Here is a 72,089-nt window from a genome sequence, read left to right on the forward strand (position 1 = left end):
TGGGACTAGTTCAGTTCAGGATTAGGTTCGGCATGGACTGGTTGGACCGAAGGGTTTGTTTTTGTGCTGTGTGACTCTGACGCTATAACTGAATGCAACGGAGTTTAGGACCATTGTAACTTTTCAGCAACAAGCAATACAATGCCAGTTTAGACAGTGGGTTGCAGTCCTTAACCCAGATTGCTGATGGTGTGAAGAAATGCAACGTTCTCCACAGATTCTCTTAAAAATTGCATCAGTACACTCTGTTGGGAGAACGAGAATGTCATGGGGTACTAGACAATATCCCTTCCATGCATTTATTATTTTTTGTAAATTAGAAATAATATAAAGTAGTATTTGTTGATCATGTGCTTTAGTAAAGGTAGATAGTTAATTTGAAGCCATTTCTCATTTCTTTTTGAACATCCTGGGCACTGAAACATTGTACATTGCCTAAAGTGTGGTCATCCACTAAAATTATAAACTCAGCAAGTAGCCCTTCGCAATGCAGTGTGGTCAAGATGTTCACAAAGTTGCTTTGACAAAATAAATGTAAACGTCATCCTTAATAGTAGAGTATTAAGTCCCTAGAACTTTTTCAACTGGAATTGTCGCACAAATAATGTCAACTCTCGCATGCCATCAGGGACACATGCTTAAAAGTTAGCCTTCGCTTAATTCACACAGTTTTGTTGCAAGTAAAACCTGGGTAACATAGAAACAAAGGAGATGCAATCCAGGTCTTAATTGCTATTACTGAGTAGCTAACAGGATGCTGAGAAAAAGGCCACAGTCTGAATCAATGTCCTGTTGCTCTAGAACAACCTTTTCAATTATAATCTCGGTCTTTTTTTTTGTTTTCACTTTCATGTACCAGCTCAGAGAGTCTCTGCTTAAGTAAATCACAGTGTGTTTTGGGGGAGGTAGCATTTGGTTACAAAAGAGAACAATAAATCTGGCTGATGAAGTGGTGAAGGACGTGCCACCTTCCCACTGCTGATCGAAGAGAGATTTTGTTTCAAAGTCTATGACTAGAGACTTACCTTGCAGCTGCCTTGCTTTTGTACCAAATGAAAGAAATTCTATCAATTCCTCTAAAAATGGAGGGGGGGTAGTGGTGAGAGGAAAGAGAGTCAGTTATCTGACACAATGTGTATGTACTCAATCTTGGATGATTTGACCACTTGAATGAGCCTGAAACACGGAAATTGGGTGTGGACATTAGTGTTCTAAGTGATTTGGGCAGATACTTTTAGCAGAAGGTGAAATTGCCTGTGTTTGTACCACAAAAGAGATTCTGTTAAATCATTAACTTTTTAGTTATCTCACTTGATCTCTCTCCCACTGGAGGTCACAGTTTTGGAGATCACTTCCTGGTTTCAGTGTCACTTTTATTTGATTTTTCAAATAAAACATGACTATTCTGCCAATATGATCTATGTAAAATAAGCAGTGAAAATGTGGCAGCCAATTCACTTAAATCTGTTTTGTGCTATTGCGTAGGCCAATCTCATTCCAAAATTTGTCCCCTCCACCCCAATTTCGTTTTACGATGGTTGGTTGCAAAATCTCTGTTTCAATTTCTATTTTTATTTCATTTTGAACATGCTTTTCTCTTGCAAAGCTGTTCACAGAGAGTAAAATATAATCTGTGGCAGTAAATTGATTAGGGTTAGTTAACATCTGAAAGAGTGCATAATTTTCAAATGCTGTGTTACCTTACCCCTTTGTATGGTATAAACAATGGAATGCCCATTGAAAAATCAAGCTATTATTGTGGAGTGGAGTGAACACAAAACTGTCATCAATTCTTTCAGGCTATCTGCTGTTCTGAAGCAAGGCCAGCTCATAAAAATTCCTGATGAGAAATAGCTTTGTCCTTTGTCGATTATAAAGATAACAGGTTCTATTCTGTAGCACACTTGTGGGATGAATGCAAAATTTGTAATTCACAATTGTCAGGTTGTGGCATTATCTGATTACCTTGATTAAATTACACACTGGCCATAGATTTTTAATTCAACTTGTACTCTATATGAAAAGCTTATTAAGATTGCATCACATACCATGCTCAAGAATAACATGTTTGTCAATCGCTTTAATGGTATTAGTTTTGTATTGTACCCATTCAATATTATTAACCTTTTCTTGGCAGGTTGGGTGGAATTATTAGAAGTTACTATGAGTAGCAAGAGTGTGCAGGTTGCCAGAGGTGAAACAGCCGAACTACCATGTACCTTCATTACAAGTGCTGCTTTAACTCAACTGAATATCATCTGGACTGTGACACCTCTCTCAAATGTCAATCAGCCAGAACAGGTTGGTCCTTAAGATTGTTGTTTTTATAAATTGATGTGTTCATGCTTGCTTGCCATCAGGTTTGCACAGTGGGCAAAAATGTCATGGGCCCGTTTATGAGAATGTTGCATTGACCAATCTTGTAACTTGGGAAACTATAGGAATCTGTGTGTATATTAACCATTGAAGATGGGATTGTTGTAGATAGTACAAGATTAGTAGACTCCTCAAGTAGAATGTCAAGGCAAATGACGGACTTGTTTGATAGCTTCATCTCTTCATATTAGAATATGAGATTCAGACAATGGCTAGTCATCTAGATTGCCATGATGTACTCTGTGGTGCAGCTGTTAATGGCTTCATTGTATATTAGTGAAAAGGCTAGCAATACCAAAAGATCTAATGGGCACAGCATGGCTATCACTATACATGCCCTGTATGATCTTTACGAAGAAGGAGGAATCCTGTACTGTAGATGCGGAAAACTTGGAAGCTTGTGATTTTTAAACCTGTTGGACTATAACCGGTGTCGTGTGATTTTTTTTTTGACTTTATCCACCCAAGTCCAACACCGGCACCTCAACAACGTTGCTCAGAACTGGTTATGGTAACTTGCTAAGCCAGTTGGCCACTTTGTGTTGTGCAGAACCAGACATAAATAAAATGTGCATCATCTTAAAGGGGCATCAGTTTTGTGGATTTTGGGAACTCCAGGCACACATGAACACAGTGCACCATGAGGACAAACTCTGTTGTCATTGAAGTCTTTGAATGCTGATTTGGTCCACACAATGCATGATCTGATTGTTAACTGTCTAGATGGTGCATACACAGTGCATTAACAGGTCATGGTCAGTCTTGGGTTGGCTAGGTAGTGTCTGACTTTTTCCTTGGTTTCTTTAAAAGTAATGGGCACCTTTTGTGATATCACTTTCCACTTAGATTCATTCTTTCACTTGTTGATCACCTTATAAGTTCGACCCTTTTTAATTACAGCTTGTTCCAATCCCCTACCAAGATAGAGTGACACCAGTTTGTATGTCTGCTTAATGTACATGATCTTGCCTTCCAGTGCTTAACTATCATCCCCAATTTTCTAATTCATGCATCCAGAATGTTCACAACTGCTGCATGAACTCGTGACTGACCCTAATTCTAATGTTTTTAATATAAGCACATATGCATGTCTGTGTCCATTCCTTATTACAAACTTTGTTATAACCTAAACCATATTGCATTTTGAAACATATGTTTTGGGGAAGAGACATGTTATGCTCATTAGAAAAGGTTTTTTCATTAGCCTGAGCCATAAAGCAATAAAACCATCAACCTTTGATCTGGACCAAATGGTTTCTGTCAGGAGAAAGTCATTTAACAATTAACCACACTCAAACCGAATATAAGCTAATTGCACGTTTGATCAATCACTTCTGTATCATCAATTATTGAAAAATTGCTCATCCTACAAATTAGATTGTGATCATTTTTCAATGATCTTGGCTGGACCTGATGGAAATTTCTCTGGGCCTGGACTTTGCACCAGTAACAATTATGAACCTGTCTAATGCACCATCATTATTCTTCGAAAATTGTTAGCAATTCTGAAGTCTGTATTCTGTTGATGATTTTACACTTCCTATAGACCATAAGGCAGAAGCACAGAAGTCAGGCCACTCTGTCATTCAGTGACTTCATGGCTGATCTCGTTCCCTCAAAATCACTAATGGTCTGACAGTCACAATATCAGACAAAAGTTTCATCGTAATTTTCCGCTAACACTTGATTGCTTTACTGATTTAAAAATCCCTCCATCTCCACCTTCAATATACTTAACAACACAACTTCTCCAGCCCTCTGTGATTAAAGAATAAGCAGATTCACTGTCCTCTGATAGAAGAGATTCCTCCTTATCTCTGTTGTAAAAGGTGACCCCTAATTCTGAGATTACACTGTCTGTTCCTCGACTCTCCCATGAGAGCAAACCACCTTTCCACATCTACCTTGTCAAATCCCCTAAGAATCTCATATATTTCAATTAGGTAAGCAGTAGATGTACCCCACAGACTCAAAGTAGTCGCCACTTAAAATTTACCCTTTAGTGCTAGTTTTCTTGCTGTATTAACCATTGGAAAAAAAATGCACTCATTGATTGAGATATTATTATTTTTAGTAACACCAAATTTGTAATTACTGCTGAGCAACCTCACTGGTGGCTAAAAATAAAATCTAATTTTATATTTTTGGAATGCCAAATTTTACCATTATAACCAAATAATGACACATTTACTTTTGTGAACATTCCAATCATGTGTCTGTTTCTTTCTATAAATCATAATTCAAAGTGAATTCTGTGTGGCTTGTTACCTGGTTTGCTGACTGAGAGAATACTTCAGTATGACTGGTTATTTTTCTTGTTTGACGTTTAGTACTGGATATTTTGAGATCCAGGTTTAAACTGACATTAGACAAAGGAAATCCATGACTCAGAGGTCTCTAGGTTGCATTTTCTTCAAGGTCAATGCCTCTATTTTTGTTTTTCAGTTGAACAGATAAGCATTTAGCTTGTCCTTTGATTCTGTTGACAAGTTGTCGTTGAGAATCATACATGCTGGTAAAGTCTAGGCGTTTTAAAGGAACATCGCGCAAGGGCTGTTTGTGAAACAAATGGAGTCACAAGATCAAGTTGGCAAAATAGATCCAAATGACTGAGAGCTTATTAGCCATTGTACTACACTGCAGGTTGAAGGTTCATAAACCTACAAAGAAAGATATAATGTTGAATTGTGAGGTGTCAACAAAGTAAATTTGAAAGTTATTGGCTAATGATTGGAGAACGAACTGGCATAACTGCTCTTCAGGAATGAGAGCTACCAACTGACCTTGTGCTGTTTCTTCCAACACTGCATTATTGAATTGTAATGCCCTCGTGAACTATAAATACTGCTTTCTTTGGTTTCCACATCCCAAGAACGTATAAATAAAACAAACTTTGAAAAGCCAGGTGAATCATTGCAAATGATCCCAGATTTCCTTTTGGTCTTGTAATCTGCAGGTGAACAAATTAAACTGGTCAACCTTTTGTAACAAAGTGAAATCATAGAATCCCTACAATGTGGAAACAGGCCCCTCAGCCCAACGAGTCCACACCGACCCTCAGAGCATCCCACCCAGACCCATCGTCCTTCACTATTCCTGTAACAATGCATTTCCTGTCACTAATACACCTAACCTACACATCCCTGAACACCTACAGGCAATTTAGCATGGCCAATCCACCTGGCTTGCACATCTTTGGACTGTGGGAGGAAACTGGAGCACCCAGAGGAAACGCACGCAGACACTGGGAGAACGTGCAACCTCCACATAGACTGTCGCCCGAGGCTGGAATCGAACCCGGGTCCCTGCTGCTGTGAGGCAGCAGTGCTAACCACTGAACCACTTTGCCACCCTCAATGAATACGTTACAAGAATGTATTTTGCGATTCTGCTTTCTTTGCAAATGGGCCTTGAGTAGTGCTCCTTCATGCAATGTGTCCCATATGACACAGCTTGACTCCAACATAAGTTTATTTAACTGGGAGTTCTATTATTACTTTATTCCCTTTTGAATTCCTTTCAACCTTGAAAATGTATGCCTTGCCAACCACAAATGAAGGCAGTTTCAGTTTAAAGAATTTCTTCAAAGTACTTTAGTATGACCAAAGCTTTGTGCATCTGGCCAAAGCAATATAAAACAGTGCTGTGTGATAGTGGCCAGAATGTGCATCAACCTTTTTAATTTAAGATTTTGGCAGCCTTAAAAAGTGTTCTGGTCAGGTCATGGGTGAGACTTTCTTTTAATTCCCATCTGTTTGAAGAAGGTATGTTACTTCTGCCTGGAGAGAGTTTGAGAAAGTAGACATTCAAAATATTTGCTCCTTTGTGATGATCTTGAGTTTCAATCATGTTTATAAATTTATGGCTTACAAGTCTTTTTGGACTATTAATCTTTACGATACTGAAATATTCTCTAGCTAAATAGCAGCTTTGCATTTTCAAAGTTACACTTTACATCTTGTTGCCACACACAAAAAAGCTAGACCTCCAACACCTTACCAAATGATTTTTTTAGCCAGTATGGCTCTAAATCTCAATCTTTGAACATATTCATGCTTTACTTCCATTCATTGTTGCAAAATATGTCAAATATTACACATACTCTGGATGTAACTTTCTACCATCATGTTAAAATTTATGATGCAATAATCACGGTCCTCTGCACTTTTTACTTGATCTTCTTGGCTCACTTCATTCCCTGGAACCAGATCTAGCAATAATTCCTTTCTTGTTGGCTTAGACACTCAGCACCCTCCTGAACACAATCTAGAAATGCTTGCTCCTTGCCCTTTATGCTACCACTTTCCAGTCTTTACTAAGGTGACTGAAGCCCCCGTTACCGCTACTCCATGATGTAGCTTCTGTAATTTCCTGGCAGATTTGTTCTTGTACCTCCTTTCTGCTCGTAAGTGGTTTGTAGACAGCACCGAAGCAACGCACCCTTCTTATTCCTTAGTTCTTGCTGAATCAAATTTGTCCTTGAACTTGCTGAAGCATTCTTTCTTTATAGAACTGCAGTGCTCTCCTTAGACAATAATACCACTTTTCTGTTTTATCCTTTTCCTATCTTTTCTGAATACCTTGTCACTTGGAATATTTAATACTTACACCTGCTCTTCCTTCAGACAGATCTCCATTATCTCGATAGCATTATAATCCAACACGCCAATCTTAAGAACGATGGTCTGTGCATTCACATACATGCAGTGTTTGAACATCACTGACTAGGCTTACATTCATTGCCCATCCTTAATTGCTGTTGAGAAGGTGGTGGTGAGCTGCCTTCTTGAACTACTGCTCATTGGGTGGAGGAATACCCACAGTGCCGTTAGGGAGGAGGTTCCAGGATTTTGACTGACACTGAAGTATCGATTATATTTCCAAGTCAGGGTAATGAGTGGCTTGGAGGGGAGCTTGCAGGTCCTGTTGTTCCCATATATCTTGCACTCTTACCCTTCTTGATGGAAGTTGTTGTTGGTGTAACCCTGATTTTATGCCAATTCCAATGATTAGCTTACTATTCTCTGTTCCAGGGCTGTCTGTGTATCCCTGCATTTCATGCACCCTGGTATTACTTTCAAAAATTGTCTCCTGGGTCCCAAACTCCTGCTGATTAAGTTCTTTTGGAAAAGGTTTAAACTATCAAAATGCCCCATAAGGCACTTGGACTCTTTTTCAGTTGGTATGCAATGCAACTGATGTATACAGATGCTGTTTCCCCCAGAGGTAGTCGCAGCCTCGCAGGAATGTAACGCCCTTCCTTCTGCACCACCTTTCAAGACCTGCATTCACCTGTCTTATTCTCCTGTTTCATGCACTCACTGACATACCTAAGTGAGGTAATCCAGAGATTGTTACTGTTTACAAATTTTCTACCTAGCTCCCCAAATTCTGATTGTAGGATCACATCCTCCTTCCCATCTGTGTCATCAATAACAATGTGGACCATGACCTCCAGCTGTTTGTCCTTCCCAGAAGAATTTCCTGGTTTTTGAAATCATAAATGTGTTTTCCAATGCACTCAACCATTCAAGATGGCTGTCAAGAGCCATCTATGCATGTGCAAGAAGAGCCTCATGGTATCAACAGGAATATGGTTGTGCTGTTAACTCACTGCCCATTTGTGGCTTGGTCCAGAGTGCTGTGTGTGTATGTAACTGAGTGAATGAGTTGATGCAGCAGTGGATCAGGGATTTTAAAGTTCATAACACTCTTTGATTTAAGGGATCCTAACAGCTCAGAAAAGTAAACCGAAGTCTCTTGGCTCTACATGTCAAAAACAGGAGGCAACTCGAGGAAGCATAAATGCTGGAATGAACTGGTTGGGCCAAATGGCCTGTTTGTACGGTATCCCCTGTATAAGTGGCATACTGAACCTGAAGGCATTTCTGCTGACAGCCACTTGTGACCTGGAAGAATCAATCAACCAGCTCTATTCAATAAGTTGTTATTGTAGCTGCCTGTTCAAAACAAATTATTAATTTGTGAGAGGCCAGAATTGGGAGCAGCACAAGAGATTTTGGAGGGAAAAAATTTGGAGGTTCTGGAAGGGGGTTAATGTTTGGGTGGACTTGACATATGCTGTGAGAGAACTCCACAGTTATTTTTATTAAGTTATTGAAATATTGCATTATGGCTGTCAAACTGGTCTCCCAGTGTTGAAAAAAGGGACCCTGTTGTAGATTTGAATCCAAAGTGTTCATTTCACAGACACAGCATTCATTCAAAAAACACAAAGAAACTTCAATGTGGATTGTCGATCACAGGGGTTCTTGGGAGGCTACTTCCTGTTACTAGTTCTCCCATGCTACTAAATGTCACTGCACAGTTGAATGTTATGGCCTCCATAATATCTTCCAGAGTTCTAATGATCTTGGAACATGCACAGATCATTAAATGAAGTGATAGCACTCAGACATTAACAGGCCCAGATGAGGTCCCATTGCTGAACTGTGCAGTCCACTGAAATGGGCAGCATGCCTTCGATTACTACTTTTTCATTGCCACTTGCAACACTGAATTCATCATGCCAAATAGCAGTACAAGTGCTTGGAATTTGTTGTAATTTAGTGAAGCAGGAAGTGAGATGGACAGTACACTTTTTCTTCATCGCCTCGTATGTCCGTAGATCAGAAGCAAACCTTACATTGGACAGTGAATAATAAGCCTTGCCTTTCAACAAAAGCTACATGGCAAGATTTTGAGTGGAATATTGAGTCACTGTTTCATTGGCAGGGATTCACATGTTGCTGCCAGCTTATTGGAAAATTGTGGGTGTATTGGCTTCAATTTTCCCTTCATCACCATAGAGTGAAAATTGTTGCAATTCGTTCATGATTGTTTCATTGAATCCTCAATTCAAATGTTGGTCATCCCAATCACTAAGGTATTCCCTGGTGTTTATCAGAAATGAATTAGCTAGTGGAAGAAAACAAAGTTTGGTCTTTTTCCTGTGGACGGGGGAGGAGTCTTAAAATCTCTTTCCCCATCTGCTGTATGGTCTCTGTTTGATTTGTTTTTTAATCAACCTGTTTGGAGGTGTAATTGTACACCTCCAGAGCAGGTGGGACTTGAACCTGGGCCTCCTGGCTCAGAGGTAGGGACACTCAGTGTCACAAGAGCCGATATGCACTGAGTTTGAAGATCATTTCCCACATTGAAAGCAACTGGTGCTACTTAATGGGGCCCCTTTTCAGTTCACATTTTTTCTAGCTGGCTTGTTTTGGCTTTTCTTAAAGCCAGATTGTTTCAATTGGATGAGGGATGTCAAATGGCTCCCTCTAGGTATGTGTACCTTGAAGAATGTGTATCTTAAACTATTACCTCATAATTTCTACCTCAACTGGATGTGATGTATTAGTCTAATGACTTATGTTCAGTCTGCAGGTAGCTGGAATAGATATCAGATATACTGTACTTAATCTCCCAGTTAACTTTACTTGAAGGTATGCTATAAACAAAGAATTTACATCAATATAAGAGTCAAATACTATGGAAGCTGGAAGCCTGAGACAAAAACAAAATGTGGGAGAAACTCAGCAGGTCTGGCAGCATCTGTGGAGAAAGAAACAGTTAATATTTAAGTTTGATATGAGTTTTCTTCAGAATGCAAAAGAAACTACATTATTGTTTGAATGATCCTTGTCATATGTTTGGTACGTTTATGCTTTTCTGAAGAAGGCGTCCTGACCCGAAACGTCAGCTGTCCTGCTCCTCTGATGCTGCCTGTCCTCTTGTGTTCCTCCATCTCCACACTGTGTTATCTCAGACTCCAGCATCGGCAGTTCTTACTATCTATCACACGGTAACATCTTGTGTAATGAGTAGAATCTCCAAACAAGCATATCACCTGGTTACTTTGTATGACTATACTGAGCCATTCTTGGAAAGACTTAAAATCTAACATCAAGTTCTTCACTGTCCGGGAGAAGCAGTCATTTAGGAGCTTTGGTAACTGAATAGACGCAAAGCTTATGTAGCATCTATTGTTTCCTCCATGTCAGCTAACTTGTGCAGTGGATCTGTGGAATTGCGTGCACAGAGTTCTCTCCACACTGAAAAGAAAGTCAAAAAAAGCCTTGATGAGAGAACATCACCCTGAAATTTTATCTCTGGTTCTGTCTGTGGTCCTGTCTGACCAGCTGAGTTTTTCTTTCCAGCCCTTTTGCTCTTTTTTAAGGTATCCCATATCCACAGTATTTTGCTTTTTGTCTTTATGATTGAGCACCATGCCTGCAATTAAGCGCCACCAAACAAAGACACTTCCTATATTTTTCTCGCCCTTTATGGGACCAAACATCATAAGAACTAAGGTAAGACGTAGGTCACTTGGCCATTTTCAGCTTCCATGGCCATTCTCGACTTCCTTGGCCATTCATGCCTAATCTCGACCTCACCTCCATCCTCTTGCAATATCCCCATAACCCTTCATTCCCCCAGGACCCAAAAAAAAATCACATGACCTCCTTTCTAAATATATAAAAAACCCTATCTGAATAGGATAGAGAATTTAGAAGAGTCACAACCCTTTCAGTGGAGACATTTCTCCTTATTTCTATCCTAAATGGTCGATTCCTGTTCCTGAAGCTGTGACCCTGTGTTCCAGGTTCCCTAGGAATCATTGTTTCAGCAATTACCCTGCTATGTCTGCATGATATCGGTGTTTAACATCAGGTCACAGTTAGTTGAGAGTTGACAGTTGAAAAATGATTTATGGTTCAAACCGAATGTGAATTCAGACTAGTTCAAGTTAATGATGCATTTATCTTTAATTCTAGAGCATTATTTAACTAATGGGATGTGTGTCAGTACTTCTAGCAACAAGGTAAAGCCTGAACTCTTGACAAATATTTGTTGTTTTGCACTGACCATTGTGAGGCTTAATTACCATAAGATTTTGAAGTCTAAGCAAGGCTTAACAGCCCAATGTTTGCCCTTAATGTGTGAGAATATTTGTGTTTTTTTTAATAAACATCCTTTTCTTCATAGGGTCATCCAGAGGCAATAAAATGTCCTGGAGTCCTTATGTGTCCTACCTTACTTAAGTTGAAGAACGCAAAGGTGAAAATAAATGATCATATTGGGGCGAGAGTTAAGGAATGTGCAAATCAAACCATCAGTAGTTAATTGGGATTGAAACCCATTTCCTGTCATTAATAAACATATTGTTCTTGCATACTGATGCATTCTCAGTGTTATCCACATGTTATTTGATCAGAAAAATAACTAATATAGAGTCATGTCATTCAAAAAATTATCTTGTTCTTGAAGCAGCCTGGTATAATATGGTCTGCTGAATTTTAGTCACTCCCTTTGTGCACAAACTTTACATTTTTTCTATTCAGTCAGTGAGTGCTGTGGTTGAGCTATCATTTATTGACCATCTCTATTGCCCTTGAGAAGGTGGTGGTGAGCTGCCTCAGAGTCATAGAGTTATACAGCAAAGAAACAGACCCTTTGGTCCAACTCGTCCACGCCAATCAGACCTCCCAATCTGACCTAGTCCCATTTGCCAGCATTTGGCCCATTATCCCTCCTAAGCTCTTCCTATTCATATACCCATTCATGTGCCTTTGAAATGTTGTAATTGTACTTGTCTCTACTACTTCCTGTAGCAGCTTGTTCCATACGCACACCACCCTCTGTGTGGAAAAAGTTACCCCTCAGGTCTTTTTTAATTCTTTCCCCTCTTACTTTAAACCTATTCCCTGTAGTTTTTGACACTCCAACCCTAGGAAAAAGACTTTGGCTGGTCACCCTATCCATGCCCCTAGTGATTGTATAAACCTCTACAAAGTCACCCCAAGCCTCTGACACTCCAGGGAGAATAGCCCCAGCCTATTCAGCTTTTCCCTACAGCTTGAGCTTTTTTCCTGGCCTTCTTGTACTATTGCAGTTACTCTGTGGGGATACTCGCAATGCTGTTAAGGAGGGAATTCCAGGATATTGACCCAGTGACCGTGGTGGTAGCTTGGGAAACTTGCGGGTGGCGGTGTTCCCTTGTATCTGCTGCCTTTGTCCTTCTAGATGGAAGTGATCACGGATTTGGAAGGTGCTGTCTAAGGATCTTTGAATTTTTTGTGCATTTGCTAGATAGTACACACTGCTACTGAGTATGGTGGTGGTGGTGGGCGGGGGTTGTGTGTATGTGTATGTGGTGCCAATCAAGCAGACTCGATGCCCTGGATGGTGTCATGCTTCTTGAATGTTGTTGGAGCTGAACTCATTCAGGCAAGTGGGGAGTATTGCATCACACTCCTGACTTGCGCCGGGTAGATATTGGACAGGCTTTGAGAAATCAGAAGGTGAGTTATTATGAAGATTATGGGCAGAAGGAGGATGAATCCTGGAGCCCATGGAAGGGTGAGAAAAGCTGGAGACCAGGTTTGATCAAGCAGAGAGTGCTGATGGAAAAGTAGGGTAGAAGCTTAGGATATGGGGTTTACCCTGATGCACCCAGTACACCCAACTGAATGAGTTGCCCCCTCTTCCCAGCTTTGTTCATGCCTGTCTTTCTTATTCAGTGGAAAAAAGCTACTTTCACAGTTATATTTTGCCAAGTTCAGGTGTTCCTGATTATTTGCTTGCATATTGTGTTTGGGAGGTGACTTTGGGGTGGGTGAGCAGGTGACTGGTTGGGCATCTGACCTATTTTAGATGCCATCAGCAGGCAAAAATACCTCCACCATAGTTAAGTAATATTCAGCCCATGAGTTTAGAGACAATAGCTATAACGTGAGCTGTGACCACCTTGTCTGTGCTGTACATTAAACACAATATGGCTCGAGTAACAAAGTAATTTTGATCCTAAAATATCAGTACAAGTGGTTGAACTGCCTGATAGGAATTTGTACGATTACAGATATTGTTCATTCTCTGATGATTAACAAGATTGAAAAAGTATGAAATTGTCAAAATGTTGTTGTATTGGGTGTAAGTAAGCATATGGGGACTTCAAATTGGCGTTTATCAGGTGAAGCACTATAGGACCCCTTGTGTTGCTGAAATCAGTACAAACATATAGGTGCATAGCTGTATTGTTGCTCAGTTCTATGTAAAAACTTAAGCTTTGTCATGAAATAAAGTATGTGCAGGTCTGAAGTAAATGTATGTGACACTGTGTTGCATTTTAGAATTGGTCAATGGCCACAAATTAAACACAATATATTCTATTTGTTCTTTTTTTTTTCTGTCACAGGTAATTTTGTACCAGGGAGGCCAGGTAATTAGTGGAGCCACCCAGTTTAATTCCCGTGTCGGCTTTGTCGTCACCATGCCGAGCACAATTGCCTCCATCTTCATTAATAATACACAACTGTCAGACACAGGGACATATCAATGCTTGGTGAACAACCTGCCTGACAGAGGAGAGAGGAACATAGGCATTCTTGGATTGTCTGTATTAGGTACATTATTTATTCTTCTGTCTTTTTCTGAGATTATGATCCGGTATGCAATGCATAAGGTATAATTTTGGCATGCTGTGCAAGAGTTATTGCCTCCCAGTTACCATGAGGGTGCACACATGACAGTATGACTTGTGATGACAGTTGATCCACCTTATTGCACGGTTGTTCAGTATTCCGAAGAGATGAAAGCTGCAAATTACCATGATCCTTCAGTGACAGAATGAATGGTGAAATTGAGGCTATATTGCTGACTAGAAAGTTTATTTTCTAGGCTGGCTTTTAAGCTTACAGGTCAACTTGAGACTGCCATTTTCAATCCTATTTTCACTTGCTATTAATCCCCACACCTCAAAGTTGTATTAAAATTCAGTTATGTAACACTGGGCTATCCAGTTATAGTGTATTTATAATGTAAGGGTATCAAGATGTTGAATTCTCACCATCTATTTTGTAATTTTAAGCACTGTCATATTTGGAGTACTGTAACCAAAGCTGTACTTTGAAGCATCATGACTTGAGCGTCACTGAATTATAAAAGATGGCAACTGGAAGTGAAGAAGGCAGCAATTAAGATTAAAAAGTTTGCACTGGTTTTCTATCCATTATCTTGCCCTGAGCTGGAGTGGAAATGGCAGGGAAAAAAAAAGCATAATTGGATGAGAAAACGTTTTACATTTTTCACCTTGAACTAGATTTCCCATTATTATCACCTCTGGCCACCTTTCCCTGACTGCTGTATTTACGTACTTATGGGTACCAGGAGCTCGTGTTCCTGGTGGAATTTCTTATTCACTACTTCTTATCATCACATGGGACCACTTACGGGAGAGAAGACTTGCAGGAGGGATAGTCACGCCTCTGATTTCAATAAATAGCAGGCTAGAGCTGAGTTTACTGCCTCCTCTTTCTCTGAAATTCCTCCTGGGACCCTTCTACTCCTTCATCTCTTTCAGGCCTGTTATGATGCAACAATAATTTCATTTCCCCCTCTCCCAGTATGAGAGGGGTAATCATGTCCCTGTGGTTATCGTGGTCTCTCATGATGAGCAGACATTTTGGCCTTGAGTGACAACTCTGCAAAGAGAGGAATTCAGCATCTTGGGACAACCATGGAAACACATGCTGTTAGTTTATGTGCTTTTTGAAATACCTGACTTCATTAAATTTCAAATGAAAACCGAAAGAACTGCAGATGCTGTAAATCAGGAACAAAAACAGAAATTGTTGAAAAACCTCAGCAGGTCTGGCAGGGTCTGTGAAGAAAAAAAAGCAGAATTGCAGGAACTGCATCTGGCTGAGAAACAAGTGCATACGACTGATACGTTTGTGTGACATAAATTGACAGTCAAGAAGGGGGAGAGGAAGGGTCACTGGATCCGAAACGTTAATTCTGTTTTATTCTTCACAGATGCTGCCAGACCTGCTGAGCTTTTCCAGCAACTTTGTTTTTGTTCATTAAATTTTAAAATAGTCATATGACACGGAAACAGACCCTTCGGACCAACTCGTCCAAGCCGACCAGGTTTCTTAAAACGAGCTAGCTTTTGGTCAGCTGATAATAAGACGGAAAATGTGTTAATAGTTGCCACAACTGGTTTTGAAGATAGGAATGTATACAACTTCAATAACACGATTATAAATTCTCTGGTGCTTTAGCAATTTTGATAGATGCATAGATACTTGCATATTTCCCTTTTGCAAAGTAAATTAAGATCACTATGATGTATAATTTAGCTTTGACATCTGTAGATTAGATGCAGTTATTGCTTTGATCCCAAATACAATCACAATGGATGGGCGTTGTGTCTGAATTTCAAAGAATGACATCCTTATAATTCATTGATCTTTCTTTTTCATGTTTTCAGTTGTTAGTCATCATGTCTGTAAAATGTGAAGGGAGCAATTAAGGCTCCCTGAATGACAATCTTACGAATGTTCAATCTAGGACGTGAACATAAATGCAACAATCCTGTATTCTCCATCAACATCACTATTTTTCAAAAAAAAAACTGATCATTTATCTAAATGCTGGTTATGGTATCTTGCTGAATATAAACTGGTTGCCTTGTTTCTCTAAACTGCAACAGAGGTTTCACATCAGATGTACTTGATTGGACATCCTGAGATCATAGGTGCTCATTTTAGACGCAAATTTTTCCTTCTTCCAGACATTAGATTGCAAAGATTTCACACGCTTCTGTTTTATTCCAGTGTTTTTCATTTGTGTTATAATTTAAAACCAATAGAGCAGTCACTTCAACATGATGCAGTGGTGATGAAATTGTACCAGTACACAGAAAAAGACTGAGCATGCTTAGATAAATATTTTGTAATATGTTCATGTATGATGCTACTTTATTAAAATTAAAGTTGAAGCAACTTGCAACCTTGTGCAAAATTTATGCTTACGTAAATAATTCTGAAACTGCCGATTTTGATCACTCTCAGCCCTCAGTGTTCTAGATGGACACAAAGAAATTTTTGGCAGCTTCTACATCTGCCATGTTACTGTCCTTAATCTGCTATGTTAGAAATTCTAGCACGTTTCAGGTGTGGCTGAAGAAGTGCCCTCTTTCAGTGGCAGATTATGAGGAATTGTGACATGATCACACGAACTAATATATTTCCCCTGGCTACCATCTTTTTGTGTCTCCTTCAAATTATGGGTCTAGTATAGTTGTGTGTGTAACTTCTCATCAAGATGCGCATCTTCTATTAAAGGGATTCTAGCGAAGATGAAATTACATCTGTAGGCTTTTTCCAATTTCTTGGAACTGCTGTTATGATTTTGCAAAATTCCTATGCCATTTTATTCCGGAATCTCACTTAGATTCACCATTACATGTGGAGAAATTCAGTTGGGTATGAAATCACTTGATGAAATATTCATTATGGAGAAGGAGGAGCACCAGGTAAACGAGGCTGATCAACCTTTCACCTTAAAGGTTGTGATGTGGTAGGTATTATGAAGACCTGACTAGTCTGGGCACGATTGTTAACTAACTATTCTGAGATCTAAAATCTTTGCTTTATGCCCAGACCAGCCAGGCCTGTACCTTTTTAAGACATGACATTGTGTCAAGTGATGTTCTGATAGAAAGACACCCGCCTTGCTTGTAGTCACTCTCTTTGTGCCATGGAGTCAATGTAGTCAATTATGTGTGTATAACGCACAGTGACATCAATAAGTAAAGAATGTAGACTGTGTCTAACTGTGACATGTCGTGTTATAAATAGCTTGAAGTTTATTTACAACACTTCTTCAACAAGTATCTGACTATCTGTAGAACATCGAACATACAGAAACCTAAAGAAAACACATCATGGTGGCAATAAGTAGGCATTCAAAGCTAGCTTGTGCTATTAAGTGAATGCTGAACGATGAAAATGTGATATTATAACAGTTGTGAAACTGTTTATTCCTAACAACCCTCCATTAGTCAGCCTAGGTTCAGAGGTCAAGTTCCCTTGTCCACCAAGACTGGTGTCCAGAATTTCAAGAGATGCACCAGCTATGTTTCACAAGAGGGTACTGGGTTAAAATGAGCTAAATACTGAGCAATATCACCTGGAGGAACCCAAAGTTCAATCCAGTGCTCTATGCGGGATGTGAAGGAGAGTCATTCAGGAGAGCATCCTCAGCCAGTGTACAGGTTTGTAACTCACAGTCAGATAGCACATATGGCAAACTTAAAGCACCATCAGAAAAGTCGAAGGTTTTATCTTCATCCAAAAGGAATAGACAATGTGCATTGTATGCCAAAATTGACACTGACACTGGTGCAAATGCAAATAACTCCCTTTAATGCATGTTACACAAGATGTACTCAGGAAACTGGCACAGAGTGCTGCAGTCCATACAAGATAGCCTAATTCCTTACATTATGTATGAAATCCCATGCTGTTCATTTTATGTGCCAATCCGTCTCCTCCGGATAGACACCCAAAACCACTTTTGCATCATTGAAACAGATGGGCGACTAGTCTGCCAGTGAGCACAGAGTGACATGTTATCACTGTCCATGGGGGTGACAAATTCATCAGCTCAAGTACTAAACATTCCAAACTGTAGCATTGAGTCGATCCATCACTGACTAACCTTTACCCAGACTGGCTTGATGCAGTTGGCAACTTTAAAAGTGTTAGTGTTACATCAGAAAGACTATGCTCATTCCAGGATCAAGCTTTCTTGTAAGATCAGTAACCTTATTCAGGTTCAAACTGCAATTGAATTCCACGTACGAAAAAAAAATCAGTGACAAAAGATGGCAGTCTACATACACATTTAAGGCAACTGAACAATGTAACGTAAAGATGCATAAACAAGATTCTTAACATGGAAGAGCTTAATCGCAAATTTTCAGATGCCAAGCATTTTTCTAAGTTTGGTGCCAAGAATGGATATAGGACCATAAGCCTTTCTCTGGAAATGGAACTGACCACTTTTAAAGGAACTATTGTTAGAAACTGTTTGCTCAGATCATCATTTGGGTTATCTGTAAAGCAAAGTAAATTTCAACAACCTATGGATTATATCTTAATATGGAGAATCTACTAGGTTGTTTCTGTGTCACGAATAACATCACAGTTCTCAGGGGGACTAAGCATGGAAATGAGACAAACCTACATTGACAAGAAAACGCGGTCATGTTTTCATCACTCTGAAGTGTCAAATTGACTTGAGCCAAATCAATTTCTTCAGTTCAATCTGTGTGCCAATTGGTATAGGACCTGATTGTAACAAATTAGAAGGCATACAAAAGATGCCTACCTCTGTTTTGCTTTCCTTAAACATTTCATCCTCAGATATTTTGCATTTTGTGACCAAGATAACACCTCAGAAATACGATTACCAACACATTTTTGAATCTTGCAAATATGCTTTAAATATGTACTTCAATAAGTTTGATCCCTCCAAGCTCCTCATTTGAAGGAAATGCATCTTGGAAAAGTTTTGGGGCCTTTCTCATTTATATTGAAGGATGACAAGCCTTTGCATTTGTTTCTAATCATAGAGTCATGCAGCATGGAAACAGACCCTTCAGTCCAACTCTTGTAAGCTGACCAAGTTTGCCAAACTAAACTAGTCCCACTTGCCTCCTTATGACAACTCAGGCTAACAACAGCAACACTGAAAGTGGGACTTCTGCTCTAGTTTTCTGGATACAATAATCTTATTGGTGCATGTTCGGCAAACACTTCCTTGTTCATAGTGAGCACAAACTGTGAGAAACGACCTGTTAAAAACCTCTTGAGTGTACCTCCATGACTAAAACATCTGTTTGTAAAATCTCATGGATATAATTGCGAACAATAAAATAAACCAGGTTCCCGAATGAACATCTCTGCCCTTGATTTGGCTTTATTGTAGTCACATGTACCTAAGTACAGTGAAAACCTTTGTTTGGGAGTAGTACAGGCAGATCATAGGGTGCTTGACAGAACGAGCCATACAAGGTTATGGCTGTACAGGACGTTCATGAAGCAAGATCAACAATAGCAAGATCAGCAATTATTTGAATTTAGAGATCCATTCAGCAGTCTCATAATGGCAGGGAAGAAGCTGTTCTTGAACCTGATGGTGTGTGCTTCAAGCTTCTGTATCTTCTGCCTGATGGAAGAGGTTGGAAGAGAGCATTACCGGGGTAGGAGGGGTCTTTGTTGGCAGCCTTTCTGCGGCACTGAGCTGTGTAAATGGAGCCCATGGACGGGAGGTTGGCTTCTGTGATGGTCTGGGCTGTGCACACAATCTTCTGTAGCTTCTTACAGTTCTGGGCAAAGCAATTGCCATGCCAGACTGTTATGCACCTGAATAGAATGCTTTCTATGGTGCATCTGTAGACGTCGGTGAGGGTCCTTTATGGATATGCTGAACTTCTGAAGAAGAGGTGTGCCTTCTTGACCTTTTTACATGCGAGGTCCAAGACGTGATGTTGGTTATCATCACTCCGAGGAATTTGATGCTCTTGACCCTCTCCACATTAGCTCTGTTGATGTAGATAAGGGGTATACTCCTCCTTTCTTCCTAAAGTCAATGATCAGCTCTGTTGTTTTGCTGACATTGAGAGACTTATTTGACTTCTAAACCCCACTAAGAACAAAGATGTTCCTTTTAGACCTGCAAGTGCTTATTATTGATTGAATCTAAGGAGATTGGGAGATGGGCTTAATCTCCTATTTTGGTCACTGCCAAGGAGATCAGATTTAGCAAATTGTGTCAAACAAAAACCTTCCTGTTTTTGCTACGAAAGTGGATAACCTTGCATTTACCCACACTGTACTTAATCTGCGGTACATTTGCCCATTCAACTTGTCCAAATCACACTGAACCATCTCTGCTGCAGTTCGCCTTTTACATACGGTCCCTGTGTGGGACCTTTATCACAAGCCTTCTCAACATCCAAGTAAATTGCGTCCAGAGGCCCCCTCCTGTCAATTCTACTCCATGGGGTCTCAAACTTACGAACGACGGGTTTATAAATACTCATACTTACAAATACGATCTCTGATAGGAATGTAATTTTTAAAGACCTGACATTCAACCATTTCATGTACTTATAATCAGCTCTCTTGCATTGTCCTGCGTTGCATTTGCACTTGCACACAGGTCAGCTCCTGAATGTAATTCAGAATGGAATTCGTTTCCAACCTAGGGAGTGCCTCTAGTTACATCTGCAAAAAATTCCAGTAGATTTGTCAGGCATGATTTCCCATCTGTAAGTTTGTGTTGACTGTCTAATCCTGTCATTGTTTGTTTTTCCAAGTGCTCTGCTAGTAAATCTTTTATAATGGGCTAGCATTTCCCTACGACTGATGTCAGGCAAACCTGTCTATAATTCCCTGTTTTCTCACCACCATTTTTTTAAATAGTTGGCTTAGACTGCCTATCTTCAAATCAACAGGAACGTACAGAGATTAAGGGAACATAGAACAAAAACAGCATAGTTTTACAAGACCACTTTAATTTTCGTAAGACTGCATGAGGTATGACAGTTGAAACAACAAAAGTTGTGAACTTGTAAAATGCATTTCTAAATGTTGCCTAGAACAAGATGTATGAGAACTGGCAAAGCAATTGGTCGTACTGGATTTACTCAGGAGTTATGAGCCAGAAATAGTCGTCAATCTCACAGCAAGGGAACACCTTGGAAATAGTGACAATAATATGATTGAATTTGATGTTTGATTTGAGAAAAGGGGAGAGAACGAGGCTTTAAGTATAAGTAAAGATAGCTTGAGGGGATGAGAAATAAATTTAATTCGACTCTGCCTTCTGAGTTGAACTTAAAGATAAACAGTGGGAAGTATTTAAAGAATATTTGAATTGATACACAACCAGTGTAGTCACTAAAAGGTAAAGGCACCACTTACAAAAAAAACAATGTCTTGTATGCTGAAGACATGCACCTCTAACTCTCAGTCTGCTCTCTCTCGATTTCTGTGTTGTCATACGGTCTGTCCGAATTAATCCTGGATGACCTGAAATCTCTCCCAATAAAATTTTGAGAGGTCCAAACCTCAGAACCAAAGACAACAATCAACAAAAACAAATTGCTGGAAAATCTGAGCAGCTTTGGCAGTATTTGTGGAGAGAAATCAGAGTTAATGCTTCGGATTTGATTCGATTTGATTTATTGTAGTCACGTATATTTAAGTACAGTGAAAAGCTTTGTTTGCAAGTAGTACAAGGCAGATTCTGTATGCCCTTACTTACAACATCATAATCCAGTGACTCATCCTCAGAACTGATGGTAGCTAGAAAACGGATGTTTTTTATACAGAAGATGGGATTGGGGGTGGTTGGGGGGTGTTATAGATGATAGGTGGAGATGTAGCATGAAGATAGAGAAAAACAGCTGGACAGACAAAGAAGTATTCAAAAGTCAGTTTGAGGGAATGAATAGCTGCTCATGGGGACCATAGGTAGTGTCTGGTAGCAGTTGGTATAATGACAAATTCCAGTACAGGGGTGGGGTAAATCATGGGAAAAGTGCCCAAGTCCCAAAACCAATCAACAAATCCAATCCCGAACCACCAATATCCTTCTCAACACAGTAACTTTGTCAGGCTAAATAGTGTTCAGAACGTTGGTATTCCATTTGACCCTTTAATTATGTTTCTGACTCCACACACTCTTCTCCACACAGTATACATTTACTTATGTAATATTGAGCATCTCCATTTCTACCTTGACCCGTTTAAAGCTCTTGTCAATCTTTTGATATTTCCTCAAATTTAATATTCCAATGCCCTCCTGGTCAGCCTGAAATTACCACTGTCCATGACCCATGTTGGGTCTCAGTCTCCAAATCCCCCGTGCCCCCATTGCCTCAAATTTGAAGTTGTCATCTTCATGTTTAACCTCTTTGATGGTCTAAACTGATCCTTGCACTGCAGTAGAGCACCTTGGGATGTATTACCATGTTTGCAAGTCACGTTCTTCACAAGACTCATAGTACTGATGATGCCTTACTTTCAAGCAGTTTGATCCTGACATGGAGCCATTGCTGGTTCCATACTTGGAGCTTGTTTTTGGGCAGTCTGGTGCTGCCTTCTGTATTGTATTGACATGATGTTCTGAGAAGGAAAGCTAGAGTTCTGGTATGTACCAGTTGGGTCAGCTCCAGTTATACCAGATGCAGAATGCTAACTCTGTGTTTCTCTTTCCACAGATGCTGCCAGATTTGTGTTTTTCCAGCATTTTCTCTCCTTTCTTCAGAGTTGCAGAATGTGTAGTATTTTGCTTTTATAACTCCAGTCACTGCCACCCACCTTGTACCTGATTCTGGCCCCAAAAGTTATTCTGAAAACCCTTCGAGGTGATTGTAAGCTTCAGGGTCATGACTGATGGTTGAAAATCTTGAGCCTCCATGAATGAAATATCACTCACTTCTGTGCAGTTATGTCTTCTGCAGTGATATCTCACTCCTTGGAGTGCTTCATGTAAAGTGAAAAAGATTAAATAATTTTCCTGAACCAGTTATTTAAAGAATATTACCATGAATTTTTGCTAAGTCACATTTTTAAGCTAACTCTCATATTTAGCATTATTGTGTGGATTATCCAGAAAGCTGCATTCTACCGCAAGTCTTTTCTGCTTACTTTTATTTTCCTTTAATATTACAGCATTTTAGAGCAAAAAGCTGTAATGTTAGACTATAATATTTTCATGGTTTAATGATGGAGGAAAATGCTGTATTGCACAGATAATTCAAGACTTTCCTTTCAAATTCATTTATTACCATTTTTACAGTGTTGGGTTAGTTTGAAGCAATGCACTAGAGGGTGCTGTTGTGACATTTACCTCTATTTTACTTCTACTGGGATATAATACTTTGTCATGGTGATTATTCATGTTATACTCAAAAGCAAAAGATAATTCAGGGCAAAATTCTAGACGATAGAATGAAATCAAATAGATCATACAAAATATTTTCCAAAGCAATTGAGCCAAGGGGAACTCCAAGAGCAAGGGCGCATTATTCTTAGGAGATAGTAGGAACTGCAGATGCTGGAGAATCCGAGACAACAAGGTGCAGAGCTGGATGAACACAGCAGGCCAAGCAACATCATAGGAGCACTAGGTGGGTCTGGAACCAATCTTTCAAAACTTTAAGCACTTAAGTGAAGGATAGTAACATTAGAAACAGGAGCAAGCCAATCACCCCAAGTTTGCTCTACCTCTCAATTACATCTTTCCTGATCTGTACCTCAACTTATTTTCCTGCATTTACTCAAATACCAGATAACCTTATTACCAAGTCTATCTGCCTACATTAGTTTTGAAAGCTCAAAACAACCTAGCATCCATTGTCTTATGGAGAGAGTTCAAATTTGTGTAAAACAGCATTTTCTGATTTGAGTGACCTACCGCCAACATTAAGAATAATGTGCAGAGCTGGATGAACACAGGAGGCCAAGCAGCATCATAGGAGCAGAAAGGCTGACATTTTGGGCCTAGACCCTTCATCCACAAATTAATTGTGCCTATTTTTGTGTATATGCATAGACCATCAGGGTATTCCTGGCTCTGAGCATTGTAAAATATGTCTCCTTTTATTTTTTTAAAATAAAAATCCAAACACTTGCAGTAATGCTGTAAATGGACAAAAGTTTTCCTTCAAAGAAATCATTGATTGACAGCTCTGCTCCTTCCCAACCCCCATTAGCATCCAGCGGACAATGTTAGATATAATACAAATACATCTTCGTCTCCCAAAATATTTTCAGAAAATGGGGTACACCAAAAGCAGAATCACCCAGTTCCTTAATTTAAAGAAGAAAGATCAAAACAATCTGGGTGAAATAGCGATATTGTCTGTACTAAAAATAAAGAAATTATCCATGATTTTGTTTCTGCTATGCCAAACTCTAATGTAATAAAGTAGTTCTGATGAATGAGGCTTGCTGCATTGAAGGTGATCTGTTGATTTAAGGACAGTGACACAGACTGCTTTCCAAATTGATTTCTTTTTCCCTCTCTCACTTTCATAATTATGGCATCTTTTAGAAAGATACCATCCTGGATTGAGAAACTTACATATGATTATTTGTTTTTCTGTTATGAGCTGCTAAAAGGACCTCAGCTCAGCATAACATTCACTTACTCTGTTTGACCTTTCTTTCTCCTTCTACACTCTGGCCTTCACTAGCTGTGAACTCCAAATGGCCTGGCAATATTTGGTAATCTGTTCAAGTTTATGCTCCCACTTCATGCTGCTAAACAGGAGATTTTCAGTGACCTTGCCTTTCATCTCATTCTGAAAGGTCATGAGCAAAGGCTGTTTAATCCTGTGAAGCATTAATTCCAGTAATGCATTTGGATTTTTATTTGTTGCAGTAATTTATTTTTTCTTTCCATCCTTAAAGTTACAAATGTTTAGATTGGCCCATGTTTCTCTAAATATTTTAATGATCAATTTAAGAATGACTATTTGTGTGCGACAGGAATGGGAGAGCAGGTGACCACTGTTTTTCTAGCAACTTCTGTTTTTATTCTTGATTTAGAGCATCCGCAGTTCTTTCAGTAACAACTGTGGTTTGAGTTATTTCAAGACACTGTAGTTTTTTTAAAAATTGTGAAATTATTAATACTAAAACTTAGAGTAATATGTTGGGGGAGGAATTATTTGGATGTTGGGCAATTTTTATATCTTGATCATCTGGGATTCATTGTGAGCATCTCTAGGCTGAAGCCAGACTGTTTTCCAGAAGCTAAGAAGAGGGAGCTCTATGTGCATTCTCCTGGAAATTTCAAACACTATGGAAAGAACGTTTTAAGATTAGATTATCCATTTTTGACATGAAGTATAAGTCTTGGATGATCTAAGAGCTCCATAATGTGATTAAAAAAAATCATGAAAAGAAAATAAATTTTGTTGATATTTGTTTTTGTTGTCATTTTGATAGCTTTCCTTGATTTATCTTTTGTTGTGACAATTATTTAGTCTCGGTTAGAAGTCACCATTTTACCTACACATTCTCCCGAGGCCTGTTTTTACGGTGATGAAAGCACTTCTTCAGTGCTGAATGCTGAGGCAGGGAAGTATGTTGATAAAAGCATGAAATAACATCACAAATATAAAATTGTAAAATGTAGGTGTGCTCCAGGAGCTTAAATATGTCTCATTGCTGCTGCAACACCGTATTTGTCTGGGGAACACTTGAAGGATGCTTGATATTTCACTGCTTGACAGAGTTTATCTGATAAATGAAGAACTTAATGTCAATATAACAAGGGTTATATGCAGCCTTTTGCCAAAGGTTTGTTGTGATTACTCTCTGAACTGCAATTGAATGTTTGCTCACAAATAAGTTTTTGATTTCTTGAGGTTAAAGCAGGCAGTCACACGTTGGGTCGTCTTTCTTAGTTACGAGAATAGTTGTTATATTTTCACGGTGAGTTTGTGGAGATGAGTGCAAAAATCCTCATACACAATTTTTATATAAAGAAGAGGCAAGTGAAATCCCTCTCCATTACAATATGGAAATGTTAGGATAAAACGTGCAAATGATAGAAATACATAGCAGGCCAGGCAGGATCTGTGGAGAGAGAAGCAGAGTTAGTATTTCAAGTTACACTTAATGGCAAGTGTTACTGAACATGGACACTTTGGAGTGCACGTTCATTGTTCCTTGAAAATGAAGTTGCAGGTAGATGGGATAGTGAAGGAGGCGTTTGGTATGCTTGCCTTTATTGGTCAGTACATTGAGTATAGGAGTTGGGAGGTTATGTTGTGGCTGTACAGGACATTGGTTAGGCCACTATTGGAATACTGCATGCAATTCTGGTCTCCCTGCTATAGGAAGGATGTTGTGAAACTTGAAAGGGTCCAGAAAAGATTTACAAGGATGTTGCCAGGGTTGGAGGGTTTGAGCTACAGGGAGAGACTGAATAGGGTGTGGCTATTTTCCCTGGAGCATCTGAGGCTGAGGGGTGACCTTAGAGGTTTATAAAATCATGAGGGGCCTGGATAAGGTGAACAGCCAAGGTCTTTTCTCTGGGATGGAGGAGTCCAAAACTAGAGGGCATAGGTTTAAGGAGAGAGGGGAAAAGATTTAAAAGCGACCTAAGGGCTTTTTCACACAGAGGGTGGTGTGTGTATGGAATGAGCTGCCAGAGGAGGTGATGGAGGTTAGTACAATTAGAACATTTAGAAAGCATCTGGATGGGTATGTGAACAGGAAAGATTTAGAGTGATATAGACCGAATGCAGGCAAATGGAACTAGATTAATTTGGGATATTTGGTTGGTATGGATGAGTTGGACCAAAAGGTCTGTTTCTGTGCTGTACATTTCCATGACTCTGACTCAGTTGATGATCTTTCATCAAAACTTGGAAAAGTTAGAGATGTAATAAGTTTTGAGCAAGCGGTGTGTGCACCAAGATCAAAGGATGGTCCGTAGTAGGGTGGACTCAAGCACGAGATGAAAAGTAAGAAATCATGAACAGTGAAAAAGGTGAAAGAGTCCACAGAGATTCTGTCAGGCAGAAGAGCAAATCTTCAAGCTGGACATTCCTGAATGTGGAATGGAAGTGAATTAGATATTAATTGGAATGTAGAATGGTACAGATGCTTGAAATCTGAATTTAAAACAGAAAAATCCTGAAAGTATTCAGACACATGCTGCCTGATCTGTTGAATATTTCAGCATTTTCCGTTTTTATTTCAGGTTTCCAGCATCTCCAATACTCAGATTTTTGATGGAAAAATGGAATCTGTTTCATATCCAACTTGAATCGGGTAGCCAAAACTTGTACCCAGCATTGTGTTTGAAAGTGAGGAATTGCTGCCCAACAACATGAATACAGTGTACGTACAGTGTTGAGAAAGGAGCACCACTGCTAGCCCACGTCCTATAGTGCAGAGTATGATTTTAATGACAAGCGCATTAGTACATTCAATATTAGTATACTCAGCATTTTACAAATACTTTCATTTCTGAATTGTGTTTGGAGCTGGACCGTATCAGCTGATACAGCAGATGTTATGTTTATTTTGCTGTCAGAAGGTAACTGTTGCTATTTAGTTAGAAATCATCTAATCCGTTGACAGAGACTTGCTGACCCACTGCAGTGCCAATTGTGGGATAAAGTTGTCAGTGCTGTTGTTGGTGCGGTGAAGCACATCCTCCCAGGTTCAGTGTTAGATCTCTGAATGTGTCAAGAGACAGCTGAGAGTCCAATTAAATATTAAGGGAAGGATTTGTAGTGTAGCTGTCCCGAATTGGACAGCTTGTCAATGCAATAGAAAATAAAGGTTGGTAAAATATTGAAGTCCTGCCACTAAATCTTACTAGCATCTTATATAAAACCTCATATCATTGAATCACAAGATAGATATGGATGAGGACACTTTTTGACTGAATGTAACTCATCTATCCACTGGAAACCCAATCCTCCTTCATAACACTTATCACAGTCACAGCTTCTAATCTTCATAGCTTTGGAAGTGGGGCCAGAGGAATTCAGGTGTACAAATAATATACAGCCTTCAAAACAAGAGGGAGTGGTCAGTTACAGCCTAGTGAGTCAAACATTGGTTCAACTGAGAAATGTTTGGAAATATGAATGCAATGTACTTGGAAAATCTGAAAACCAGCCAGTTTATGGCAGAAATGATGTTTGAAGAACTGGATTGAATAATTTGACAAAGTAATGGAGAGGAAGGATAATCATACAGTTGATGTTGTCTTGATGGCCTTTCAAAACAAATCTGATGAAGTACGTCTTGGTAGATTTGTCATCAAAATTGAAGTCCATAAAGAAAACCAAAGGGAGATGTCTGTGTGAACACAATATTGGTTAAAGGACCCATAGCAAAGAGAGAAATGTTGGTTGTTTTAAGGCTGGAAGGAGGTGTGCACTAGTGTCTTACAGGGATTGGTGTTCAGATCACTGTTGTCCTTTTTATGTTTTAATACATGGATGGCACAAAACTTGGACATATGGTAAATATAGGAGGATAGGAACAGACTTCGGCAGGAGTGGAATGCTCCATCTTCGGAGCAGGAGCAGATGTGGCGGAGGTGTAGGAATTGGGAGTAGGGGATCTCATTCTTGCAAGAGGGTGGTTGAAAGGAGATGTAGTCAAGGTAGCTGTGGGAGTCAGTGGGTTTGAAATAGATCATAGAAATCCCTACAGTGTGGAAACAGGCATTTTGGCCCAACAAGTCCACACCGAACCTCAGAGCATCACACCCAGACTCATCCCCCTAATCTACACATGCTATGGGCAATTTAGCATGGCCAATTCACCTAACCCGCACATCTTTGGACTATGGGAGGAAACCGGAGCACCCTGAGGAAACCCACGCAGACACTGGGAGAATGGGCAAACTCCACACAGACAGTCGCCTGAGGCTGGAATTGAACCCGGGTCCCTGGCACTGTGAGGCAGCAGTGCTAACCACTGAGCCATGTGCTGCCCGAAATGTCGGTGCTGAGATGGTTACCTGGAGATGGTGACAGAGAGGTCCAGGAAGGGGAGGGAGGTATTGGAGATGGTCCAGGTGAATTTGAGGTTGGGACAAACTGTTCAAGCTTCTCATGGGAGCACGAGGCAGCACTGATACAGTCGTCAATGTAGTGGAGGAAGAGGTGAGGGATGGTGCCAGTGTAAATAGGCAGCAAGATTTCCCAGACAATGGAGACCATTTTGATTAGTGAGATAAGAGGTGACCCCCTCCACCCCCGCCCCCAAACCCCTGGCAAATATTAAAGAAGTATTCAAATTCCTCCCCAGTGTTTCTTTGGCTTTTGGCAACAGTGGGAAGCTAACAGTGCGGCATCAATTAACCAGCCTTTTCTTTTAAGATTGTGACATTTTTCTGAGGCATACCAGAGATCCACTACATCTGCAATTCATCCTCTCATTAGAGGTGAGCACAGCAGGAGAATGGGCTACCATGGAATTAATATGCAGTTATCTTTAAATTAACACATGGACTTGTGGTTTCATGTCAAATTGTTACCCCTGTACAATGAAAATCCACCTGATAGATCTAGGTGTTTTAGATTCATCTTCCAGCTCTAGAATTCATCATGTGCTTCAAGCTTGCCATGACTGACCTGGCTGTGGTCTCAGCTCCACTTTCCTGCAAATCTTGCACACCCCCTACCCTGCAATCCCCCAAATCCTTGACTCGCTTGTCCATTAAAAATGTACATGACTCTGTCTTGAATAAATATGAACACCCAGTCTCTACTATCCCCTGGGGAAAAGGCTTCCACATGCTAATAAACCTCTGGAGGAGAAACAAAAACACCTCATCTGTCTTAAAATGAAAATCTCTTATTCTTAGACTAGATCCAGTAGTTTTGGTCTCTCCCACAAGAAGAAACATCTTCCTGTTATCCAATCTATCCAGCCTTCGAGTCATACAGCACGGAAACAGACCGAACGTTTGACATACTTCAATAAGATCACCTTGCATTCTCTTAAACTCCAATGGGTGTAAGTCATGCCTGCTAAACGTTTCTTCACAAAATAAGCCTTTCTTCCCAGAAATGAATCAAACTAACCTCCTCCTTCCAATGGCTACTAAAGCAATTGTCTTTTTTTTATTCAAATAAGGAAACTAAAAATATAAGCTGTACTCCAGATGTGATCTCACCTATGCACTTGTACAGCTACAGTAAAGCTTCTGGACGTTTACATTCCATTCCTTTTGCAATAATAAACAGCAATCACTCAACAGTGAGCTTTGCTTGCATTATTGGTTAGTGGGTAGGCTTCCTGTATAATTAAGGCTGGTGGGTGGGCTACCAAAGCCATGGGTCCCATAGGAGACATTCTGGCTTGGAAGTAACTGCATTACTGCAGGTTTGGGGAGCTGAGGAAAGGATAGAATGTGTGCATCTTGAACCACCCTCTCAGTGCTTCTAAAATGTTAAAAATGAAAATGCCATAACTGGTTACTGCCGTGAACTACCCACAGATTGTAGGGGTGAGAGGAAATCTTTGAATCAGTCTGGAATGCTAACTGCCTTCCTCCATCTACCACTGGGAGGTCACTTGCAGGCAGATCCCATGTGAAACTACAGTGCAAGGCCGACAGGCTGACTGGGAGCTTCCAGTCGGTCTCTGATCATTGATAAGCCATTATTACTTCAATTGCCCCCCTGCTTCGGAGACGGTTATTCATTCCACCCTGATCTGACCTTTGTGACAATAGTCTAGTGGTTATGATACAGCCGACAAATTTGCTGATCAGCGAGATAGATTTATTACTCCCATATTAGGGCCAAAATTCTGCTGATGGTTTTACTTGATGTAACATCTGTGGTTTATCTTTTCTGTACCAGTTAATTCCTTGGACATCCATTGAGATCCCTAATCAATCACCTCATTGAAAGGAAGAGTATATTGTGGAATGATGTTCAATATTTTTGAAACTGTGGTAGGATTCTTAGACCTGTTTCTTATTTGAGAATTTAATACACAGTTTCACACCATAAACGTACCTAAAAGTCATGGAGTCATGCAGCATGGAAACAGACCCTTCAGTCCAACGCCAACCAGACATCCCAATCTGATCTAGTCCCATTTACTAGCACTTAGCCCGTATCCCTCTAAATCTTTCCTATTCGTGGACCCGTCCAGATGCCTTTTAAATGTTTTAATTGTACCAGCTTCCACCTCTTCCTATACCAGCTCATTTCATTCAAGCACCACCCCCTGATTGAAAAAGTTACCCCTCAGATCCCTTTAAAATCTTGTCCCTCTCCCCTTAAATCTAGTTTGGGATTCCCCTACCCTGGGAAAAAGACCTTGGCCATTCACCTCATCCATGCCCCTCATGACTTTACAAACCTCTGTAAGGTCACCCCTCAGCCTCCGCTCCAGGGAAAATAGCCCCAGTCTATTCACCCTCTTCCGATAGCTCAAACCCTCCAGTCCCAGCAACATCATTGTAAATCATTCCTGTACCATCTCAAGTTTAACAACGTCCTTCCTGTAGAAGGGTGACCAGAATTGAAGGCAGTGTTCTAAAATATTCTCACAAAACATCATCTTCACCATGTTGTCTACTTGTGACTCCACTTTCAAGGAGCAATGCGGCCGCACCACTAGGTGTCTTTGTTTGGCAACACTGTCCAGAGCCCTACCATTAATTGTGTAAAGGTAAAATCAGAAGTCAAGGTGACTGTACTTGACTGAGCTTATAGCCTGTGTAAATTGGTGAAGACTGTGTTATCTATGAACTGTGCTACTCTTTCTGCAAAAAAACATGATTGGAGCATCATACAGCGTTATGGAACTTGAAATGGTGATTACTGTCACTAACTTGAGATTCAGATGTAATGGGAGCATGTTTCTGGAACTTAATAATTTTTGTGTAAAAATGACGTAATTTACTTTTGTTTGCTGTGTTCGTCTAACAGTTTTGTGGCATTTCTCACTGAAGTTAAACGAGTTGAAGAGCTGCTCAATAATATGTTTTTCCCCAGGTGATATAAGACCTGTTTGCTCCTGTATTCTCATACGTTTCAATTGGGAAATGTGTTTTACTGATGCTCTAACCATGCTACTTTTGTATTCTCTTCTTTCAGTGCCACCTGCTATCCCATCGTGTAGACTTCAAGGAACTGTTGATGCTGGAAATGATGTCACACTCACTTGTAGGTCGAAAGAAGCTATCCCCATCCCAGCGTATTCCTGGGAAAAACTGGATTCATTTGATAAATTACCACCAACGTCAGTCCAGGGTAATGTACATGGATATCAGTATTTGCCACGTTAGATCTTTTCTCTTTGATTTTTTTTGTACTGTTGTGAGTCTGAATCTTTAAAAAAAAACTAGTTGGTCTTGTGGCTTTGTAGATGCTAAATGAACAATTTCTTGCTGTATGTCATAAAATCTGATTATTCGTTTCAATTAAAGGGACAACACTGTCAGAAATAGAGAAGTCTGGTTCTCAAAGTCAAGCTGCAATGTTACATCATTATTCCTAGCTTATAGCAGTGGCTGATAGGAGTCTATCAATTAAATCAATAGCAATGATGGTGCTTTCATTGTAATTACCATGAAATAGTTGTCTCATTTATATAAGGAGACCTAGAAATGCTTTTATGGAGAAGAAGTTTGTTTTTGAAATGCTACATGGGAAATATTGATAAAAATAAATGCAGTGCGTTAGTACAACAGTGGCATTGAACCGTAAATTTTTGCAAATGGGAACAAGAGAAATGACAGAGATTAATGCGAAAGTCATGACTGGGGGAAATAAAGATCAGACGGCATTAATCAAAGGAATAGTGAAATAGATTGGCGTAAAATGTCAGGAGATTATAGTGAATAGCGATAGACCAGGATACTATTCTTAGGCAGGAGTCATATAATGCAGCAGATATAGATTACAACATTGAGATGCTACATTGGCATGGGACATCGCTGTTCACCTCTGCAGACCTCTCGATGCTTGCTGCTACGGATGACAAATGAAGAGAACTCCTGCAGTCTGCGGTCCTTTCTACAGTGGAAGTGGGTTTGCAAGCAGAACATTTATATCTTGAACGAGTGCTGTCACCTCTGGCAGCACTGTGCTGAATGTTTGGTGGAAAAAAAATCAACATTTTTATGAAAGCAGAATAATTCTGTGACAGTAGATGGGGCACCTAGAATTATGCCACCATTAGTGCAAGCCAAACATGAGGAATATAGAAACATTAGCAAGTTTGGAATGAGAAAAAGGTCATTTGGCACATTAAGCCCACTATTTGCAATGCATCATGTGCAATTCATGCTGTCATGGACTCAATACAACTTATTTAATCTCTCGAGAAAAAGAAATAACTACAGGGAAAAGCAAAAGTGCAAAACTGTTTGAAATTTTCTCTCAAAGAATATCTGGTGAAATTGTATGATATTACCCTAATGTGTTACAATCTATAATATTCACCTGCTGTGTTTTATTGTTTGACAGTTTTATGGTGCTGGTTGCCTGAAGCCATGATGCAGCATAGAATATTTGGTCTCCTATATTAATGGTTATTCTAATTGCCTGTTTGGAAACCTGTTACTTATCCCTTGCCTATTCAAATATCTTAATTTAAATTATGTTAAGGGAAATTGTTATTTTAGGAAGAAAAAATGTTGACAGACCTGTGTAATTTTAATAATGGCACACCACACATGAAATGCAACTACGCTGAATGAATGCTTAGCATTCTCATGATGTAAATCATTGGGCTGAAAGTGTACCATGTAATATGACAAGTGCAGATCAAATTAGTAACCATTTAGAAAGGCAGGGATTAATCCAAGGATGGCCACAATGGACTTGGCAAAGGCAATGCTGTTTTAAAAAGTGCAATAGATTTTTGATGACAATATCAACTGGAAGTAAGAGAATGTAGTAAAAATCATGAATATGGATGTTTAGACTCTGTTTAAGCTGTCTGATATGAAGCTACAGATATAGGATACAAGAGTGAGGGAAGAAAGAATGGGAGAAAGTTCATGTAACAGGGCCTTGTATAGCTTTGTCACAGGCAGAGTTGAGACAAAAGGGAATTGTATCTAGTAAGGGAAAACTAACTAAACATGAAGCAGAGAGTTATGGGGAAAGAAGTAGGGCACTGCAGTTATCTTTGAATTGCTTTTGCAAAGTACGACAGGCTGAAGGGACTGTTTCTACAACAGAAACTTCTGTGATTCAGTGGTTTCACATATTAAACCTTGCTTCAGATATTGCGGGAATTTTTGGCATCTGTGACCCTTGTCAGCAGACAGCAACCAAATGGGGATCTTCAGTGTGTTTAAAAAAGCCTTTATTGCAACCTATAGCAAGGGCCCCGTTGCACACTGGAGGCCCAGAAGAAAGGGTTACAATGTCAGTTATACTCTTGGATTCAGTTACAAGAAATTAACACACACCAATTAAAAGGTGTACCATTATCTACATCCAATCATTACTATCAATTAGGTTTGTATCATGCATAGCATGAGAGTACAACTAACCAATCAGAACATGGCTGTGCCTATCTGACTAACATACAATCAGTGTGAAGGCATGACCATATTATCAAATCTAATTTTACTATTGCTGCAATTTGTTCTTAACATGATTAATGTCTGGCTTGTGTATATCAGTTGTCTTCCCCCATCAAATGCACCTCGTGTTTTAATGACTTCTTTCGGGGTACAGATGTTTCAATGAATATGTAACCCCTTTCTTTGTGGGCCTGTGAACATTATCACTTCTTTGCTGTTTTACAGACAAGTTGGCAGCAGAGCAAATGGTAGGGTAATCCCACATTATCTTCTCATGGCCTTAAAATTAGTTCCATATTGCTTATAGTCTCTGAGCCGAATACTTATGGTGTCCCTTCTTGGGAACTAGCAACTTGCAGTTTGGTGTCCTTGTGTGTTTATTAACAGCTAGCAGCTTGCAACTGTGTGCCCTAAAATATAACTGCAAGATTTTTACTAACCCTCTCAGATGTTATTTTCTGTTAACTGCATAAAAAATCTGAATTAATGACCTTATTAAAGCAGAAAGTTCCTCCAGCTACGTTAACATGTTGTCATGATATTGTAAGGGGAGTTTTCATTGTTATCTTCACTGTTGATTAATGTAAGTTGCATAATTACATATGCAGTATTTCTGATGCTGACGACCATTTGTCAGCCACTTTCAGAGTTTGTTGTGCTTGATTTTACTCGTGAGGCAAAAACTCACTAGACTTTGGGGCCCAGAGGCTAAGCATGGGGGGGACAAGGCTGAGGAATGAAAACAAGTGGGAGGAATTGAGCTGCAAATCCAATTCTCTTCCTGCCTCCTCCTGAGTCATGATGCAAAGTCGTGTGGGTGGCTTTCCCACCTGAAGGGCACTTGAAGCCCTTGACTGATGTTAGTCCTATTCAAGCCGCAGTATGCAGGGATACTCCATTCAGGACAGCACCAAACAAACATGCCTGTGACTTAATAGGAGTTCCCTTGTTCAAAGGCACTTGGTGTCCAATTTGAAGTAACTGGTGTTGGGAAGGCGTGGGGCTACAGCAATCCATTATCTCCCCTTCCTTGCTGCCAATTGTCCTCTTTCCATCATGCTGACATCTGCAGGGGAACAAGCACTAATCCTCTATGGAGGCTCAGTGCAATATTGGCGGTGGTCACTGATCTTCGAGGTGCTGCCACCCTATGATTGAGCAGCAGTTTTTTGTTGGAGGGGTGGATGTGAACGATTTAAAAAAAAAAAATCCAAATAAGGCCTTAATTCAGTGGAGGCCTGACACTGTCTTAATGAGTGGCCAATTGTCACTGAATAGTGTTAGGTCTCCGTGGAAAGCCAGTGCAGGATTAGCAACAATTCTTCAACTAGTGGGCAAGACCAGTGTCTCTGCTATAACAAGGTGTAGAGCTGGATGTACACAGCAGGCCAAGCTGCATCAGAGGAGCAGGAAAGCTGATGTTTCGGGCCTAGACCCTTCTTCAGAAATGTCTCTGCTACTGAGTTTGGCCCTAACTCTCACTACAGCACTAGCCAAGAAACAATGTGGCTCATTTTTGCATCCACTAAAGTGGAAATGTTTGTTTTCTCAGTTTGTGAAAGCACTTAATTGTGGACAACTGATACCACTTAAAAAAAGATGGATACTTTGAGTGGCTAGTTTCCCAATATATTAACAGGAGTTTAGGACTAAGTTACCCATGGAAATTAAGATGAAGGCAGGTAATAACTGACATTATAACACCATCATCATCCCTCCCAAAAATTAAATAACTTTATTTTTCTGCCTCCTGCTAGTGATTTTTTTTTTCAATTGAAGACTAGATAACCTTATCGAAGGAGTTGACTTGGAACAGTTGCTAAACCTGATGGTGCAAAATAAGACTCAATTAATGCACGGTCAAAAGGATAATAATCAGTGAATCGCTGCGGGTAAATTACTTGATATAATAATGTCAGCTTCATGATGTATCAGTCTCCTCTGAGATTCTGATAATATCGCTGGAGTTCACTGTTTAAAAAACTTGTTCAAACTGAAAAGAATCAAAAATTGGCAGAAATGCATCATCAATAATAAAATATCCTCCTTCAATTTTGATCCTCTTGCATTTGGTTTTAATATTTTTATCTTTCTAATTTTCAAGAGGTTTATCCTTAAAATAATATTCGTAGGTTTAGTCTTCCCCCACCCAGAATACATTGTGCCCACACCACCTTCAGTGCTTCCTTCGAGTAGCCGCTGACATGGAGGAGTACAAAGTCATCAGCTGAAGGGAAGGGTACATGTCAATCAGCAGGAGGTTTCCTCATTCATGTTTGACCTGATACCATGAGACTTCATATAGTGCGGAGTCCCAACTGTATCTTACTGTACCACCACCCCTGCCAGTGAATGATGGTAGTATCTGGGACATTGTCTGTATATTTCTGCGGGTATGACTATTTCAGGCTGTTGCTTGACTGGTCTGTGGGCTGCTGTCTCAATTTTATCACTAGTCCCCAAATGTTAGTAAAGAGGAGTTTGCAGATTTGACAGGGCTGAGTTTGCTGTTGCCGTTTCCGGTATCAGCTGGTTTGTCTGATTTCATTGCTTTATTTGAGACTTGCTAGTGATTGATGCAACTGAATGGCCTGCTAGGGCATTTCAGAGGGCAGCTAAGAATCAACCATATTGCTGCAGATCTGGAGTCACATGTAGGCTAGTGCAAGTAAAGATGGCAGATTTCTTTCCCTAAAGGGCATTACTGAACCAGGTGGATTTTTACAATAATTGACAGTGGTACAAGGTCATCATTAACCTTTTAAATTTCACATTTTATTGAATTCAAATTCTACAGTCTACCATGAGAGAATAGAATCAAAATGATTGCATATAACCAAACCACAACTTACAACCAATATGTAGCTTCTTCCTCGTTATTCATAACCTTGGTTAAAGGTCATCAAGTTTTAAATTAAAGTTTCTTTGCCAATATTGTTGACTGCTGTAGTTATCAAGAGTCTTTATAATTTCATTGTCTGTGGAAACCAGAACAGTCATTCAGGCCAATGTTTTGAATCAGGCAAAACCTTCAAAAACTTTCCAAAAACCAATGGATTATTAAAACAAATTATGCCACTGGAAGTACAATCAACTGCAGGCTTGTGTAGCTTCAATAGTGAACTGTATATACATTCACTCATATTTGCAAGACGTATATGATGAAATATAGCCTGGAATTAACTGGAAACATAGTAAATGGAAATTTCCAGTTGTCTTTTGAGGTTAGCCATTGAAAACTACTAGTAGACCTTGACCAAAGAACTCTCAGGGCTCTGGACCCACAATCTGACATCCCTTACCCCAAGATCAATTAAAAGACAAACATGTAGTGGAAATACAAAAATTACAGGCCTTTGGAATATTTACGTCTGCATTAATAAAATTAACATAAATAAACCATACTTCCTAAAACTGCAGTTGGCTTGTATATTAATCAGCACTTCCCTTACGTATGGTCCAGGCATGCCAAGACAAGTCTGTCCAAGCTTTTAAGACTTTCTTAAGGCTGCAGTATACGTACTGGAGCCATCTTCTTTATCTTGAGTGTCAGCTTCATGTTGAGGCATCTTTTTAACTTTTTTTTTTGCAAATGTCCCTTTTGCTGCAGGATACACTTCGTGGGTGTCACTCAAATATCTTCTAAATTTAGGTTCCAGTCTTAGAACCAGCAATGCGACTAGAACCGCATATTTGGTGCATTATAATGAACTCCCATGAAGTCTGTAAGGCTATAAAAAGCACTGGCAGCCTCTGCTCTTGGAATCCAATGTTTGTATGTTTTACCTGTGCTTATGAGAGCTGGCTATATACAACTTGAAGGAGAAAACCTGAAATAGCGATAGCCCTCTAGGTTTTTGATGCCATATCTGCTTCTGCATGTTTTCTTTGAGCCAGAGGCTATTGATGAAGTGGGAACAGATGGTGTTCTAAGTTGGGTGCATGTATCCAGCAAATATCCTCCTTTCATTGGATGTTTCTTCTCCACTTACTGAGTTGCTAAGTTTCCGAATTCCTTTGCAATGCAGCAGAGTACTTCATTATATTGTTATCTTGTCTGAGGTTATTTTAACAACTGTTCATTTTACCTGTTCAAGGGTAAAGGGTTCAGTTCAATCACTTCTGAAGGCTTAGACCTTTCTTAGTATGCCATGTAGTGCATGCATAATCACAGGTAGGAGCTGCCTGGGTGCTTCATGGAATGCTGTGACAAAACTTTAGCTTGCATGGATGCTGCCTGATGCGCTGTAATCGCCAGCATTTGTTGTTTATAGTAATGATTGTGGACAAACTGCACATAGTTCTGAGTCATCTGGAGTGTGGACTTAACATCCTGTGGGGCCCATATAAGGAAGGGAGTTGATAAACAAGCAAAAGGCTACTTCCGACTTTTGCGAACATACAATAGGTTTTGCAAAATAGCTGGCTAATGCAAATGAATTCACATTTTTTGGTGCTACCAGGGTGAACATAGCAATGTTGTGACCATATCTGTTAGAATTCAAATGTTGGGAAACTATTTACACACTCACTGATTTCTTGTCATCCTGGAGGCATACCCAGTAATTGGAGCACAGCAGAAAAGTGGTTATGGTTGTGAAAACCATTAATCTCAGCCCCAGGCCATCTTTGTAGGAGTTTCTCAGAGCAGTTTTCAAAGGTCAGTCAGCATCTGTTTCATAAATGAGCTGTCTCTCCACCCCCACCTCTCCCCCCAGCATTGTGTCAGAAGTAGGCTTTGTTCCCTGGTGGTTGCATTGTTTTAGTCCCATTTGTAATTCCTCAGATACGGAGGTGTCTGTGTGACAAAACCTAGGCTGGGTCAAGGTTTGTACTGATGAGTAGTATTCATGCTATATAAATGCTAGGCAGTGACCATCTCCAACAAGAATTTATCTTAAACCACATTTCAATGAAATTGAATTGTATTACCAACATTGGATTCTCACATTCTCAACATCCTGTGGGATTCAATTTACCAGATACTGGCCTGGCACCTTGAATACTGTGGCTAGAAGAGAATCAGAGTCTGAGAATTTTACAGGAAGTAACTCCCCATGGCTTGTCAATCATCTACAAGCCTGGATTGTGATGAAATACACTTCATTTGCCTGCATGACTGCAGCTCTAACAACATTTAAAAAGCTGACATCATTCCAGTGCAAGGCATCAAACTTGATTGACATCTGGTGCACTCCCTGAAGTGCTCACCCCTTCCATAGTTGACATAATATGACAGCCGTGTATTTGATCTGCAAAATTCACTGAAGCAATTCACCAAGGTTTTCTCAATAGTGACTCACTGACCACTGCCCCCTGCCACATAGGGGCAACATTCTCAATAGCATCACGACCATATTTCTGCTCAAATGTAATGCTGACTTGAAAAAACAATCACTATCACTGTTGTTTGGTTAGAATCCTACAATTCCCTTCATAAGTGTGTGTCTGTGTGTCTATACTGCACAGACTGCTGTGGTCAAGAAGCTCACCACCATCTTCGAGAAATTCGAAATGTCCTTGCGAGTCTCTCTCGCAACCCTTGAATGAATAAATAACAAACAGAGGGCCAAATGAGCTGGCTGACTCTGAAGAGAATGCATCACTGCTTTATCCAGTCAATCTTGTCATTGGATTGAAAAATTGCCAGTTGAGGACAGGAGTTGACATGCAATCACATTGGGCACAGTGCCAAGATTTGAACAAATATGAGGCCACAGTGATGAAAGTCAACTTGCTATTACTTCATTACAAAAGAACCTTGAGGAGCAAATTAGGTTCTGAATGACTTTTGTTTTCCATTCAGCGACACTGAAGAAAAGTATTCGAATCACAAAGACTCTTTCACTTCCTACAAAATATGTTATAGATAAGGATAAGCAAATGAAAATGGGGAAGAGATAACATTGTGTGGAGCTGGCGGAACACAGCAGGCCAGGAAGCATCAGAGGAGCAGGAAAGTTGACGTTTTGCGTTGGGACCCTTCTTCAGAAATGGGGAGGAGGAAGGGAGCTGGGATATAAACAGAGAGATGAGGGTTGGGGCTGGAGAAGGTAGGTCGGATGGTGATAGGTGAGTGCAGGTAGGGAGTGGTGGGAATTTGGTCAGTGAGCTGGGAGGGGTGGATAGGTAGTGGAAAAGATAGACAGGTTGTGTCATCCCCGCCTCCTTGACCTGACACAACCTGTCCATCATCTCTCCCACCTATTGGCACACCCCCCAATTCTGGAGTGCAGCAGTACAAAGCCTCCATGTAGAAAAGAGTCAGTAATAATTATTGAGAAATTTTCAGCTTGTCTTTTGGGCCTGTTGCCTCAGTAGGGATCCTGATGCATGTTGAGCACTGAATTTATGGATTGCCTTGTATCTTGTACCTATCCCTGTAACCCTGCCATTTCCCATTGCTAATTCACCTAGCCTGCATCTCCCTGAACACTGGGCAATTTACCATGGCCAATTAACCAAACCTGCACATCTTTGGACTGTGGGAGGAAACCAGAGCACCCGGAGGAAACCCATGTAGACAGGGGAACAATTTGCAAACTCCACACTGTCACACTGACCCCGGGTCCCTGACATTGAGGCAGCAGTGCTAACCACTGAGCCACCGTGTTGTCCACTGTGAAAGCATTTAATAGCAATTTCCAAATAGTGGTCTTGCCTAGACTGAGATGAGGAGAAATTCTTGTATCATAGAGTGGAGAGTCTTTGGAGCTATCTTCAGGGAGCAGTGGAGGTGGGATTATTGAGGTAGAGGTGGATGGATTTTTGATTAACAAGGGAGTCAAAAGTCAGCAGGGATAGGCAATAAAGTAGAATTGAGGCCACAACCAGATCAGCCATGATCTTATTGAATGGAGGAGCAGGCTTGAATGAAGAAATGACCTAGTTCCTGTCCCCTAATTTGTATGTCCATAATGATGATATAACTGTAACTTGTGGAAGTGTAGGTCTTATTGTAATAGTTTAGTTGCACTTTTGGTAAAATGATGGCTGTGGAGTGGGAGCAGTTCCAAGAAAATTCCCAGGCTGTGTTTCTACCTGAAATGTGAACCATCATTTATATTCAGGGGTCCATATGGAACTGCTTTTTAACTTTCAACTTTCTGTGTTTGTTTTAAATTCCTAATGATTTAAAAAAAAATTTAGCCATGATTAAATAGAGATGCACTAGTAGCTTGGTGTGGGGAGATGGGCCTTTCCTTTTGTGTGGTTTATCTTAGAATTATAATAATTGTCAGTGAGAATGCTCGGAAGTGCCCTAGCTGAGCAAGGGCACTGTCTTGTCAGTGAGGTGAAACGTTTTGGAACTATTCAAAAGTGGACTCTATAAATTGGCAAATTATTGTGAATCACATAAACGTTGAATGTATTGTTTCAGATCCAATGCAGGGGACATTGATTCTCCGGAATATCAGCACTGCAACAAATGGTTTGTACCAGTGTACAGCTTCTAACACCATTGGATCCAGTACCTGTGCCATTGACCTACAGGTTGTTGCTTGTAAGTACACTGTTAATGCTGTCTTTTTACAGAAACTATAATTTTGTGAATTTTTCTCCTCCTCTAAGTGCAGAATTCAGCTTGACCTGCTTATATAACAAGGGTTAATAGCAATGAGGATTTTAAAACACAGAGCATTTGCAGACATTAGCCATTTAGATTCCAGAGATTTAAGCAAAAAAGTTAAGCTCATCAAACAAACATTTAAGGCAACGTAATAATTATTAAAAAAAATCTATCTTAGACACCAAAACTGATAATATAATTCTTCTTTAGCAATAACTTATGCTCTTCTATAGCAGTAGTTTTGAAAGTTGTTTAGTGAGAAAATTAGGTACATCATTGCATTAGATAAGTAAGACCATTATTGCATTTGAACTTGAGTCTTAAATAGGAATTTTACCATCTTCTCATTGTATCCATTGGAGTAGGTCCTTAGCTCATTTATTCTGGAAATACACTGGAGAGTCGGCTTGGACAATAAACCATGTCCTAATGTATGTCCACAACCTTGTGAATCAGAGTCGTGCTGACATTTCTGACATGTTATTCAGAGGTGGCATTAGGGAATGGAGATACTTAAGTAAGATTTTATAATGAGTTTATAGAAATATAAGGTTTGTTTTATGTATTTTGCTAATCTTAACATGGCTTCCTATTATTTGTAACTCTCCAACTTTCCAACCAACACTTGGAAGAGGTGCTATTGTAGATTTCTCTTTCACAGGCACTGGTTATTCTTTAATGCTTTGCCTTATTGGCTATTCTTCCTTTGTTGTCACTTGGTTTTTGATATAAAGCTGTGTACAGCAGTAGTCAGACTTGCTTATTTACCAGTACCATTCATTGGATGGTGACGAGAAGTGTGAATACATATATAAGTGGTCTAATGTTGGACTAGTTACAGCTCACACCCTGCTACCCTGGCTGAGTTAAATTAAGTTAGCTTAAGAGCAGGTCACTCCACAAAATTATCTTCCCTCCGTGGAAAATTTTGCTTTGGGAAAAGTATCCAGCTGAAACATTAGGAGACACTAAAGAGCAGGTCACTCCACAAAATTATCTTCCCTCCGTGGAAAATTTTGCTCTGGGAAAAGTATCCAGCTGAAACATTAGGAGACACTAGTTGCAGTGTTTAACTTGCTAATAATTTTTTTTTTAACAGTGAATGTTTTTGATTTGCAAATGTATGAAATAGAAGCAGTAGACATTTAGGTCTGTTTGCCTTCTCTGCCTTTCATAAGACCACCAGCTTCTGAGGCAGAAAGTTTTAAAGTCATGAAATCCTCAGGTGAAAAAAATAGCTCCTTATCCCCAATCTGAAAGGGAGGCCCTTAATTTTAAAACATCATCCCCCAGTTATGGACTGACCCACCAGAGGAAACATCCTTGTCGCATCCATCTTGTCAAAACTTCGGTTTCTTATACACTTCAAATTAGTCTTCTCTCAGTCTCTGAAAGTGAAAGTGATAACATGCCCAGTCTGTCCAATCCATAAGACAAGCTGATCATTCCAGATATCAATCTAAAGTCTTCTTTGATCTGTTCCAATGCATATACATCCTTCCTTAAGTAAGGAGACCAAAGCTGCACACAGTATTCGAGATGTATTCAGACCAATGTCCTGTACAACCGAAGCATAACATCCTTAGTTTTATGTTCAATTCCTCTTGTAATGAAGGATAATACCCCATTAGCTTTTGTGTTTTATGTGCTGTACCTGCATTCTAGCTTTTTTGTGACTTGTGCACCAGAACACGTAAATTCCTCCGCACTTCTGAATTCTCCATTTATATAATACTCTGTGTGCAGCCTCATTCATTTCAAATGTTGTCTTCTTAAGCATTTGAGATAAACTTGGAAGAATGAATGGACGAACAGTATTAGTGTAGATGCTACCATTATACTTTTTTTTCAAAAGGAAGTTACTATTGTAGATATATAATAATTTTCATTTCAATATCTGTATAGATTTAAATTTAGACTGTTAGATGTAGTTAACATTAATAGATAAAGAAAACACTCAAATCTGTCAAAATATTTCTGAAGCTTGTCATTTAACAATCCTATGGCATGAGCCTATATGCCTCTGCCACTTACTATTCATTCTCTGCTTGTCATTTGAGCAGTTCTTTAAAAAGATATTACTGTCGAAGGACTGCGTCATTTTAGTTGACAATTGAAGCAAGACTGTGGGGATGAAAGTCACCTCTCTTTCATGGTTGTTAATAGTCTTAAATGAAATTAGTTCAGGCAATCACAATCCAGTTCTCTGGGGATACAGGTCCACAGCACAGACCTCCCAACACTTTGGCACTAATTGACACTAATGAGGCAATCTCTCAGAGACATTATGAGGCTGCCTAAAGTGAGAAATGGAAATGTCATGCTAATATAGTGAGGGTAGAGGAGGGGATACCAATGAGGTTTCTGCAGCAAATGATATTTGTAGTGTTATACAAATAGTAATCTTAGACCTTTCATTGGCTCGCTCCCAGACAGATGTTTTGCACATTTCACTCATTAAAATTTCTATAAAAATTAGGAAGCAATAGTTTTCTTCCGAACATATTGCTGTGGAACTATCAGAAGTCAATGTTTTCAAGAGTTATTTTTAGCTAGAAAATAGATGGTAAGGAAATCTGAGTCCTGATGAGCTATAGGCAAACATGGTGTGATGTAATAAAGGAGCATGAGACCACCTGAATAGAGAAACTAAGAAAGGAAGACTTACATTCATTCAGGACCATTTACAGCCTCCAGATGTTCCAAACTGCCTGTAAGCCAACAAAGTTCTTTTTAAGTGTAGTCATGATTGTAATGCATAGAAAGCAGCAGTTAAATAGCATTCCTCAAGGATCCACAAACAACAATAAGATGGACAATGAGGAAATGTCAGCTGTCTCTCATTAATAGCTCTAAGAGGAGATGGCCCCTCAAATGGGACTGCACTCGCTCAGTAATGCACTGATGTGTGAGCAAAATTTATGTAATCACGACTCCGGATCTTGAACGAGTGATCTGTAGTCCCAACCCCACGGCAACTTCACGCAAGTTGCAGTATTTTCCTGTTTTCCTCCTCTATCCTCACTATCCAGGGCCCAGGCATACCTTCCAGGTGAAGTAACAATTTATCCGCACATCATTCAATTCAGACTACTGTATTTGCTACTCTCAATCTGGTCTCCTATCGTCTGGGGAGAGGAAACTTTGGTGACAGCTTTGCGGAACATCTCCCGTTCAGCCATTAAAAACCAAGCTTCCAGTTGCTTGCCACTTCAACACATCACTGTGTTCCCATGCCAACATGTCTGACTCAGGCCTGCTACAGTGCTCCATAAAGTTCAATGCAAGCTAGAGTAACAATGCCCCATCTTCTGCCTAGATACATTAGGTCTCGGACTCAAAATCAAATTTAACAATTTTAGAGTACAAAGACTTTCATCCATGTTCATTACCCATTCCCACACCCCTAGGTCCTGTTCTGTGAGCGTTGCTTCCAGCATAGCCAACCCAGTTTTAATTTTTCACCCTTCCCCTTAGCACCTATTCAGCATTTATCTCTCTCCCAGCTAACATCTGCAATCTCTTTTGTCTGCTTCTCCTTTTTCCTTCTCTTTTTTTTCCTCTGGATACTGTCTCCATCTCTTCTACTCGTGCCTTCATCTCCCTCCCTCTCTCCCTCCTCCCCCAGCCAAACTCCACTTGAACCCCACCCCTACTCATCAGTATAAATGCCAACATTTCCCAGGTGCTTTCATTTCTGAAGAAGGGTCAATGGACTTGAAACTTTAATTCTCTTTTTCTTTCTTTGGATGGTGCCAGGCCTTCTGAGTTTCTCCAGCACTTTGTTTCTGTTTCAAATTTCCAGCATCCACAGTTCTTTGTTTTATATTAGACAATTAAGTAGTTTGTTTTAAGTTTTGATGGAGAGTTGGATGTTGGCTGGGAATCTGGAAAACCTCCCTTGCTGTCCTTTGAAAGTGCCTTGAAATCTGAGGGGACAGAGGTCTCGAATTATTGACCTTATCAAGAGATGGCACATTCAAAGGGGTAACATTCCCTCTATTATGCACTAATGTGGGAGCTCAATTTATATAATCAAAACTCTGGGAGCTGAAGCCCTAATCCATGAATACACAGTCTGGAGATGCTGAATGGACCAGGACCGAAATGTCGACTCTCCTATTCCTCTGATGCTACCTGAGCTGCTGTGTTCCTCCAACTCCACACAGTATAGACGAATATGTAGAGTTCCACTACTGTCCCAAAGCTAGGTTTAACTAATTTATAGTCTTGTATGTGAATGCCCAATTCAATTCCAATTCATAGAAAAGCTTGAATTTTTATGACATGTTTTCTAGAAGCCTGCAATGGTCTCAGAAGTCAATTCTGGAGAACAATGAAGACTCCAAAGAGCAGACAATTCATTTGTGATGCTTTACAATTTTGAGATGGCCATATTTAACACAAATTGCACATGCCTCTGATTCTTGAACTTGTTCTCACCTCACTGTTCTCATTCCACTAGAAGTATGCTGAATGCTCTGTTGATGTGAATAAATATTTGTTTTTTGCCATGCTTCCAGTTGAGTTAAGGTTATGTAGGTCAACATTCAGACATTGTCCCCATAATATGTGTAGAATTGCCACAGTGTTGAGAACTTATTCAGAGTGGTTCTGCAGAAGTGCCAATAGTGAGCTAACTGATCAAAAAACTTTCATTATATCTCAAAACATTTATTTTAAAATGGTTTATAGAAGCTAAAGATGTCATTGCTTTGTTGGGTCAATAGTTGTATTAATGTACTGTATGCAGGTTCAAATTAAATAATACCCTTATCCGAAGGTACATCAGGATATAGGATTACTGAAAGAAGAATCACTTGCCTGGATGAGTACAAGGGGCGGCATGGTGACTCAGTGGTTAGCACTGCTGCCTCACAGTGCGAGGGACCCGGGTTCGATTCCACCCTCGGGCGACTGTGTGGAGTTTGCACATTCTCCCCGTGTCTGCGTGGGTTTCCTCCGGGTGCTCTGGTTTCCTCCCACAGTCCAAAGATGTGCAGGTTAGGTGGATTGGCCATGCTAAATTTCCCCTAGTGTTCAGGGAAGTGTAGATTAGGTGGGTTATCGGGGGATGGGTCGGTGTGGACTTGTTGGGCTGAAGGGCCTGTTTCCACACTGTAGGGATTCTATGATTCTAAAGGCCATCTATCTAGACAGTAGTCATTTACAGTTCACTGTGACACATCTAAGGCCTGCAGGATAGTACCTAGGTCCTGAGCTTCCTCAGAGAATAGGAACAAGTAAATTGGAGAATAGCTGACTAGAAAGCATAAGATACTAAGCATTAGATTACCTGCCTGTTGTAAGGTGATGCAGATTGTACAGAGTACTAACCCTAAAAATTGGGTGTCAGGAGGATAAGTTTAAATTCTCCTTTCTTTTGCCTCAACAGCACAACTGCAGAATGTTGGAATAATAATTGGAGCTGTGGTGACAGGTATCCTGGCACTTCTCCTCTGCATCTTTTCCATTGTTGTCGTTGTGGTCTACTGGAAGAACAAAAACAAGTATGAAGAGGAGGAAATTCCCAATGAGATCAGGTTAGTACTTAAGAACATTAAGAAATTTATATAGTATTTATACAGTCCTTTACAAAGTATTTCAAAAATAATTACTTCTGTGGGACAGTCACTGTTATGTTGCAAAAATGTGGCAACAAATTTGAATTCAGCCAGGTCAAAGATAAAAGAATGACATGATGACCAGTTAAACTGTGTTTTGGTGATGCTGGTCATTGCCATTAGAACAAAAGAAGTCTGTTGCTTCTATTTCAATAGTTCTAATGGATTCTTTTTTTTAAAATGCCCAGCTGAACAGCAGATGGAGGCTTCATATTTCATCTGACGCATCTACTCCTGGGAGTTAAATCCCACTCCAGCTACTCAAGGGTCAAAAGTTATTTAATGCTTATGTCCACTACTTGTGCAATGTTGCACTATCGGATGTGTCCCCTATCGGATGTGACGTTCAGCTGAAGTCACATTTGCCCTCCTGGTTGACGTCAAAGAATTGATTGCATTGTTACAAAGAAAAGCATGGGAGTTCTCAGTGGACTCCCAGTTCAAATTTATTCCTTAACTCAAATTGTCAAATTAGATAATCTGGTCCTCATCACATGTTGCTTGTGAGACCTTGCTCAGTGGAAATTTGCTGATATGTTTCATGGATTTCAACAGTGATTGTACATCAAAAGTATTCACTTGGCCATGAATTGCTTTTGGAATGTTTTGAAATCACAAATGAAAAGTTCTTTCCTGCACCATGTTCAATGATGATGTGAGCTAAAATAACTGTATTTCTCTGACAATCAGTTTATGTCTCCCATAAGGCATGGAAAGACATTTTCTGTTACTTTCTGTTTTCAGAATTTTTATTTAGCAGAACAGGATCATGCTTACAGAAAAAAGTTTCTTGTATATTTATTACAATAAAGACTTCAGTTTTGTAATCTAGCAAAATCTGTCGTGGGAAGAGTTGTCAGCCTGTCATAATGCATTAAGGTAATAGTGCCCAGTTTTATGAGGCCTGTATAATTAATACAAGCTTCCAGCACAATTCTGGTTGTGAATAGCAGCTAATAAGTGATGCACAAAAACTGGCCAGCCAATTTGGAGGAATATATAAAAATTTAGGGATAAAAGACAGCATAGAGGGGGAAGTGTTAATCCAATTGAATGTCAAATATTTGTCAGCCTTTTCTAAGGATGGGAATGGGCAATAATAGTCCAAGTGAGGTGAAAGGACTCCTAACGTAGAGAAAGAAAATGGAGTCTGTGAAAAAGTTGTATTCAGAAGTGGTTGCCTGTCTGTAACAAACTGATAAAGTTGAATATAATGGCTCAGGAGGTGATGCAAAGTGTCTTTAGCTCTTTGGAGCGTCTTCCTCAGAGGAAAGTAGGACATTCTGTCTGTCAGGAAGTGGGTACAGTCTGTAAAGCTCTGCATGTTGAAGGTCAATCAATTTAGCTCCAGAACATCTTTGTAGGAGTATCCAAGGCCTGACCAGCTTATCCATCAAATGACCTTCCTTTCCTTGCGTGATGACAAATGAAGATATTAGTTAATAATACTTAATAAAAGCAGTGTTTTTTTTAAACTGACTTACTTTTGAATTCTGGTTGATTCGGCACGGGTCATTCGTCTCTTCTTTTGACTGAAGTTCTTCTGTCTTCAGTCTTCCTTTCTTGTTCACTGGACCCCTAAGAATCACAATTCCTTAATTGGTTTCCTTAGAAGTAATGGACATCTCAGTGACATTACTTCATACTGTCTCCTGATTCATTCTTTAACTTACCAGTCATTTTGTTCATAGCCTGTCAGATCAATCTGCCAATTTCTCCTTCACAGATGCTATCAGACCTGCTGAGCTTTTCCAGCAACTTTGTTTTTGTTCCGACCAATTTTGACATGTTTACCAATAATGTGGCGCCAGTAGGACAATTTGTATTCTGGCCAGGAGAATGTCGTAACACGTCCCAGTGATTAGCTATCATCCAAAATATCCAAAATGATACATCTAAACTTTCTCCAAAACTAATCAATGTTATTTAACTAAAAGAGCCACAATAACTGAAATAATTAAAATTCAGAATAGTCATATAAGACAAATATACAAAGCCTGTTGCATACTTTGTTACAACTAAACCACTTTAAAATACAGCTGTGTTGTTAAGTAAAAGCTTGTTGTCACATTAAAGTATTTTCACAACAAGTTTATGTGAACTTGAACTATAAAAGCATTCTTCATATCATAAATCCATGAACTCACTTTGGCCACATGGCTATTCTTCCCTACCAAAAGTGTTTTGCAACTAACCTCAATCAAACAAAATAGAATTTAGTCTCTCACTTGTTTAATCAAGTCAAAATGAATAATTGGTGAAACATTAACTTCTCCACTTTAGGCAGGTCCTTGACAACATTCGAGCTTGTGTTAATATGGAGTAAGTGAAATTTGTCGACATGCGCTAGACATTCAATGGCTTTGACATCATTAACTCGTTGTGGGGCACGATTAAGCAGCTTAGAGGGTTCAGAGATTTACCAGGAAGTTGCTGGGTATGGAAGGTTTGAGTTATAAAGAAAGGCTGGAAATGCTGGGACTCTTTTTTTCACTGGACTGTAGAAGGTTGAGAGGTGACCTGATAGAAGTTTATAAAATAAGGAGAGGTACAGCTGGAGTTGATGGTCGTTGTCATTTCCCTCAGATGGGGAATTTCGAGACTAGGGGACACATTTTTAAGGTGAGAGGAAAGAGATTTAAAAAAGACATGAGGCAAATTTTTTACACAGAGGGTGGTTCACGTGTGGAATGAACTTCCTGAAAAAGTGGTGGGTGCGGATACACTTACAATGTTTAAAAGACATTTGGATAGATATTTGAATAGGAAAGGTTTGGAGGGAATAGGAAAAGTTTGGACCAGGAGCGGGCAGTTGGGACTGGTTTGGTTTGGGATTATGGTAAGCATGGACTGGTTGGACCAAAGGGTCTATTCTGTGCTGTATGACTCTATGACCACTTAGGACAAAGTAGCAACTCATCCATGAGCTAAGCACCTTCAAAGGTAATTAAAAATGGTTAATAAATGCTGGTCTTGCCAGAGACTCTCACATTCCATGATGTGGGAAAAGAACAGTGTGGTGTCATCTGTAGTTTGCTATTGTCTTAGAAACCTGACACCTGGAAAATTTCTATATTTGTGCAGAAAAATGATGCACTTGTTTCTCCTTGGAAAGCAAACATTTTTGATGCATCTCTGGACAGGATCTGGCGATGTAAGTGTTACAGCGTATGTGAAAAACAGATGCAATGATATCTGAAGTATTTTAGATACGTGGTCGACGCTAGATTTTAATCTGTAGAATGTATATGGATCTATTTTGATCTGTGCTTTTTCAATTCAATTATAAGCAATTGCAGGAAGTGAAAGGTAGTGCGTTGTTGACTCCACAGCCTGGAAATGGACCCTCCGGTCCAACTTGTCTATGCCAATCAGATGTCCCAAATTAATTTAGACCCATTGCCAGCACTTGTTCCATATCCTTCCAAACCCTTCCTATTCCTGTACCCATCCAGATGCCGTTTAAATGTTGTATTTGTACCAGCCTCCATCACTTCATCTGGCAGCTCATTCTATACACATACCACCCTCTGCTTGAAGAAGCTGCCCCTTAGGACTCTTTTTAAATCTTTCCCCTCTCAGCTATGTCTTCTAGTTTTGGATTCCCCTACCCTGGGGAAAATACCTTGGAAATTCAACCTATCCATGACCCTCATGATTTTATAAACCTCTGTAAGGTCACCCCTCAGCCTCTGATACTCCAGGGAAAATAACCCCAGCCTATTCAACAAATATGTGTTGCTTTGTAATTGGTATTAAGCAAATTTTACCTAATTGTTTCTTTGTAAGCTCCGTTGAAGAAAATTTATGGAAATGCACACTTTCATTCTGTTTTCATTGTGACAAGCACCTGATTTATTGGGTTAAATGAATTAATGCAGTTTTTGATCTGAATGCTTTATCACTTAGATTTGTCATCCTTTAAGCTAAATTCACATATCCTAATTATGACTCCAGAAAAAAATGGAGTACTTTGAAAAAAGAATTGATGGATTATGGAATGATGGATGATTATCAAGAGCTCTGTGGACCTTGAATTTTTTTTTTGCTTTCTGACCAGGTTGAACTACCTGTTTGAATTAAGTGCATTAAACTAGAAGTTTAATTGGGAAAAAAACTTTTAATTTAATTAATTTACTTTATAAACATAAATTAGGTAAAATATCTCATATAATGATAGCTTGATGGTGTAATGTGTTGAAGCATCAATGCATGGATGGTAGTGTGATGAGAGACAAGTTTGCTTCTCTCTGATTTTACCCTACTGTCACACTGCTGTGAATATGGGTACTTAATGGAGGGCTGGCTCAACACCATATCATGCTGTGCTTTTATCCACAGAACATTTGGTCAAAGCAACTTCACATATACCTAACTGCTAGAAGAGTGAAACAGATGATCAGAAGATTGTGCTTTCTCTGTTTATATGTGGGTTAGAAACTAGGTCAAACTGATAGGAGTGCCGAAGCCACTTTGATTTCAAAGTTGCTAGGCAACTCCATGGAGATACTGGGGTAATTTACTTCATGGTATGTTCTAAATTGCAGAATAGTAGTATCATCAACGTTGCATGGAATTAATCCAAAGGCTTTTGGTTTACTTCTACAATGTTTCAATAAAACTGATGTTGATTTTACTTCAGGTGATTATAATTGGCACAAATCATGTTGTTATTTTGTATTATTCATGAATGCACTGTAAGGCTCTTGCTGTCAGTCAAATTTGGATCCCTGTGAACTGAAGAAATCTGAGATCATCATATTTTTTATATGCAACATTAGTTTCATACCTATGCCATTAGGGTTAATAGACTTCACCATAAAGAAGTTTAATGCTGTTTTTTGATAATTGTGGGACAATCAAAATACGTAGAGAACAGGTGACACACAGTCGGTTCTGCTACAATGCAATGTTGTGTTCCTGTGAAACTTTGCATTATAGAAAATTGTGCTATATAAATAGTGGGGGCTATAGGAAAAGCAGGGTTAGGGGCAGACCCCCAAAAAATATCAATCAAAATAGCTCAAAAATCACTCAAGCCTAACACAAAGGATAGCGCAGTTTGAATATATGTTTAATTCATTTCTAATAATGAGATAAAAGTAAATTTAACACTGTATCTTGGGGAAAAAAAAGTCAAGGTGACTCGATGGGGGAGGAAGTTCTGAGTTTGTTCTGTTGTTCATGTTAATCGTCATGCTGACACAGAGACTCTTACAGTGCTAACATTGCACACGCTCAGGACAAAGCCCGCGAATCATGCGATGTTGACACATACTCCTCCGCACACCAGTGGAATCGCGTTATGGCCAACACAAGTTCATGTTTTAGAAATAGCATTCCCCTATTCGTCAGCCGTGTTATAGCCAATTCGTGTTGCTGGAAGGTGGATTATAGCAGAACTGACTGCACCTCAATGAGGAGTCCTATGCAATGGGAGCATGGATTGGAATGATGGTCATATCTGAACAATATTGATTTTGAATACAGGATCAGTGTAATAATCCGTTGAATTTATTTTTAATTCTGTGATTAATCAGTTTTAGCACTTCAACTCCTGGAATAAATAGTTGTATTGTTTATTGACATCATAAATGCTACAGAATTAGTTGATGATCAATGGTTATTCTGAGTACTTGTTAATTCAATGTTCCTTTCTTCAGGGAAGATGACATTCCACCATCATCATCATCCTCTAAAGGTTTCCATCCAGCTGGTTCCTCTGAAAATGTTACCCTCACATCAGTAAACACACTAAATGCCCCCTACTGGCAAAAAAAGAAGTCTACCTATGAGTTAAATCCATTCAGTCGGTATAATGGACATACGCTCCACTCAATTACGACGACGTCGAGTCAACCACAGAACCGACCAGTGTACACAAATGGAAGCTACCACACCACGGCAAAGGCAATGATTGTTGCTTCAAGTTTATCTCCATCTTCACAAAACCTAGCAAGGTGCAATGGCTCACTTGTTCGTACGACACCTTCACAGCATGCACTCTCCTATGCTGTTAGCCATGCAAATCTTCAACGAATGGGCGGCATACCTGTCATGGTACCGGCACAGAACAGGGCAGGATCTCTGGTGTAGATAACATTTAATTGACAGACTGAAGACTGTACTCGTGACCTAAATTTCAGTTACAGATTGATATTTTCTCATGTTAAAATAAAATACACTTTCTCGCCTGGTCCCTGATCTGTGGGCGGAATTGAATAAAAAGCAAAGCCGTTTCATGCCTGAGTTTGATTTACATGCAGCTGCATTTTGTCTTAAAATTAACACATTTCTGAAGTCTTATTTTGCTTTTCACCGTCATTGATAGGCACTGAATTACTTTAAATTCTTAGAAAAAATATGTATAAATTTTCCAAAAGAAATAAGACATTTGCTTGAAATTAAAGCGGAGTGATTTGAGTGCAGTTTCTTAATAATTGTTGAGAGACTGAAAACGTATCTGACATTAAGTTACTACCCTCAAGATGGGAAATGTGAAGAATTTTCATCAAGTATAATTCACAGGTCTGATTGCATCCCTCTATTTACTGTTCAGATACCTGGAACTGCAATAAGGGATAGACGAAATGTTTCAATGAAGGGCAATGTTGAAAATTGATAAGTTCTGGAAAATTACTGAGACTTTCAAAGTTCATCAAAGTATTCTAAGTGTATTAAAAGACCAAAAATTGGAAAAAAAATTGTCAATTGGACATGACATTGGAAGTGTATAGTTTTCTTTGAAGGGAATGATTTGAGATCATCTCCAATCAGTCTCGGACACCACCAAACATGCTTTTGCTGAAATGCTCGTCTTAGAGCAATTCTACACGGATAAAAGTGGCATTATTTAGAGACAGCACAACTAACTGAGAAAGCAAGGGTATTGAGATGATTAAAAAGAACAGAATGGAATTACTGAAATATGCCTTCAACCACAAAAAGGGGTTCATAAATAACTGGACTGAAGGGGCTCCCAACTGCTGTGTGGAACAGTAAACCAGTATTTTGCAATGGTTTTGTTTGAACAACAAAGTTCAAAATGATTGTTTGTAGTTGTGAGAAAAGTTATTTAGAATGGCAGAAATTAATGCTTCAAGGTATTGTTAAGATCTATGTATAAGCATTTTCAGAAGAAATATTTGTTTCATTTACCTATTAAGAGATTAGGTTACATATACATCACAACAGTAAATTGTGTTTACATTCGTTAATGGTTTCTATAGTTTCTACTGCTGTTGTGCGTTATTTATGTCAAATAGAGCTCTGTCACTGGAACGTTGGTGCTTGGTACAGATTCCGGCTTCCCCCACAACCTTGTTACGACTGGGCTATGATCCAGCTAAAGGCTCCTTTTCTGTGCATGATAGATTGAAGGATAATGTTAGATACAATTTTTTGAGTTCTTTGGTTGCTGTAGAGGTTTTTTGCTGAATTGGACACACTTTAGCTAAACAATGAACCATTTCTCAATTGTCTCAACACCTTGTATGAAGCATTTGGCACCACAAAAACATCTGAGCCATTTTATTTAAATTGAATAGGAGCTGCTTCCATCTGCCATGTAAATACAGACTGTTGCTTACAGCGACACTGCTAAAATAAATTGCCCAGAAGCTGCTAACCACAACAGCAAATACAAGTCTAGCCATTTGTTTTTCACTGATTTGTAATGCTGGAATTCAAATAAACAGCCCAAATAATTGGAAGCAAAATCTCCAATATCATTTGAATGAAAGCTGATCAGTGAAATGAATTCATTGGTAGAATTGCACCAAAGCTCCTGTCAACAACCCAACTGATTGCAGCCATTTGTGCATAAATTTCGATTATTGTATTAATGAGTTTAAAAAATTCAAAATTAGCCATTTTTAATTTTTTGATCCTTGTGCACACCTATATCTGTTAAATGTATAATAAAACATATTAGCACCAAAAATGGTATTTTGCATTTTTAATTTCTAAAAAATTACATAACTGGATGGAATTGAATTGTGCCTTGTTAGCTTATCAGCGTTTAAATTAGTTGTGCAAAAAAAAAGAGCATGAACAAGTAATTTTGACATGGGTTTGAAGGGTACAGAGAACTCGAAGCTATTTGGTAAAGCACACTTATCCCACAACAGATGCTTGAAAATAATTACTTGTCTATTTTTGATTAACCATCAACATTTCTAAATCATTTATGTACTTGCATTTTATTGTTCAGCAGTCAAATGCTGCCGGCAATATTACACTGATGAACCTGTAATGCACCACATATGTTAAAGTTGTAAAACTGTCTAAATCAAAAATGTTTCATGATTTACAGGCCAGAGATGCTATGAATGCATTATGGCTAAAACCATGGGTTTTATTGTGCCATATAGTGTTATGGGTGCTGTTTTGGTACCCCAATTGCAATACATGTGACAGTGTTTATGTACCTCGATGAAGCTGTAGCTTCAGGTAAGTTGGAGAACTACAGAGTTTGCGGATTTTGATGCGTTTGGCTTGTAACACTGAAGTGAAGCTGGCCGTTTGGAAACTTGTGGTTCTAGCCGGTGCCCGCTCTTACATATGCAGAGTGGCATGTCTTCATCAGCAGGTGGAAAACTACTTCAACCACTGGTCCAATTTAAAGAGGACCATCGGCAGCTTTAGTTTAGTCACTCATTAATGCCTGTTTGGATTTGTGCCAATGTTTGGAGATTTCGCAGGGAGTTGTGCTGCACGTGGAGGAGACCATGGTTGAGGGCTAGGATTCTGGTTGGGCTACTTGCTCTTAGTCTTGCGTGTTATAGTTGCTGTTGCCCTTAGATTTCACTGCAGCACACAGCAGAAGCAGCAAAGTGAACAAATTGCTTTGTTCCCAGAGGGGAGAGGAGGATGGGGCTGTCAGTGGGAAGTCTTAAGCACCAAGGCTCTTCCAAGAGTATTTCTTCCACTACCTCTTCAGCAAAGATCGGGAATGCATTATCTGTGTTTTATGAAAAAGAGCTCCCAGTCACCCCTCGCAACTAGATCTGCAACTTTGGAGTAGAGCAAGAATGCTGTTGTCTGTGGCTAGAATGATGGCCATGGCCCTACATTTCCTTGCATCAGGCTCCTTCCAGGGTGGATCAGGTGATATCTAACATTTCATAGATCACAGCCCATTACTTGATCAGAAAGGTGACAAATGTTCTTTGTGAGAACAGGAAGGTTTAGTGTGTTATTTCTGATCACAGAGAAGGTGCAGTGTGTGCATGTGTGGTTTCGCCAGGTTGGTGGGATTCACCGTGGCACAAGGTGCTATTGACTGTGTGCGTGTCTTTGCAGCCATCACACCTAAAAGCTGAAATACATCATAATCTCAAAGATTACTACTTTTGAATGTGCATTTGGTGTGTGCGACAGCAACCGTAATGCTTTTATTCTGGCCCAATGCTTGGTGCAGAATTCTGTGCCAGTTTTCTGTGTTTGACCCACTGTATCAAACCAGAGGGTGACTGGGTGTTGAGAACCACCCACTTCGCACTTAGCCCAAGGGTTTATTGCACACTCAAACCGTATGTGCTCAGGAAGCACACATTAAGAGCGATGTCACCACAAAGAAAGCGTTATGCAGCAGCCCCTTGAGGTTCAGAAGCAAGAGTTCTGCATTTTGCCCTCCAATGGTTCCTGTATGAATCATGATGGTCCCCTCATCATGACCATTGAGGGAATAGTCCCCAGCACTAAGAATACATTGAGCAACTCAAGAACTGGAAGGCTAGTGGTGAGGAAGAAACAATCGGCAAATCCAAAGAGACTGTGTGGTAAGAGTAGGTGGATTAGATATCTTCAGCATATATTGTTGGCCGTGGCATTAGTCATGGCCACGCTAATGATGGCAATCAATGTCCTCCTCAAGTGGGTGTGGACATAACAGCCACTCTTGGGTTCTGTTGGTTTGGTGCTTCTCTGATTACAGACCATCTTGTCCTGCAAGAAAGAGGAAATCTGATGGAATGTGTTTGACTGTCGAATAGCTGTCTGTGTGAAAGCTGAGATGTGAAACTTGAGAGAGTGAGGTGATGCTATGAACATTAACTGTGAGTGTGATTGCCAGCTACTGCAGTTTCTATTACACTCTGTTTCCTGTGAGGGCTCAACCAACTTCATCCAAATTTCACCAATTCATGGGGGTAGGAGGATCTCAAAAGGAATGAGGGTGGGGTGACAGGGTCCTGCAATCATTCTGTGCAGACAGGAAGTGCATTGCTGTTTCTTCTGACTCCTTCAAAACAGGCCGGTGTTAAGTGTTCTCCAGTGGCTTCTTTGAGGTGCATCTCAGTTGGAAATTATTTTGGACCAGTTTTGTAGTGGGTCAAACATCTATACAGTATGGACATTGGCTTCTGCTCTGCTGGTTATACCTACTTTCCATCTTTAAACATAAATGGGACAATGTTGAATTCTGACCCGATTGTTCACTGCTATAACTTTTCAATGGGACAATACTGAGATGCTGGGAACAGCAAAGCATGTAGACACTTTAAGGACCCACAAAGTCCATACTTTTTCAAGGCAAGGATTAGGTAGAAAATTGGAGCAGGATCCTTCAATAATAATCTACCCCCCTTTCAGGCTCTGATGAGAAAATCTGACTGAGGTAAATGGAGTGCATATTTCATGTGATCATGACCGTGAAACCTGATGTAATCTTTGCAGTTGTGTCTAGAAGGCATCGTGAGATTCCTGACAATTTCCCCAGCGGTAAGTATATGTATAAAGAAAGTATGTTTACTCTACAAGTGCAATCTATGGGCCCCACAAGGAATTTCAGGCCTACCAGAGAAAGCATTGGGAGAGGAATTGCATTCATTTAGGTCTCAGGCCAGATTGCTTTCTCGATGCCATTAGTGCTGATTCTGGTGTGAGCCTGTGTCCCTTGCTAATAAACGACCACTTCCCTGGGAGCTAGGATGGGGGAATCATTATGAAGATTGCAGGGTAGATGGAATTCTTATTTCCAGTGGCATAGCACAGCTGGAACGACTGCATCTGATGTTTTAACAGGTTATACAATGAAATGAGGTATCAGAATATTTCACCTGCAATTTTGAGTGTCAGTTGTTTTAGAAAAAGTAGTTTGGCCAGTTAACAGCTGACAACCCAACATTGATTGCTACCCGAAACGTCAGCTTTCCTGCTCCTCTGCTGCCTGGCCTCCTGTGTTCCTCCAGCTCCACACTGCATTATCTCAGACTCCAGCATCGGCAGTTCTTACAATCTCTTGTAAAGCCTGGATTTGTTGGTGGTCTCAGTCTCCTCATTCATTGTACCTCGGAACACAATTCCAATACTTAAGTGAGCTGACCTTGCATTGTTGTTTGAGAGCAGCTTAACCCTGTGCAGGTTTAGGAGGAGCCCTCAGTGTCATTGTCACTCTATAATAACAGAGCCAACTTGTAGAAAACCATTGTTTTTGGCACATCAGAGCTGAGACATGCATGTAGTTCTACCATCATAAAGCAATGTGAGATGTAGCAATAGTCTGTCGTTTTATATCTCATCATGATGTTATCACAGCATGCAATAAATTTTGAAATGCACCATGGTGTGATAACATCTTCTAAGTAAAGAATATTATCAAAAGACATGTTTTATAGATCACTCCTGCAGAACAGTGCAGTTCTCTTAATTGCTGCCGTTTGGGAATGGGTAGGTAATAGTACTGTAATTATTTCTCACTGATACAGTATGGTAAGAATGACTTGAATCTGATCTGCCAAATTAAATCTTGAATTAATTTACTAACTTAATTCTGAGCATGATTTTGATTTGAGTTGAAAACCCAAGGTGACAATACAGCTCCTTGAGTTCAAGGGTAAAAAAGTGAAAGGCATAGGAATGAAACAAAAAGCAACAATTCTGTGATATTGTGCGTTTGCATTTTAACAGCTTACAATGAGTGGTGAAACCTGTAATGAAACAGAACTCATTCAATTTTCCTTCAAATTTCACAATGACTTGTACATATACGGCTTTATTGTAATAATGTTCCAAAGTGGTTCATTAAAGCATTGAGAGGAAAGTGAATGCCTTCTGTGAAAAGAGCTACATTGCGAATGTTTTTGAGAAAATCTGGAATGTTGAAGGTAAAGATAATTAATTTACAAAATAAAATCTGAAAGAACTGCGGATGCTGTAAATCAGGAACATAAACAGAAGTTGCTGGAAAATCTTAGCAGGTTTGGCAGCATCTGTGAAGGAAAAAACAGCGTTAGCGTTTCGGGTCTGGTCACCCTTCCTCATTTTACACTGATTATTGAAGTTGAGGATACTTATTGGATCTTTCTTCTCCAGTGACTTGTGAATGGCGATAGACAAGCAAACGACTATATGTATCAGTACTGCAGAGCTTCGATCTAATCTAATATTTATGGAGTCAAAAACCTCCGTCTATCACTTGCTGCTTATGTTTGGCATGTGAGTATTCCTGTTCCTGAACCAAGGTTCTGAGGAAGGGTCACTGGATCCGAAACGTTAACTCTGTTTTCTCCTCCACAGATGTTGCCAGACCTGCTGAGCTTTTCCAGCAACTTTGTTTTTATTCCTGTTCTGTAGTTTCACCAGGTTGACATGTCTTTTTAGGTCTGCATGGTGATACTTCTAGTATGCCCTCCTGCACACATCGTTGAACCAAGGTTGATCCCCAATGCTAATGGTAGTGTGAGGCTATACTGGGCCATTAGATTGCAGATTATGGTAGGCTACAATTCTGCTGCTGTTGATGGCTCATTGCAGTTGTTTTTTATTCTATATGGGACCCCTGGATTTGCCTGGATCTGTAATCAAGTGAACACAGCAACCATTTTACATCAGTATTTTTGCTGTTTAAAAACTATCTTAGTCCATGAAAGGTTTAGCATATAACAATCAGATGATGGACTTGAAAATGTGATTGTCCATATCTACCAATATGTGACAATTGCATCATTGCCAAGTTTAGGAAAAAAACTTTAGAAAGAAAGGTTAAGAACACAAATGGAATATTGTCCTACATAACACTGAGATGTTCTGCTAAGAATTTTCAGTCAGTACTTCTGGACAGAAACGAGCAGTTAAGATCGTTATTGAAATCTTGTAACTTCTGACATTATCAAAAGGCCATGAGATATAGGAGCTGAATTAGGCCCTTTGGCCCATTGATTCTGCTCTGTCATTTGATTATGGCTGAGAAGTTTCTCAACCCCATTCTCCTTGATCCCGTTCCAAGTCCAAATCCTATCTATCTCTGTCTTAAATACAGTGATGTGCCTCCACAGCCGCTTTGGGCAAAGAGTTCGAGAGGTTATACACCCTCTGGCTGAAGAAATTCCTACTCCGCTGAGTTCTACAGAGTAGTCCCTTCACTCAGGTCTTAGTTTCTCCATCATCTCCACATTCACTTTATCCGGGCTGCCCAGTGTTCTGTACGTTTCAATGAGATTCCTTGTTATCCTTCTAAACTCTCTCGAGTACAGATTCAGAGACCTTAACTGCTTCTCTTAGGACAAGCCCTTCATTCCGGAGATCATTCTTGTGAACCTCCTCTGGACCCCTTCCAGGACCAGCATATACTTTAGGTATTTGTTAGAAACTTGATATCGAATTAAATATGGATGTAAGGATGCCTCTCTGTCACCTCTGTGAAATTTACACATCTCATCAATGCATAAAGACTATGGAGTTTTCACACTATTGCAATCAACTTCATGTTGTATCATGATATCCTGCCCATCTGAGCTAGAGTGGGTGTGCTTCAGTTGTGTTGATCCAACAGTTATCCGATTGAAACTTTTTCAGGCACTGCATCCTTGTTACCCAGTACCCAGCAGATCCATCAGACTCATCAATTGTAAACCAGTCTGAGGATTAGATTTTAAAACTACCTACAAATAATAAAGGGGCCAAAGCATATAATCTGTTCCAATTTAAAAAGTTCGCTTGAGAAACTCTTCTGAGATATTTAACTAAGGAAAGCTCAATTTGCAATGAAATCTTTGCTTTAAAAGGCCCTTATTTCAAGTTTAGAGCATTAAATCCATTCAAGAAGCTATGGGCCGGCTACCGGGAGTACAAAGATTATAAATCAGGGATTGAATTGACTGTGATCTATAAAAGTGTCCTTTTCCTTTATCTGTATTCATTTTTTGTTTGTTGTGCGTGAGACATTTTTATAAATTAGGATAAGTGTGAGAGACTAAATAAATTCTTCAGTATAAAACTTAATATTTGCTGCTGAATTATTTAATTGTAATACATATTCCAAGGGTAAGAAAAGACAGCTCATTCCGTACAATGATCTTAATAATGGACAATATACAATGTATATGCTCCCATGGGCAGAATATAAAAGTAATACAAGGATTGGATCTTTTACTTTTCAGTATTTTTGATTGACTGAAGTAGGAAAATAATTGTTTTTAAAACCAAGTATGGTTGAGGGATTGCAGCATTTTATTTTAGAAAGCAAGCCAGCTGATACTCATTGTAAGTACAGTTTACACAGCTGCTTATCCAAGCAGTTGTGGAAGTCCAGTTTGCAGATGACCTGGAGCCAGGGGTGTGAACAAACCGAGCTTTTGCTAGCAACAAGTACCTGATTGCTCTGTGGACTAGTGATCACTTATTGCTAATAAAGGTCTTCTGCCTGGCAACAACTACATGGTTGATCTCAATGTACCTGAACCACTTGGGTATGTCAGTGTTTTGGTAGGAGACATCAGACTTGTGGAAAAGAAGGAGCTGCATTTTGCTCTGCAGTAACAAAAACTTAAGCCTGAAAATAGTCTCTGGACTCAGTATCGAGTTCAACAACTTTAGGGCTTCACTTTCTCCCGTGTCTTTACTCCAACCCTCACACTCCAGCCTTGTTATCACATTGTCTGCTGTGACACACAACCCATCGTTAGCTACTAACAGTCCCTATTAATAACTATTCACTCTCCTAGCCTGACCATTATCCATTCCCTTGTCCAACTTTCCTTCTCTCTCTTTGGGTTCTATCCCCACCTATCATTTATTCCTTAACCCTCCCCCCACCCTATCTTCTATATTTAAAAAAAAAATTTCCTAGCCACCATCAGTTCTGAAGACGGGTCACTGGACCCAAAACATTAACCCCTTTTTCTCTTCACAGATGTTGTGAAGCTTTTCTGTTTAGTTTTTGAAAATAGCCAGTTTATTTCCCTTTGCAGTTGCTTTAAACTGTAACTTTTTAAATTCAGTCAAAGAGCTTTATAATTGTGAATTAGTTATGCTGTGCCTTTTGCAAATAGGTGACAGTATCTGAAGAAGGAAGAACGAGATGTAACAATCTGATCAATGCAAGTCTTTCCCTCTGCCCATCTTTTTTCCTCCCTGCCTCTATGTGTGAGCAGGAGGTGAGTTCATCGAGTTAGGGTTTTAACTAGTAGTGTTATATGTCAACGGTTCATAAATATTTATCTGTAGGTAAAATCTAATTACTTCTAATAAATAGTCATTCTTGTTAAGTACAGAAACATGGTCTGCACTTTCTGTCAATTGAGCCTAAAAGACAGGTAAGTAGGGGAGCTCTGCATATTTTTATGAAATTATTAACTTTGTGACAACTCAGAATAAGGGACTTCATTTCTAGCATACTACCTCAGTGGGGTGTAACATAGTATACAGGATTGTTTTGAAACAGATGCAGTGAGAATCTGGGTGAAGTATCAATAAATAATACATGAAGGAAAATGCCAGGTTCTGTACTGTATTTAAGACATGACGCTAAAAAGGCAAAGGATTTCCTGCAGGTGGCAGAATTGTCCCTGATGACCTTAAGGAGGATTTCAAAATCCAAGTTGATTGCTTTGTTGGGTAAACTGGAAATGGTATTGTCTGGTAGAGTTAGGAAGGCAGAGATAATTGAAGTAGTGGCATGGCAATTGGGTATGGAAGAAATACAAGAGAGACCAAGTATTCAGTAGTTAAATATTGGAATCAATTGACATTTAATTACTGTTAAAACAGCTTGAGCATGAGAGAATGAAAACACTACAGAGGGAATTTCAAAGGGAAGAGAAAGTCAAAGAAAATGCGGAGAAAGACAGCGAAAGGGAGATTGAAAATAGTGGAAATGAGAAAACTAGAATTGGAATTGCAAAGAGAAGAGAAAATAAAGCAATATGAATGAATATTGGCTAAAAAGGATGCAGTTTAAACTAGAGACAAATATTGAGGTAGATCAGTGGTGGGGAGACAATGGTCATAGTTTGAAGTCCAGCAGGAAAATATTCATGTTTGCACAGGTCCAACCAAACTGATGCAAATGATGTTGAGGTATTCTTCATGTTGTTTGAGAAAATGGCTAGAAAATCAATTATGCGAAAGAGGATTGGATGTTGCTTATGTGGAGTAAGTCAATTGGTAAAGCAAAGAACATTGTGCTTCACTGTCCGAGGAGGTTTCTCAGGATTCTGACACTGTTTTTTCAAAAAAAATGAAAATCTATGTTGGCTGCAATTGAGTTAGGAAACTTTGCCTTTATGCCTCAAGTACTGAATTTAAGGAAATGGCCAGGGCAAATCAATGTTCAATTTAAAAGGGTTATGTTTGTGCTCAACCAAAGCTTTGCTCACGAAGTCCTGACTTCTGCTAGGTCTTGTTAACCCATAACATGCTCACTTGGAAAGAAAGGCAATTGTACTTTTTAAGTGTACCGATTGAGCATACAGGAAAGGAACTAATAGAGACGTCAGATCACATGGAACTGGTCAGAAGTCACACAACACCAGTTTGTAATCCAATAGGCTTGGACTATAACCTGGTGCCATGTGACTTCTGACTTTGTCCACCCCAGTCCAACACCAGCACCTCCACCACATGGTACTGAAACTTGAGGCTGCAGTGCTCCAAGTACCATCCTCTGTGTAGAGTTATGTTCAAAAAGGCCTGTTGATGTTCACTTAGAACAGTGTCAATCGCACATTACTACTTGATAATGATGGTGACCAGAGCCACAGAACTGGAAGGTGGACAGTAACAGCTAGGAGTAAACACTAGTGATGTTAAACCACGAAGCAGCTCAGCAATCCATACCGAGAGAGGGCGGAAATATCAACATTGAAGCTCAGTAATGGTGGGGATCAGCTCCCAAAACAATGAGGCATACTAGACACTGAACTGCAAAATAGGAAAGACAACATAGAGGTTAAAAGAACTACGGAGAAGGCTCATGACAGAGCATGTGTTGAGCAACAGAAAAAAAATCAGCCAATGCAAATAAAACGTTCCAGAATTGAATCTATTTCCAGAAACACAAGTACTTGCAGAGATGGGGAAGAAACAAGCACTCAAAATATACTAGCAAGCAAGTAAAGGAACAAGTTGCAGTCCAAGCCTTGAAGGGACTCTATTAACAGGAATAAAATCCAACTGATTTTATAAGAGTTGCAAATAGAGAGAGAGGAGAGTAGGGTTGCAGTGGCTGCAGAGAAAAATAATTGCACATCACAGCAATAAAAGGCATTGATGGAAAGTTAAATTCTTCCTGGGTGATGTGACAGCAAGAAATCGACTTTCTTGATGGCACAAACCCACAAGATGAATTTTGATGCGCAGACATGAAAGCAAATGGCAGGGAAACTAATTGTACGTTGAACACCACAGCAGAGAGTCATATGTGTCAAACCTTTCAGACGTTTCACCATGTTTGTGGCTGATAATCCTCGGACCAATTTCCATTAAACTTTAGAGCTCAGGTAGTACAAGAATTAGCGTAAGAACATGTTAGCCTTTTTAAAATGTATCTTCTGAAAATTGTATGTTCTTTACCTGCAAATAAATGAACTTTCTGATATTTTATTCTTTAGAATGGATCCCTTATGCTGGATCCTGACCCAGCAGCACTTCAAATTTAATCCCTCAATGACTCCTCCTTTTGATGTAACCTTCTTGAAATATACAACTATCTGAGAACTCAGAATTCTGTGTTGCTCCGATTTTGGCCTTTTGTGAACCCTGACTTCATTTTTCTCTTCATTTGTTATTGTTCTTTCACAGGTCCCTAAGCACTGGATTCCTTACTGAGGCCAATCTGCTTCTCAATACTTCTTGATAGCATTCAGCTGAGTTGCTGACGCAGAAAAATCAAGCCTTTTCCTCTGCTTTTCACAGAAGCAGGTGTTTCTATGTCTCCATCTTTTCATGTCTCTGCATCTTTTGTCAAAAACCAGGTGCCCCAGGTGTGAAACCGATCACTTGATTTTTCAGTAGATGTCAACTACAGATTACATGGGCCTGTCTCTGGGTAGACTTAGTATGATCATTATTCTCCCTTGTCCAGAACGTTTTGTTTTACTTTATGTAATAAGACATTTTAAAACATAACTGACTTGTTCAGTCCTGCACTTGTAACATTGGTAATGGCGAGGTGATGGCCTAGTGGTATTATCACTGGATTGTTAATCCAGAGACGGAGTTAATGTTCTGGGGGCCTGAGTTCGAATCCTGCCATGGCAGATGGTGGGATTTGAATTCAGTAAAAATTCTGGAATTAAGATTCTAATGAAAAGCAGGAATCCATTGTTGATTGTCAGGAAAAACCCATACGGTTCATAAATGTCCTTTAGGGAAGGGAACTGCCATTCTGGCCTACATGTGACTCCAGACCCACAGCAATGTGGTTGACTCTTAACTCCCCTCTGGGCAATTAGGGATGGGCAATAAATGCTGCCTAGCCAGCGACACCCTCATCCTGTGAATGAATAACAAATAAAAACTTCTGCAACACCACTGATGTATTCTTGAAAATAGTGTTTTTTTTTAAGAAATGCGTTAAGGAGGACTGGTTTCAAACCTGAGACAGTTATATTGCTATTGTTGGAATGCAAAAACTTTTTTTTTGAGGTAATCATGACCAGACACATCAGTTTTTCTTTTAGCATTATTGCTTGTGATGCAGCAATTCCCTTAAATCAAAGAATTGTCTATGAGTGCTACTGCTTCACCTTTAGCTCACACAACCCATTTCCAATCTTAAACAATTGGTTGTAACTTGTAAAGTATTCTTTATAGTCAGTGTTTTGTATGTAGCTCATATATATTTCATTGTCAAATTTAATTACATTGGCCAGGAAAAGAATCGTCTGCAGAAAACAAAGCACGTCTGCAAGGCATGACTGCAAATGGAAGGAAAGGCTTGCATTAAATTTACTCTTGGGCCTCCCCAACATTATAGCAGTAAGCTGTGGCATATGCAGCTCACTGGTTTGGACCCTATTCAAATTAACTGGTTCACATGCTGAGCTGGTTTGCATGTGAACCCTGGTAGACTGAGAGCAAAATGGGAGATGATGATATCTGATTGTGCAGTAACTCCAACCCATCCTGACTCCAAATTAATTTTGCCATTTTGTTTGTCAATATTCAATTAGAAGATGCATTTGCAGGATCACCATAGGCTGCAATAGTCTTTGAAAATCTAAGTAGAGCAAAGGTGGTGCATGCACTACCCATTGAGAGTAAAGTCCTAACACAGGACTTGGCCACAGATTAGCCCATTAGAAATGCTTGACAATGGTTTTAAGCTGTATGTGCTATTATATTTTGTAATACATAATTTTGCTGTGTATTCCTAAGCAGGTAGTTAAATGTGTTCGGGTGAAAATATGAGCTGCTGTGCATCAGGTCATAGAGGGGACAGCACAGAAAATTGCCGTTCAATCCATCGAGTATACATCAGTCAAAAAAAGCACCTAACTATCCCATTTTCCATCACTTGACCCATTGTCTTGTATACATTGGCATCGCAAATGCATACGTAAATACTTCTTAAATATTATGAGTGTTTCTGCCTCTACCACCCTTACAGGCAATGTGTTCCAGATGCACACCACCCTCTGGGTGGGGCAAGAAAAATTCCTCGCACCTTCCAAACTGTTTGCCCCTTACCTTAAATCTATCCCCTTGGTTATTGATCCCTCCACCAAATGGAAATGTCTTTTCCTGTCTACCCTATCTATGCCCCTGTTTTAAGGATCCCCTTGCAATTTTTAAATTGTACTGTGGTTAAGTAGAGGTTTCCATTATCATTCTCCCGAATAAGTGATTACCGCTCAACATTCTCTTTAGCGGTTAGCTGTTAAAGATTTCATAAGCTGGAGCCCGAATTATGCATCTGAGATTTATCACACAGATGGTTAGCTGCATGTGTATCAAAATACTCAGGCCACTTCTTTAATGGATGCATTAACCACTTACTTGGATTGTCAGCAACACTGTCAAAATAGCAGACAAAGAAATTTGATCTCAGTGTATTAGGCACCGCGGATAGTAATTGATAGCTTAATTTGAAGCTTTTTATTTCTTAATGTGTATTGAGCAATTAATCTACTCTTTTGTTTTTGATTAGAGACTAGAAAACCTCTTGCAAAGTCTGCATAGCAAAGTTTAGAGATATTTTACAGCATATGCTCTGAAATATTAGACATTCCAGAGATCATATGTGCTAATATAGCCACTTTAATGATTGGTGACTTAACAAAATCCAGTTTCTTGAATGGAGATTTATTGGTCAGTATTGTTCTTGTGATAATGTCAACCTTAAACTACAATTTTTGAAAACAAGGATGGTCTGATTGCAAAGTTACTTGCAGCCCCTGAAGCAACATCAGTGGTATTGGACAATCTTTCTCACATGGGGCAACTATCATGGATGTTTTCCCGAGCCAGGAACATCTGAATATTCTCTCTTGGCAAGGGGACGATGTAGACGTCAGAGATTAGACGGAGTAAATAAGATAAATCTCAGAATGATGTTCTGCAGAGTGTATTTAAAAATAGGGACCAAGACTAATGTCATGGGGTCACGGGTTCAAATTCCACAGTGGCAGTTGATGGAATTGAGGTTCAGTCAATAAAATCTGGAATGTACAGCCAGTCTCAGTAATGGGGAACCATGATATCTGTTACTGATTGTAACAACTGATCTGGTCTATTAATGTCCAGAGAAGATGGGACTCTAGAGAAAGCCATACAGATGGTGAGTGAAGCCAAAGTTTAGAAGCAGCATAGATCAATCTTAAGTAGAGGAGATCAACCTTATCATAAGATCAGCAGAATCCATTCAATTCGTAAGATGCAAAACCACAAAAGAGACGTGAACCCAATACAGTGAGTATGACAGGCATCAGACACTAAAGATCCTTGTTAATAGGTAGATCAAAGAAACCTTACAGGTGTAGGCGTACCCTCACATTTAAAAAGAAATGCTTTATCTGTAATACAATAGGTCACTTTCAGAAATTGTGTTCGATAAGCTGACTTAGAATGTGTATGCTGGAAGTCATTGGGAGATCACTAGGTGGAGAACTAGAATATGGTAAGTGGCGTGGTGGTCAGAGATCTTCAAAAGTATTCAAGATCTTATAGGCCATTGTGTAACCTGGGGTTGGGGTTACAGGGTTGGCAGGAATGTTTCCCACTGTTATCAACATTGAAGACGCTTCATCCTGCAATGGTCAGCAGGATGCAAATACGAGCTCACGACCAAATCATCATTGAGCAGTATATCCCTCTTAAACTCGTCTTCAAGTGAGGAAGTTCAAAGCAATAACTACAGCTTGGTGCATAAGCAAATATGATAGATTTAAGTTTGATACCAGGTGCTGAAGTGATTCAGAAGACGCATTTGAGAGTTTAATTTCTTTATCATCCCAGGCAGAATTTTCAGTAGTAGTGACAGAGATCATGCCAAGCAAGAAACCATTCTCCAACAACAGAACAGGGGGGTTTCACAATATCAGAATCACCTGAGGCTGAATGGAAGTAGTCAACTTCATCAACAAATACAAGTAGAATCTGTACACTTCAACACAGATTTACAGACAGAGTGAAGATATGGTGCATGCAATCCTATGGAAGTTACCATTGTGAAAGGTCAGCTAATGCCCAGAAATTCAAATACAGTCAAAATGAAATTGTTGGGCTCAGAGATCTAGGCTGCTACACAAAAAAGTGCCTGTTTCAACAGGACAGCCTCCCAGCAAGAAAATACATGAAATCCAAGGTCTTCCAGATGTTTTTGTAGAACAATTGCCTGTTTCAGGAGGTAAGGTGTTGTCCGTGAAGGTAATCTAAGAGGTTAAAGGTCTCCAAAGTAAAGGGACGTTCAGTCCTCACATTGTCAGGAAAAGAATCAAAGTCAAGAGACTTCAAACCAGAGATCTACCAATTTTTCACATTCAAAATAAATGTATTCTGGAAGAATAAAGAAATCTCCAGATGGCCTGAATTTATGAATTCTGAGAATTTGGGGTGGGGGATGAGGAGGGAGGGTAGATGATGTAATGGTAATTTCAATAAAATATGCAAATGACACGTTCATAACGAGAGAACAGTCTTGGAGGAAGATATTGTACAAAAGATGCAAGGGTCTGAAAGGATTAATACTGAAAATTGCCTTAGGTACCTCTCATCACATAAGTATGTCTCCAGCTTGATGAGAGAACAGATTATGATATCAAAGGAGTAAGACCTACCATTTAGGTTCTCCTTTATAGCCTCATAACTATGCCTATCGCATTTAGTGTAAAGTAGTCACTAACATCTAATAATCACTGTCTTATTTAAGACGAGCCTCTTTTCACTGGGATAGCAAATGGTTTTCCTCTCCCACACCACACAAAGCAGGCCCTGTGGAAAATTATCCTAAAAGACCATAGTAGAGTCAAAATGTATCCTATGGTTAACAATACTACAGAGAGCCTATACATTACCTGACCTGTGAGGATTGCGCATACACTACCCAGCCTGTGATGATGAGTGCTTATACAACAGCATCATTCCACTGTTCGTGGTGTTTGGTAGGTTCATTGATCCATGGTCCACTAGATATAGCACTTGGAGTTAAAGGCATCAAAAGATTATGGGAGAAAAGTGGAAACAGCCTATTGAATTGAAGGGCTGAATGGCCTACTGTTATTTTCTGTTTGATCCTGGATTTCCCTAGATTACTACCTATTTATTCTTTACTAACGAGTCCCTTTGCAATAAACAAAATGAAACCGTTTAGTCTGTATCTTCAACTTTTCACTTCATTACTTTATTAGTCTGCAATTCTCCAACTTTTAAAGAGAATACATGAAAAATCTCAAGTGGAAAGGAATGTGTAGATGGGAAAGGCTGACCAATATATTTATACCCCTTATTCATCTTTCTCCGGTTATTGTTCCACCTTCCTTTTAAATGTGTCCATCGGTTCTACTTCAAGTATATATAATTCATTTTTGTGCTCATATCTTTTCTCAAAGTATTTACTGTAATTATTTCAATCAACCCCTTTCTAAAAAAAAAGTCAGCCAGGTGAAAACTCTTGAGGTTAGGTGAATCCAAACAAAATATAATTTACTTCCCAGAACATGTCAAGTTTTAATGAAGTAAAATTGAAACTAACAAATCATAATTTTCAAAGAAAATCAATCACATATTGAGACCTTGTTAATTTTGCCCTTTCTTTTAATGCATCAGTCGGTCAGATCCACTGAGTATTTTCAGCATTTTCCATTTCTGTTAACTGTCCTGGATTCTTGGAGAGAAGCACATTTTTGACAGGATGAGAGGCCACGGTGATGATGGATGTGGGAGTGTTGGGTCAGTACCTTTTCTGAGGAATGACTTTACAAGATGAATGTGCCTTGATGTGTTAGCACAAAACCAGCAACACTGAATAAGCAATATATGAAATACCCTTCTTCAGAAGTGGGTCCTGACCCGAGACATCAACTTTCCGGCTCTTCTGATGCTGCCTGGCCTCCTGTGCTCCTCTAGCTCCACACTGTTATCTCTGATTCCAGCATCGGCAGTTCTTACTACCTCTGATATGAAATATGCTGTCTGAGTCTACAGATTCTTACTGACTTCAAATTTAATAAGGCTCCTTGATACTTAGTGAAATTCTGTCTCAATGTGAAGAGCAATTATTTTTACATCTGACAGCATTTGTGGAGAGAAAGCAGAGTTAACATTTTGAGTCTAGTGTTTGGGTTCTGAAGAAGGGTCAATGGACCCAAAATGTTAACTCTGCTTTCTCTCCACAGATGCTGCCAGACCTGCTGAGTTTTTCCAGCAATTTCTGTTTTTGTTTCTGATTTTCGGCACCTGCGGTTCTTCTGGTTGTTTTGGTTTTACATCTGTGCGCTTTTATTTCCATTTTCTCTGGTCTCTGAGATTTACCTGTATTTCAATAATCCAAGGCAGTTCTAACAATAGAATATTCCTAATGTTCAGAACACTATAAAATACTGCACAAATCTTACCCATACAATGCTTAGAATCACAGGTGAGCTCTCTCACATGGATTTGAAAGAAGATTAGACCAGAACAAGTGATCAGCTTGCTCTGTCTCAACATTTTATTACTGATTGGTCAATTTTTCCCCTGCACTAGCTAGATTTTATCAGGAGACAAGCTGCTTCCATGCTTTCCACACAAAGAAGCAATACATTTTATACTTGACACTATCCAGTCTCTCGAAAATGTTTTGTTTTCCACATTGGTTTGAATAATCACCTCTTAAATAATAAGATTTGCTTGTGTCTTTTTGGAAAGAGACATATCTCTTGACCTTAATGAATGTTGACATTAAACTTTTG

At 39.5% G+C, this 72,089-nt stretch overlaps 1 protein-coding gene across 1 annotated transcript; it reads left to right on the plus strand.

The window, feature by feature from the left end:
- Positions 1-2,049: 2,049 nt before the first annotated feature.
- On the plus strand, positions 2,050-55,395 carry igsf11 (immunoglobulin superfamily member 11). Its single transcript, XM_020531357.2, has 6 exons — positions 2,050-2,301; positions 13,574-13,781; positions 31,841-31,996; positions 41,666-41,788; positions 47,250-47,397; positions 53,142-55,395. Exons 1-6 carry the CDS (start codon positions 2,050-2,052, stop codon positions 53,572-53,574), a joined length of 1,320 nt encoding a protein of 439 aa, XP_020386946.2. The 3' UTR covers positions 53,575-55,395.
- The last annotated feature ends 16,694 nt before the right edge of the window (positions 55,396-72,089 follow it).

Source organism: Rhincodon typus, chromosome 11 (assembly GCF_021869965.1).
Source record: "Rhincodon typus isolate 14 chromosome 11, sRhiTyp1.1, whole genome shotgun sequence".
NCBI classification, from domain to species: domain Eukaryota; kingdom Metazoa; phylum Chordata; class Chondrichthyes; order Orectolobiformes; family Rhincodontidae; genus Rhincodon; species Rhincodon typus.

What these genes read in the sequence shown, in the direction of transcription:
- igsf11 (XM_020531357.2), top strand. Translation starts at nt 2,050, where the DNA reads ATGCTCAAGAATAACATGTTTGTCAATCGCTTTAATGGTATTAGTTTT. An exon ending in ATGTCAATCAGCCAGAACAG is followed by an intron (nt 2,302 to 13,573) that starts GTTGGTCCTTAA and finishes TTTCTGTCACAG; the next exon opens with GTAATTTTGTACCAGGGAGG. An exon ending in TGACCTACAGGTTGTTGCTT is followed by an intron (nt 41,789 to 47,249) that starts GTAAGTACACTG and finishes TTGCCTCAACAG; the next exon opens with CACAACTGCAGAATGTTGGA.